The sequence below is a fragment of the Pocillopora verrucosa genome, chromosome 3, assembly GCF_036669915.1.
Source record: "Pocillopora verrucosa isolate sample1 chromosome 3, ASM3666991v2, whole genome shotgun sequence".
Taxonomy (NCBI): Eukaryota; Metazoa; Cnidaria; class Anthozoa; order Scleractinia; family Pocilloporidae; genus Pocillopora; species Pocillopora verrucosa.
The window spans coordinates 22,144,472-22,201,383 of record NC_089314.1 but is presented as its reverse complement, the minus strand read 5'-3'; the positions used below and the strand labels follow the sequence as shown (position 1 = coordinate 22,201,383).

Sequence of the window (56,912 nt, the reverse complement as noted above, 5' to 3'; positions counted from 1 at the left end):
TTTTGTAGGTGCCGAAAACCTTTCTTAAATGTGTGTTATCGACAGTTTTTTCTCATCGTCATCGACAGGTAAATATGATTTCCTTGGCTTAAAAGTGCATGTGTTGACTCTTGGATATTGTTATTGTTGAAAGTGATATGATTATTGTAAAAACTTTGTTATTTCATTACAGATACTTGTATTTAAGGAAGTTTGTGATTGCAAAGCTGATGTACAATGTTTTCTTGGTGATTTCATTCCACTTGTTCATGTTTGTAATAGGGCCGCTCGGTACGCAAAGGTATGTAAAGGAAAGACAAAAAAAAACGTTTTCCGACGACGGAACGCGGATACATTACGTCTCTCTTACGGCACACAGATCAGTTTCGACATTGTTGTCTCTTAGCAGTGTGCTTAGTACTTGTCAAATGCAAACCCCCCCCCCCCCTTTTTATACATCACCTGCAGTTTTAAGTTTGCCAGCGAATCTCAGGGGAGCTCAGTTCGAAAACATACTGCGAACATAGAGATGTTCAGATCCGAACATACTGCGCTTTAAATCATTAAATATACACTTCGAGTTATTATTGCCCTAGCTTTGGTGCCGAATTTTTTTTTGTTGTTCTTGGTTGATTGCCATTCTTAAAGGTGGCAGTTTGAGAAAATCATGAAGGAATAGTTGTACGGAATATGCTTTTGTCGTCACTCTAGGATTTTATCAAGAACATTCCCGCAATCTTCATGTACATCTTCATGTGTTATGTACTTCGGTCTGTACGCCTATCAAGTGCGTTTGCGGTTACCCGACCAGGATTATGGGTAATTTTTTGACAAAGAGCTTAGTACCTTGACCAGTGGAAATCTATTCCAGGGGTAAGTCCGTTTGAGATTGCAAAAAGATGATCTCTAACGTCGAAATTTCTCCCTCCATTCACCACTTGAAATGAGCTTTAATGGCATTTTTCAATTTCCCTTGATCTGACACGACGAAATATTTTCAAGATTAGATTTGTCTACATCATCTGTGATGTTACTAGTTTCCAGGCCATTACATTCCTTATGGAGTTGCGGCAGTGTGTTGGACTGGGTTTTTGTACGGATACCACGCTGAACCTTGTATCACTGGCTCAAGATGAGGATATTTATGCTAACATTTATGTCTTGAAGTGTTACAGAGCATCCGAGAAGTGCGGACAGTTATGCCAGCGGTAGTCCACTGCGAGTTATTGAAGGAAAGGGTTCAGTAGGTTAGAAGCCGGTAGAAAAGAAATGGCGGCTATCCGCCTTGTGATCCCCTTGTCCATCATGTAAAATAAAAAAAATTTGTGTGCTTTTGCGTTAACAAAAACGTATCAAGAACTGATATCAAGTGGCGGCTGGGAAAAGTGTGGTTGGGGTGGAACGCGTTGTTTTCCTGAGTTTAAACAGGGAGATTTACAGCAAAGGCAAGCGGTAAAAATTTTGCTTGATTTTAAACCTGATGAAAGTATTGCAAAAGTTCTCTTATTGATGGTAGATGTGATCGGTCTATGCTTCGTAAAATGGAACCGGTAGATTCAAAGATGGCGAGAAGTTCAAATTTTGCTGTTGACACTTGCCGCAAACGTCAACAGAGGTAAACTCTCCCAATTTACTGTGACTTACGCCGAGAAGGTAATTTTGGCCACGGCTATGGTGAAGTAAACTTGATTCACAGGTTAATCCATTTTGTCTTTGGTGTCTAGACATGGTTTCAAGCCAGGGGCCAAAAAGTATTGGACTATTAGCAAATGGGGCCTAGGAGGGGACCCGGTGGCTATCCTGGTGATCGTGATATGGTTTCCTTCTTTTGTTTATGTCCTACATCAATTCTGTTAATACAAGTACACTTGCCACAGGACGCACCACAACACCACACTGTCTAGCGGAGGATACCAGGTCTGTGAATACTGAGTTGTATGTTTACTTCTGGCCAGTTAAACCTTTAAATTCTCAGGAGTAACCGTAAATTAATTCCCAGTGGGAGATCGATTCATGTAAGCTAATGGACTCTGCTAAATAAAGGGGGGAGTTTTTGAGAAGAAACTGTAGGGCTACGTCGGTGGGAGAGGTAACAGGGTAATTTAGTAGTATCAACATCGGGTTGATACTACTTCTTCTCCTGTGTGGAAAGTATGAGGGCCTGGAGGCAAGCGCACCGGCGAGAGGTCTGTATCGGCATCTGGACCCAGACCCCTTGCAGATCTCTCTCTCCGGCTCGCGTTGATCCAGGCCTCCAACTTTCTCGCGGGGAGAGGAAACAATCGTGCGGTCGGCCGGAAGTAATAAAGTAAAAGAGCCGTCTGTTGGGTTAAGTGAAGAGCTGGATCCACGTGAAAGAGCATTTTACTGGCCCAGATCAAGTTCATAATGCGAGTCAACGGCATCAGTACTTCATTTTAAACGTTTTTATGTTTATCTTCCCTCTCCACAGCCATTATTCAAAGTGCAGCGCGCAAGAGAAATCTTATGAACGTGTTGTCGGACATTGGAGAACTCGACAAGATAAAAAAAAGAAGTTCCTCCAGGAGGATATTCAGAAACTGAGGTGCTCAACAATGACTTGGCCCTAAAGTAATTTCTGGAAACCCCCAAAAAAAAATCTCGTTTCGCCCATTAAAACTTAATGTGTTTAGGACCGTCAAATTCATAAGTGGTCATCTACATTCAACTTTTTACCTTTTCTTAAATTGTAACAAGCTACGACAGTTAAAATGTTTGGTTCACCAAGCCCCTTCAATTGCGAAAGATACTCATTTCGCTTATATTAGTGGACTCATATTCTCTGAAGAGTAGATGTGGAAGCTGTTTACTTTATGACTCGAACCGTGTGATTTATGAACGTGCTATAAAAGTATATTACTGTGTAATTAATGGAGCCTGCAAACACCCAAGGGTTAGATCAGTCAGTTTCCGAGAGGTTTGGTTTCTCTAGCCAAAAGGATTTTTGATAAGTCAACCACGTGATGAGCAATGTCGATAAGAAAATTTGTTTAATCTTCTCGTAGGTCCATTTAGCGTTGTATGCACCTACAAAACCAGTTGCAAAAGACAATTTTCTCACCTGTGGACCCAACGTAATGTAGTTCCCCCACTCCTCTATTTGCAATGTTGTAGCTAAGGGCAGTATCATGTACAATGCTTCGAATCAAAAACTTTGAATCGAGAAAGGGGGAGAGCTTTTATTTTGTTGCACTTAATATTCTCTGGGTTATCTGATATTAAAGGTTGGTGAACACGCTTTTTGCTCAAGGGTATTATCAGTAATTTTGAAACTGGCTGTAGCACTTGCCGCTTCGAGTGAAACACGGCGGCTCTTATGAAAACACGAATACGCCATATTCCTCTAACTGGCTATGTAAGGACGCTTTTGATTGGATTTGTCAAGGTGGTCGAGGAAATGTAAACTATATCATCCTTCTGCATATCGAACTTTTTTTGTTGACTTTAACCACAAGTTTCTCTCATAGTTGGAGACATTCTTCCAAAGTTTTAAGGGAGAGGTACAGTGGTTCAGGTGAAGATTGTTGGTAATTCGAGCTCCATCTGGACCATCAGTCCACCATCACGTGACCTAATGACTAAGTACCTTGCCGACAACAACGTTACAATGCGCTCTCAGTTATGAGTTTACAAGGTGAGAGTTGGGCTACCTGTGATCGTTTGCACGTCTTCCCTTATACTGCGAGGTTTTCGTGCTTTCTGTTTTACAAGCGGCGAGGCCACTAGTAACCAACCGGTTAGCGAGATGGCTCGTTTTGTCCGCTTTCTTGCCGTTCGTATTACATGTTCTCGTCAACGAGAACCTGCTGTTACAATAGACAATTAATCCCATTTCATCCATTACCCCGCTATCACACATTTTTTAATTGACCTCGTCTCCATCAATGACCTTTTGACCTCTCCTCCTCATGTATTCCTGATCTACAAACTCCTATTTCCACATTCCCCCTAATCTACTTCTCCGGAAAAAGTGGTTGAAAATTATCGAAAATATTAAAATACATTTTATAAAGGAAATCATACCAGCCCCTAAGTAAGTTCATTTCAATTGGCAATCTTTTAAATGTTTCGTTTTTTCAAGTGTCGATGTAGCTGAGGAACTGTTATTTTAAATTGCTTAAAACTCAGTAATCAGTATGAAAGAAATGTGTTTGTTATCCCGTAACTTGTGGAAATGTCAGTACGCATGAACGATTTCGATTGTCATCTCCTCGTATAAAGAATCTTCCTTCCACACTACTTGTGCCGTTTTCGCTCCCGCTCTGCAGAATAGAACCCGTGAAATTTTTAATATCAATCGCAATTTGAGAGAGAATATGGTATATTCATCTTACTCTCATTAAACCTGCTTATTCATTCTGCTCATTTGTCATTAGAGAGCCTAAAACGGCCCTTGCACAGGAGACCATATACGGTGTGACCCAGGTCCTCCTTGACAATTCCACTAAAAAGTCAACTGGCTGCTATGTTAGAAGGGAACTCAACCAAAGATGACGTGTAAGGAAACCTGCTTTATATTGTTGTTAAATATCCTTACGTGGAAATTTTTAGGTAACTGTTTTTTTTTATCTTCTTTTTCCTATTTTACAGTTTCAACGTGAATTGATACATCTGTGAACTTGAAATAAAAGGAAAGATTGAGGATATTCTGCACGGAGAATAAAGCTAAACAACACCATAACCAAAAAGTTACGAGTTGATTCCTGCTCAGATTCAAATAGGCTTTTGACTTTTCCGAGGCTCTTTTTTATCTTTCAATGTTTTCGAGTTCCTCACACCTTGCCATCCACAACTCTCCTGATCATTCTTATCATTTTGTGAGTTAATTTCATATTCGATTTCAAGGGTGATTAAGGACTTGTTCCCAAGCTTCGTACGCGTCCAGCTAGTGGCTCGGTCACTGCGGTCTTAAATAACAACGGAAAGAACTTTGTGACGTGCCGTCTGCGCATGCGATCAAAGAGCGTGTTTGATTGGTGGGAACTGCCACAGAAGAGTCCCACTCCACTTTTTGGTGCCAAGGACAATGTACTGGAAATGATCACATTCAATGACTTAGTACCGCCGCTGCACTTCTCTTTCTTCACTAGCACTGGGTAGGATGTTTAAATATTGTGTTTACCCTTCCACTTCCAAGATTTTTTTCAATTTTCCGCTCTGTCTTCCATACAGTCCACAGGATACATAGTTTATTGAATAATGAACAAATACATGAAAAAACTACGAGCGTCTGATTGGGTGAAAACGACTCCATTTTCATGTAGCACGAATTACAGTTGCAACACGAGTGCCAATTACAAATAGCGCGCTCGCTCGCTGCCAAAATTTCGTCTGTCTTGACTTTCTGTTATGCGTTTTTCATGTAAATTATTAACAAGTAACAACATGATTTCCCGTGCAATTTGGTGTAAATAAGCACTTGTAAATTATTCAAAGACTACAAATTGCACTCGCCCTCCAGGCTCGTGCAATTTTGTTGTCTTTTTACTCATACAAATAAATGAAGGGGGGGGGGTGGGGGCTGGATTTGTATCATTATTTTCTATAGACTGCTAGTTTAAGAAAAAAAACATAAGCCTGTTGGCATGGTAAAGTGTGTCATGTAAGATCAAGCACTTTGTCGCCAATATATTGACTCTTGATTGAGACAAATGTTAAGTGAAAAAGTCATAGCGCCTCAGTTTGTTTGGGAGCAGGGAACCACGATGGTGTCATTAGAGGGTGCCTCGCCTCCCACCTCTGTAGCCTGGGTACGACTCCCGACATTACATGCGGGTTGAGTTTGTTGTTAATTTTTCTCTGGATTCTGCGGTTTTTGTCTATCCACGAAAATCAACTTGACCTGGAAACTTTGGGCAAGGAGCCATCCCGTGGATGTGCCACTGCTGAATTATTACGGATTTTTATTTCATTTTGGTTTTTTCGATGATCTCTTTCAGGATAATCGGACTTTATGTGGGTTTTCGTTTGGTTGGTTTGGCAAGTTTGTCCGTCTGTTTTTCACTTCCATATCCTACCGTATCATGTTTGACGAGATGCCAAACGTTGATAAGGTTCTCAAATTGTGCCTGGATATCTTCATGGTGCGAGAGAGCAAGGAACTCAAGTTAGAAGAAGATTTGTTTGCCAAGCTCATGTTTCTGTACCGGTCACCGCAGACGCTCATAAAATGGACGAAATACAAACGGAATTAGTGACATGTACGGAAGAAAAAGATTAGAAAAGAAGGTGTACCTTTTGTTGAATTGATATTCACTTTCGAAACATTTGACTGAGGTGCGCCTTCGAACGTCTTGCACAATCGTAGTCGTCGTACTATTTCCATTCTTTCTTTTGTCTGTTTATGTGGTTTTTACTCGCCTTTTACATGACTGACACACACAACTCAAGCATGTGTTATTTGATTTGTTGGTAAGGGTACCATTTAAAGTGCTTTTCCTTTGTTTAAGTTCGTAAAGGAAAAACTTTGAAAGAGAAATGTGGGTATAGCTTTGTATGCTAGTTAGAGCATCTTATTCATGCCGGCAAGCAGGCGGTTCAGTAGATTGATTGAGTCTGCGAAATACTACTGATGAGAATGAAAACTGAAATGAAGAAGTAATGATAAAGTATAATATAATTAATTGGATGCTTTCCTACGACTGTAAGGTTGTTAAATGTTTCCTATTATTCAAAGTTGAAAATCATAATGGGGAATTTGCAAATTTATTTTTCCTGAAAAGGGAGAAACAAGATGACAAAATATTTCATGAAGAATATTCAAATTGCTACTTGCTTTCCAGCAAGAACAGAATAATTGCATGTTTATATATGAAATAACAGTAAAAGATATTTATCGTAATCAGAGACAAAACTTGATATTTATTGAAGATCCCTTTCCAGAATTGCTGAAATTCACAAAGATTTTGTACGCATAATCCACCAGGCTATTTTGGAAAGTCAACCAAAGGCAATTGTGCCCTTTTCTAGCTACTGATGCGTTTTGAAATTAGAATACATTGTGTAACGATAAATCTTCTCTGTGAATCCCTACGTAATATATAGAATTTTTTTAACTAACGGCCATTGTGTTCCCTTAGACTGAAAATTCAACCGCAATTTACAGTAATATTTTTTATTCGGGAAGCAATATGATGAAAGTGACTGTTACCATGATAAATCGGGGAGAAATTTGAGCTATACTACTGGAATTGTACTTAATACCTCTCTACTTTTTAATAAAACTGTTCAATTGGTATTTCGTGTGTGATTTTTTGACTCACTATCTATATGCAGGCAGTTTGAAGGACACTCAATGGCAGTTGGAGTTGGAGGGGAAGGAAGACCAGAAGTAATCCCGAAACTTTCGTCACACTCTCTTGCTGACCAAAAGTATAAAAGCCGCGTTAAGACTTGCACGCGCCGTTTCGTTGAAATGATGGAAGCTGATGAACGAGATCTGTCATATATTTCGTCCCAGTTTTCCCTGTAGTAACCTCGTAGCCCATCCATGATGTTTCTCTACTGTTGGGCTTTTGAAGTGATGCTCCTAAGTAATTTCTTAAGTTGTACGTCAGATCGCCGGGAAAACAGTTGCAATGAGTGTACATCCTCCGTCTGTTTTTGGTAGTTCGAGAAATAGAGGCTAAAAAAATTTTGTTAGAAAAGATATGACAATGTTTTCCCCTAGACAGTGTAATTTCCGTAGAGCTGTTAACAGCGTGTACGTTTTTTGAAAAAAGAGGCGACAGCAAGAAGCGTTTTGGAATACAGCGTTTAATCAGTTCGTGTTAAAATTGCTAACACCGAACGCTCCCAAAATTTACTTCTTATACCACAGGACAATATTCTTTTTTTGAAAAAAATGAGAGCACTCGCCGTCTACTCTTGTGATCCGATTTCTACTCCCAAAGCTTGCGTTGAGTTTGATATTTTTTCTCGTCGGAGCCGGGTTTTCTTGGAGTTTCTTCGGTTTTCCACCTTCAACAAAAACTAACACAAATTCCTACTTGGGCTGCTAAAATTGAATATACAGGAGTAGGCACAATGTGGTTACCTGAACCAAATTCGATTTATCATATTTCTTTCATCATCTATTACTTCCGCGATAGCTGAGTTAAACTCCATGAGGTGAACACGTGTTAACGCCTTTGTTAATTATGATTCTTGTGCAGTTTTTTTTAATAAAAAAATATCTGTTTCCAGTCTCCACTTCACAATGGACATCTATTCCTACGTCACACCGACGTTACTATTCGGTTACCGAGTAATACCTTTTCATTCTCCTTCGCGTTGCTTTCTACGACTATAGCGTAACAATTAAACTCGATTTCTTGGTGTCAAGAAAGAAACTAACGAGAAATTATAATTATTTTAAGAAATATTAAACAGAAGTATAGATTCTTGTAAAATTTTGTGTTTCCTCCACTTAGCTGCTTTGAAAGCTTAGAATCACAAACTGATCAGGGTAAATAAATCCACGGATGCAATTAAAAAAAGAGTTTTCTTGTCGATGATAAATACATGATTTCTTGCAGTCGCTGATTATTCGCTGTGAATCTGAACTACAAACGTTTACGCGAAATTAGTGGGCCGTTTTTTTCATTACGCCTCGGTTACCTTTCGTGAAAAGGAAATACGTTTTGACGAGCCGATCTTATTCATTTATTTATCATATAGGTTCCACGTACAAATTATTTCGGCCTCGACATCTTTCTAAATTATTTTCTGTGCTCTGTTTAAGTTGCGTATATCAATTTCGTCTTTTCGAGAACTAGCAAACCTCCTCTAATAGGATAAGAATATGGAAATCGTCTTCAACGGAAGTATTTTTCTAAGTGACACATTTTAAAAATTGATTCACTTGTTTTTTGAGTCATGAAATTAACTAAGGAAAACAGTGTTTTTTCTTTCCTATGAGGAAATTAGGCAAATTTAATAACTCGCGCAGCAGGTGAGAATGCTTTAGTTTCAAAGTATAAATAAACGGAATAGCTATGCATTTTAAGCAAGATATTTTCACGCGCAATCGAAAACTGACTTGAAATAAACTTAGTCCTTTCGCTAACCAAAGGTAGCGGAATATTCGACCAAAGAGTGATTAATATGGCCCTTTGTAGAGAGTAAAAGGCGAAAAGCGATCATTACAGAGTCTTCAACCACAGCTTTATACTGAGATTGATACCTTGGTTTGGTTTGTTCGACACAACCCACAAGAGTGGTACTGATTGGATAACAGCGCACTGTATTAACTTAATTTATCAGTATCTTCCAATCGCCTACGGATCCAATTGTCGCTTTGTGTTGCATAGTGCTATTTATCGCTTATTAGCGCCGTTTCACCGCTAATTAGCCAAAGAGGGTTTGTAGAGACAAATGGTGTTTTGATTTCGTAAAATATACAGTTCTCTGATAAGCGGATGCTGTGAGAAGCGTTCAAATGTGATAAACCTGAGTGTGTATCACGAGTCGAGACTCTAACACCGAATCGACATGACTTCGAGTCGGGGGTTCTCCATATTTGTTGCGTTAATCTTCGTGAATTCTTGTTTTTCTTCGGCAACTGAAGTAAATATGGAAGGAACAGGCTACATTACCTACGATCTTCGTTCCAATATCATCGCATCCCTAACAAACCATATCGTATTTTCGTTTAAAACGTTCCGTCCTTCTGGATTATTGCTTTACAGCAGCGGGTCTCAGGGAGATTTTATATCTATTGAGCTCATTCATGGACGATTGAGGTAAGCACAGTTCATTTGAAATTGCTGTTAAAATTTGGACAGTTGGTAAAACTCGATTCTATAGAAAACGATGTCAAAAACATCGAGGCATAGTTTACGCCGAAGAATTAAAAAGCTCTTGAACTAAACGATCGATGTTTAAAACGAGTACGAGTATGTCCAACGATGGGCATGATTTTTTTCTCGACTTCGAGCTAGACTATCTCTAACGCAAAAGTTGCTTCGAAAGAGAGCCTCTCCTCTTCAATATAGTTTTCTGTCAACTTCAGAGAAGTTTTTTTAAAAGTTTGTAGCGTCAAGCTAGGTAAACAAAGACCAGAAATCTTGTATATCATGTTTTAATTGCTTTGAAAAGAGGTGAAAATTAGTCAACCAAAGAAGTGAGATGTTTTCAATTTGAACAAAAGTAGATGATCAATAGCTCAGCGTTTCTAATAAGCCTCACAGAATTGTTGATAATGTATTGTTATCTCGGCGCATATCAAGCCTTATATTTCACTTAGTGACTAAGAGATGCAAATTGATTCTTGGTCATCGACAAATAGTCAAACGCTCTTTCTCACGTAACATCGAAGCTGGCCAAGAATTCAACTTAACCAATAATTGTAGACCATGACGCTTTCTTTGGCTGAGTAGAATATCATTCAGCTGTCGAGAAAGCCTTGTTAGATAACCATACTGGATAGAATGACATATTCAATTAAACATGGGAACATCTCATTTAACAAATCTGAAAATGTTTCTTCCGTCCATGAGAACAATCAATGTCGTCAGGAAAATTTTCAGTGAGGATTTCTTTAAATAAATGACTAATATAACACGCAGATAACAATTTTAACAGAGAGTGAATGCAGGAACACAGTTTCTTCTCTGAAAATTGTTTTTGCAATTACCAGGTGGTATCGGAGTAATTAAAGTGTGAAATAAACCTCATCATTACAATGTGAAGATTTGAGCTTGAAGAAAAACCTACTTGATGTAAACCATCGTTTTGCACTGCAATCGTAATTGTTTTTTTCTCTTTATCTTGAATCGGTGTTCACCATATATGCAAACGGTGTATTTATTAGGAAGCTTGCACAAAAACCCAGTTTAGATATCTTTAGCACTCTTTGTTTACCTGCCAAATAACACAATGTGTATTTTTTTGCAACGTTTTGGTTTTAGTCACCTGTCGCAAGAGAAAAAGACAAAAAGAACCTGAAAGAAAGATAAACCGAGGGATAATTACACAAAGGCACGCGCCCAATTATTGTAATAGTACCTGTTAAGACGCTGAAGACAGATTGAAATGTGCTGTGAATTTTATTCTTACTTCGGTCATAAACATCAAAGGTAATGTTACGAACGGGACCACTAAATTTTAGCAGATAAAGAGTTTGTAAGAGTCAAGAAAACCATGTCAACTTTTTGTCCTTGATCACTCGTTCCTTCCCAGACATATGGCACACTTTGCAACTTTATAGATTGTTATCTTGTAACATCTCTTTTTCGTAGAAAATGAAACCCCTTATTTTGGAGAGCGAAGAACGATATACACTAGTATTTTCCAAATCAAATGGGGTCGGCAACAACAAATAAAATTAGTTTGAACTCTTTCCGTGCTTGCTTCGATGAATAAACGAGGGGAAATATAGGAAGGGAGCTTGAATTTATCGCCAGTTGATAGAAATTGTGCTAGAAAATTTCAACTTAACCATCCCGTCTGAAAATCCTCCTTATCAAAGAAAACTTAAATTTGTCTTTTATGTATTTCAGCTGCCTGTGAATGAACACACTGCTATTGTTTCGTTACTGGCGATAGAAAGGTTTATTGATTCGCAACTCATTCGGATTAGGGTGTGCCAAACTATTGCAATAAGTTTTGTAAGACAGCGTCATAAGAGCTCCTTAATTACGTAAACTTCAAATATATAAAAGGAACCTTGATGAAAGATGAATTAGAGTAATAAATTTTCTCTTTTGTATCGTCAGAATAAAAAAATCAAACAAAACCCATTCAAATAGTAGTTTTACGTTATAGCGGACCTCCCACGAACACCGAGCAAGTGGGGTCCCATACCTAAGATAATATGAAAAAGTTAGATAGCCATAAAAAACAAAAACCGCGATAAATAACATGGGAAATTTTAGATAAAATCTTTTCGTAATTACACTCGAAAAGGTTTCTGTTACAAACTATGCAATGCTCGGCTTTTCCGATTAAAATATTTCCGTTGATCAGAATCGGTTGAAAGTTATGGGTATACATTATTACCATTATTATGTCTAAGACCGCTCCACGCCAAGTGACGAGGATAAATAACGTCGATAAAACTAATTGACCTCCTTTATTGAATTCATGAAGATAAAACTAGCGTCAATATCTTCTTTGCATTTTATTTCAAAACCCACTTCAATTTGTGGAGCATCCGACCACGAAAACAGCGTCTTTCAAGGTAATATCCTTTTGCAGATGTCCCACGCCCGTGACCTAGTTGGATTGCCGCGCTGAATTCAAATTCATAGGGCGCTTGTGGCATCGTTGATCGAACTAGTATGACGGAGTTTTCGTGGACGAAGTAAATGGCTAAGCGTAGAAACGAATTCTTTGCAGCTCGATTCGTTAAGAACCGCGTTTTCGCTAATACGACTGAAACACTCACAACGAGCATACTCCTGACTCAACGTCATCTTAGTTCTCTTCTACGTATGCCCTTAGAGGAATATTTTTCTTCCACCGAATAAACGGTACTCCTTTCCGGCTCTAAATTGCAATGATACTGTGGGACTATGGAAACACTGAAAATTAGGAAAATATCAGCAGAAAAACTAACTTTGAATAGTGTTGTACTCTGCCGGTCTCCACTATTACTATTATTAGACTTAGATTAAGGTTGTCCTGGTTTTGTGGTTTTGCGATAATATGCGCGTGAACCAAACACAATTATCGGCAATTTTAACAATTAATCATTTAACGTTTAGTTTGTAAACAAACACTTAAGGAACTTATAAAATTTAATCTTAATTGCTGTACGTGCTCGTAAAGCAGTTATAGGATTTCCAGTTGGTCTCCGTGATGAAGGTGTATCACCTCAAGCTAAGTGGAATAAAAAGATGAGGAAATTTCCTACATATATGCAAGGTTTTCATTGTGAACTTCATGTTCATGAAATCAAAGTAGTTCTTTTGCCAGACACTTACAATCTCTGTGCTCTCGTGACCGACGCACCCTGTTGACCTAGGTGCAGATTTATCCTTTGTTTTTTCTTTCACCTGTTTTCAAACGTGCTGAAGACTTAAGTCAGCTCTTTGCCGCATAATAGTTGAGGACATTTTCAAGAGGCAATTTGTTAAGAATTTCTTTCACTGTGATTATTTCCGACGTTTCCCATAAAAAAGTCTCATGATCGAAATTCCTCTATCTTAGGGTTTCACGGTATCCATGGTATCTCGTTATAAATCTTTCTATATATATTACAGTATAGATAGAGATTTGACAACTAACAACAAAAAAACACAAAATCAACCTTCTAAAAATTGCTCAGATTTAAAATTGTTGGCTGATCAGTCGAAAACCAGCGAATCCTGGTCTATTTTCCGAGGGCAGTTAAATGCAAATAAAATGTTTAGGGTTATCAGCTCGACTTACAATTGCTTTTTAAATGATTGCTTTAAATTCGTCTCTGCCACAGAAGAAGGACTTCCAAATTCGTCTTTTACTCTTCGGCAGTTTTGTTTCTTTCTTATTTGTTTTTTTTTCTTTTAATCACCTTGCCGCAAAAGCGAAGTCGCGTCATGCTGATCAATCGATTTACTTTTTAGGATCTCACTCACTGACAACAGCCAAAGTTACATAATTATTAGGGAAGCAAAATTTAGTAAACAAATGCATAGCTCTCAAAACCCCCAGAATGCCTTTGGATCAATTTGCTTGGTAGAAAATGATTTGTGAGATTGACATGGCCTCTCGGCCAAGGAAACAATAAAGAATTAACTACCCCTCAATTCGTATTTATTTGGATACCAAATGTTCTTAGACTTTATAACCGGGAAAGACTGCGCATTTCTTGAAATGGCAACTTCTCGTTTAAAATGCTTCAAATAACTTGCATTTATGAACTTTCTGTAAGGTTTACTATCAATCTTGGAAGTTCCACCGTATCAGGAGAACACTCAGTACTTGTTGGCAATAACTTAGCGGACAACAAATGGCATGAGGTTCAAGTAGATCGAAACGAACGAACACTTGTGGTGACTGTTGATGATGTCAGAAGCCAATCAACCACACCAGGCTCTTTCGTTCGACTTGATCTTGACTCATTCCTCTACGTGGCAGGCCTGGATACGAGTGAGACCTCTAATCTACACGGAGCGCCAACTACTCCGAATTTTAACGGCTGTTTGAGGAATCTTCACTTCGATTACAAAGATATTTTATATTGTTCTAAGGTTGACCTTCTTGGATGTGACACGCACGGTTTTTTGCGCTTCTACTGTCCAGTCAACACGTACGTTCCGGTCAATTTTCCAACTCCAAATACGCATTTGAAACTCAGTAAGGCCTCTCCTCAGAATTTTACGGTGGGACTCAACTTTCGCACTTACTACGGTAAAGGTATTTTGGTTTACAAACAAGCTTCTCATGCGCGCCTCTACCTTTCTCTGGTATCAAGCAGGCTTGAGCTTAAAATATCTGTAGGAACTGAAAAACCGGTCAAAATAAGTGTTGGTGAAGATTTAAGTGATGGCATGTGGCACTACGTCATGGCTGGAGTAACACGTAAAGAACTTTGGTTGAAGTTGGATTCCAAACCAAAGCTCCGTCACGAAAACCCCTTGTTGGACCGAATCGGTAAATTCCAAAATCGTGTTCATATTGGCTATGGAACACATAGTGATGGATTTGTTGGCTGCATGCACCAAATAAGGTTGAACGATGAATTAGTAAATTTGAAAAGATTATCCGGCTCTCGTATAAACGGAGCGGTCATCGACCGATGTAAAATTACTAGTAAGTGTTTTCCAAATCCTTGCGAAAACAGTGGCCGCTGTTTACAGACATGGGAAACTTACACGTGTGACTGCGAAGGGACGTTTTACCGAGGAACCCAGTGTGAGGATCCTCTTTACCGTACTACATGCCACGAATACAAAATACTGGGTATGGTCCAGGATGCATATTGCAAAGTCGATCCTGATGGCACTGGACCGTTAGAGGCCTTTGAAGTGTTGTGCAACATGACAGCCTCTGACGCGGCCAAGACAGTACTACACCACAACAAGGAGGGAAAATATCCCGTGACGCGGGAAGCCTTGCGCGTCGGTAGCTATTACTTTCAACGCATCGCGTATGGAACTGACTTGGCCAGCATTCGTGCATTGATTCAGCGTAGCGGAAACTGTCGCCAGTACATCAGTTATCACTGTTACAATTCAAAACTGTTGAATTCTCCCGTTGGTCCTGAGAATGTGCAGTGGTTATCAAGTACCGCAGTCCCACAAAATTACTGGGGAGGTGCGAGGCCTGGAAGTGGCAAGTGCTCATGTGGAGAGACGAAGAGCTGTGCAGATCCTTCAAAATATTGTAACTGTGATGCCGACAGCAAAGATCGGTGGAGGGAAGACTCTGGTGAGTAAAAATCAGTGGCATGGCTATGGGCTTCGTTGGATGCATTTAGGCCCAATTACTTAACAATATGTATTAACGCTTCGTTGGCAGCATTCCTATACATTAAAAGAAGAAAACTCTCCAAAAAATTTTGCATCACACTGATTTTGATATCTTAAGATGCATTCAATTTATTTCGGCCAAAGGTTAACCGGTGTGACTGTCAGCTAATTTGAAAGAGTAAATCACTCGTCTTGTGAAAATTTAAAACCAAGTTCATGTTTACATTTACTAAAACTAATTCATGTCCCTCGCGATCTTTGCTTTACAGGTTATTTACACGACAAATCATCATTACCAGTGAATATGTTGCAGTTCAATTCGGATGCCAAGGACTCTTTCTTCACTCTTGGTCCATTAGAATGTTTTGGAACCGGGGGTCGCGCTCCCGAAGAAGTGAGCAATGCAAACTTTATTTCGTCCGCCTGCAGATTGGTTAACCCGCCCCCCACAGTGCGTATTGAAACTGAGCCAGTGCAAAGAACCACTACCCCATCCACTATTCCCAAGCTGCAGGCGGAAAAGACAGGCAGCACTACCACTAAAAGTCCAGGTAACAATAGAAATTCGTTGTCTTCCCTTAAACATCACGTTACCATGACGACCACTATCGCAACGAATAAAAACTCAACCCTGGTGACGTCAGTGTTTACTCACGAACCCAAGAGCGCTGGTGTGACAGTACATTCTTCCATTACCACAGGTAAATCTGGCGTGACAGTGCACACAAGCATCACCACCAAAGGAAGGACTGTCACACTGCCTCCTGTCACGCCGTTGGAGCCGAACAGAAGCCGCAACGTGACCGTTATAACAAGAAGTAGCATTGACTACATCACGCGGGTTGAAGGAGGAGTGGTTTACGATGCAAGGTTTATAATCTTGGTAGCTTCGTCCTTACTGGCCTTCATTCTTCTCATTTGTGTTCTCATTTTCGTTTTCCTGAAGCGGTCTGGTCGCAGGTACGTGTGCTGCATTTCCTGTAAGAGCTGCAGGAGGAACAAGAATATCCCGGATATTGAGGTGTATCGCCATTCGGTTCGCACGGATTCTCCGGATGTGGTCCAGCTGGATGAGATGGGGCACGGCACGATGGAGGTTGGGGCCTACAATATGAGTAACGGCGCCACAGTTTACCACTCGGTGCATCGAGATTCGCACGTCAGAAAATACGTGTCCTTTTCAGCTTCCACCTCCAAGCTCTGAATTCAGACCGGATATCAAGGTATTTATTTTTATCAGAGACAAAATTCACTTCAAATGCTCTAATTTCAATGAATCATTTTACTTTAATTTTCTTAATCTTAGGCAGTTACCTGCTGAAAGCATAAGATACCAAAGCATGGCACTGACTCTGAAGAATTTCCCGGCCCACTTCTTTGACACAAGCCTTCATTAGTTACATATCTTTTACTATTCGAGTTCAAGGTCTGTACTTTAAGATGCCGATCGAGTTTTTCCCGCACAGATTTATGGCCCATGCGCGAGGTGTGTGATTATCATCATTGTTATCTTCACAGGAATATGTTTGATCGACTCTGTCAATGAAGCTTGACTCATGCTGTGACAGAAGAATTTTTGTTTTAATTACGCACAAGTTATTTGAGGTCTACAAGGAAGATATTATCTATGCTGACTCAGGATTGGGTGATAAGGAACTTCTGGCAATGGAAAACGAACCAATTAGAACAAAAGGGCGAAGATAGTTGGAATATACACGAATATTAGCACGCATTGCGTGTGTACATCTAACAGATGTGGAATAGAAACTCGATAAAGGAATCCCTGGAATCCCGAACTTGATTTTCCAGTTTGTTGTGTCAGCTTTTCGCTGAGGTAGTGTGCTGTCTGGAAAATGTCGAAGGTTATGAGAGTTGTTCCAAATGATCAAAATTCAAACCCATAATATCAAGCCTGCACCTTTCACAACCTAATTTTTTTCTTTTAAATTTTTGCTTTAGCTGAAAAAATTAATGAGATTTTCTGTAAGTTGATCAAAAAATATCCGACTTGTAGGATAAAATGAAAAGGCTTGATTAGAACTAGTGCTTTGAGTTGAAATTATCATAACGAATATTGCTCTAAGTTAAATAATTACGATATAAAAACGATTACCCTTGGCTTAAACCGATTAGAACACGTAGCAAATGAAGTAGTTGCTAAGGATATGCTTGAACTAGTAGATAATGGTGTTAGTACTCATAATAGCTAGATCTCACAGAAGGACTGTTCATGGTCAAGGTAGAGAGAGGGAGTGAGTAATCAACATATTCTTTCTCGAAGAAGTTAATTTAAGTGAAATTATCATTGTCACCTTTCCAACAAGTTCAATAGGACAATTTACATACGGGAAACAGCGACGCATTTAAGGTAACGCTTACCATAGCTTTACCATATAGCTGTTGTCAATCACTTTTTGTGTCTGTTTTACACGTGCAAAGCGGTGTTCCGTTTCATTTTTAGTGGGTGGGTTCTGTTTCAGAGTAGTTATGAGACCAACACCGGATAAATTTGAAAAGACAAAGGTTTCAGCAAAACTGTTACACTGATCAATTTTTACTACAGAGTTACTACAAAGATGGTTTATGAGATCCATGAGAAAAGTTGATTGTGAAATGAAAGCAAAGATTTCTGGCGTACCTGCATAACGCGTTATCAATCACCGTTAAGATGGACATAACCATAATTTCTCAAAAATGAATTAGGGTCAGCCCACTGATTCGCAAAAGACCAGATCGGTGGCGAAAAATTTGAAGAAGGTATGACTCGTAACAAGAAAAAGAAGTTATGAGTGTTCCCGTGATTTTTAGCACTTTCATGTAGATACGACTTAGTTTATGCTATGTCAAATCAACTCAATTTAATTGGAACGGACAAGCAGTATTCCACCTTGCTCCAAATGACATATAATTTTTTTTTGTGCGTCTCAGCCTGCTTTTGAAAAACTATTATTAATTCAACTTCACCTTTTTTACTCCGGATTAGAAACAGGTTTGGCGAGTTCAATCCTGGAATATCTGTATTGTACGACGTGACAACGTAATAAAGGGAAGTTATCAAGTAAACTGTTTTCTTTTTTATATTTAATTGTGATGACATAAAGTTAAATGTTAAGTCCTAAGAGTCGATTATTCGAAAAGCGTTAAGCGCTAATTCAGGGTCAAATATTTTTGAAACTTGGTTTTGATTTTTTTGCCAAATCATCATATCATATTATCTTACTGTAGGGCAAAATTTAAGGCCAGAAAAATATAAAAAAAATTCCAGGTAACTCCATTTGATGGAAAACAGAATAAGCTCAGATTAGATGGATCGTTGGGAGTTGAGAAAATGATTGTTTCCTCAGGTTTTAACCAAAAAGACATTTCATCCTTTCCATTTGCTCAAGTTTGTCAAAACGTGTCGTCTCGCTTTTCGCCGATAAAAGTTTAAGGCCTTCCCGCGATTGTAACCGGAAGCATTACCAGAGAAGAAAACTACACCACTGTTTTCTATTCTGATAGATAATGCAGTATAGTGCAATTTAATAGCTCAGCTCTGATGAAACATTACATTGTGTAAAATTGTTTTAATTGACTTTACATCCATGAATACTAATAAATTGAACTTAATAATCTCCTTTTTCAAAATTACGTGTATAATACACCATCGTAAAGATATTGTATTAATAAAATTTTCTTATATTTTTTTAGTGTGACGAACGTTCCGACCGTACTGCAAGCAATTTAGACACTTACCAAATTCTTCCTTATATCTGAAATGTACACGTTAGATATTGATCTCACTTGCGCAAGCGCAGTTTTAGCATGTCGTTCTGTCTTTGAACTTTTACTACTCCTCAACATCACGGGCCCTCAACTCATTTATTTCATTTTCAGTCTATAAACGTCATATCACACCCAATATGACTTGAGCCCAGCTGCTCCATTTCCCTCCACATACCTGCCATTTCCACTGCACTGTGTTAGCTGCTTTCCTCGGATGGACGACCTCTTGGCCACAATAGGAAGTAATCTTGCCGTATATCCAGACGATCCAGTCGGGGGGACAATGTATTCACCGCGCTTACTATGAGTTCGAATACACATGATAACACGTGGAAGGGCGAATTTCATTGAGAGTAGAACTATAACAACCAGAGCAGCAGAAATCATAACAACTGCAATGGTTGAAATGTCTCCTTCATCCCAAGGCTCCTCCTGTCTAATCATTTCTGCCTTCACAGTAGGCGATGTAAAGTTTACCAATAGTGAAGAAGACAAAGACGAATTTAAGCACCTTTCTTTATCCTCGCTGGGGCACATAGTCGTTCCTGTCGGCGTTGTAAGAGTTGTACTGGGTGTTTCCCGTCGAGGGAACGGAGTGGTGGACTTCTCACTCGGGCAAGCTAAAGCTATAATCTCCTTGTTTGTGCGGTAACCTGGCTTTGGATTCCTTTGAGGTTTTTGAGGAAATTTTTCTCCATGGGAATTGCCCCAACATTCCAGTGGACCGAGTGTAAAATCAGATCTCTCACTTTTCTTATGGAATCGCAATCTTTTAACAGGAAGAGAAGATTTATTTGTCAAAAACCCTTCATCAACTCTCCACTGGTTATCCCTGATGTCACAGTTGCACAATTTTCCCGGGCCGGCACAAGAAGAAGGCTCTTTGCTTCCGCATGCGCACTTGTCACTTCCGGGCTCAGCTCCTCCCCAATATTTCTGTTCCAAGTTGTCACGTGTATACCAATACGCATGCGAGGGTCCGCGAGGCGTGTTAAGAAGTTTGGAAGCGAAGCAATGAAACCGGATGTATTGGCGGCACTCCTTGCTTCTTTCTATCAGCTGAGTGATTTGCTCCTTTTCAATTGAGTTAGAATACGTAACATCATGTTGATAAAACGTTTTTACGACCGGAGCATCGCCAACACGTATTTTGTTCATTTTATTGTGAGTTATGACGGTGTAAGTCCGTTTATGTTCATTCGTTATATTACAAAATGCTGTGTAAGGTTTTCCATTTCCTTGTGAATCTAGCAGACATGCCATACTTCTCTTTAATCCAAGGGACCTGTAATATTCACAAGTTGGCCTGTACTTGGATGTTTCACATCTGTCTCCCTCGAACTCAGTATATGTGCAGTCGCAATAGAAACGTTCCCAATCCTGAGAACATTTACCATTATTTTTGCATGGATTCGGCTGACAGCGATTCTGTAAGCGGCAAGAATATTTCAGGTCATCTTTGGTGTGTTTACTCATTTTAAGATTCTTTAAAAATATCTTTTGACTGTCAATTTTTAAATTTAATATGCAACCAACGAAACCGGAATAGATTCTTCTTTCTGCGTCATAGCCCCCAAGGAAAATCTTTAAACGAGACTTGTTTGAGAATTCCTGCATTAAAAGTGAATGATTAAATTGTTTTGTTCTCGGTTTACCATCCACATGAAGACTCACGTCTCTTCCTCGGATACTTGCGTTCACACTATGCCATTCTCCATCGTCAAGATTAGAACCCATAGCCAACTCAGTCTTAGATCCATTCGGAGCAATGACGTCATAACGCAAAGAGCCACTTGACAGACGGATGTATAACTTGACTTTGATGGCGCTACGCGATAGAAGAAGACCATCACCCACGAGCGTGCGGAACCGAAAACTGGCAGAAAATGTGTCGTTATCTATCGGTAATTTTTTGACAGTCACTTTGAAACCCTCGTTAGGGTTATTCATTGTTACAACACGATAGTCGAGTTCCTTGCATTTAAACGGCGCTTGTCCAAATAGATAATATCCAGAGTTAGAACCGCGTTCAACCTCTCTGATGACGTTTTTATCACGGAATGTCAAGTCTTCTATACAACCATTAAAATTGATTTTTGGACATTTCAAGTAGACATAAGACTTGTATTCAGTGGGTTTCATTCCACCGACGTAAACCTTCTTTAAATCAAGATCTTCATATTCTTGTCGCGTTATTCCAGAAATTGTTAGTTCAGAATCTACAGTTACCTCCGCCTTCCGGCCCTTTTGCAGCACAGTCACATTGTGCCATTTGCCATCATTCAATTTCATTTTTGAATGAACAATGTCTACCAGTCCCGAATCATGCTTGCCTCCAAGATAAGCAAGGTAACTACAAGGAGGAAGATGAAATATCAGTAGATTTCGCTGACTGAATAATAGAGTGACTCTCGCATAAAACTGCGCAAATGAGTCAGCTTGGGCAAACATAATTCCATCATTTTACTACCACCCATCGAATACATATGGCCTTTTTTATTTAACAAATAGAGAAGCCTTGACTGTGTTCTGTTCTGTTATAAAGCGCGTAGGAAGCAGTTAGAGTACGAAAGAAGTGTAGGGAGAAACACTAGACTACATCTCGTGTTTCTCCCCACTCATTCAATTTTTTTGCCTGAGGACTCTTTAAGTCTCTAAAACAAAATGTAAAAGTGAAATATTTATTGAAATCCGGCCGAATTGTGGCTCATAAAAACAAGCGAGTTTTTCAACACGGCAATTTGAAAACAAACTGCTCAAGGTGTGTGTTTTTTATTAATGAACGACAGCCGAATTCACAGGAACATGAAGATTGCTCGTGATGACAGCGCCATAAAACTAGCCTGTTGTGACTGATGTGGCCTTCCACTCAACGCATCGGAAAGGACATCAGGTCAAGCTCTTAGTTCTTCACTTGAAGGGCGGCCGATGTAATTTCTGAGGGTGATGTGCTAGCCGCAATGGACCTCAGCATGATCGTAGTCGGTCTGACATCGTCATAATTAGTATGAATTTTAACAGTTATGCCAGTTTGGCTACATTTTTTATCATTCCTGTTTTTTTCTGTTTTGTTTTTGAACACGAAACTATACGTACTATACGAGTGTTCGCTGTGTTTGATTTTTATTATCGTACGTAAGCTTGCAATCTAACTGAGCGCGAAAACCTTCATAACTCGGACTGTCCATTTCGTTTTCTCTTTGAGGATTCTTGTCCCTGCTCACGTTATAATAACGTAAATTACGGCGCTTGGCATGTTTACAAACCTTTGTTTGGCTCTTCTTTTGTAACTTGCCGGCTTGCTTGTTCCGAAATTTCACTTTCAATTACCGAAAAAAAGCTTAGTAAAGAGAATTCCCGGAAAAGGTCGGAGAAAGTATAATTTGGCAGATGGTGTGACAGCTTTAGCTCTGATAGAGCACGCTCTTTCAACCAAGACGGCGCGCGTTATATCCGAACTTTGTTATAATACCAAGTAGACTTAATATCAAAAATATGATTTTTCAAGAGCATTCAATCAATATACGATAGTGTTCGAAGTTTAATTGATAAATGCAAAATCTGCAGCGGATATTGCATTTATCACGTCGAGTTAAAAGTCTGCATAGTTTCCAAGCCCTTCATTTGTGCAGCGTTCATAAACTTTTGCAAACTTAGAGGGAAGTGTCTCCTTCTGTAGATCGTTTAAACAATTGTATAATTATTGCCACGGAACTCGGTTTTTGCATGATGACATGAATTATCAATCATCGTGTCGGTGTTCCTCAGACCTCGGCTTTGACAGATATCTCAGACTTTGGTTTTGATGATTCATGATATCATGCTTAACCTCATCCAATTATTGCTTATCGTTAGGAAGACACGTTACAACCGAGTATGAACAAAAGGTAAAGCCAGCCACTAGTCACAGTTACTTTGTTACTTCTCCACCCCCCTCCCCCTCCGGAAATAATATGAGGTTTTGTTTCCTTGTTGGGTTTAGATTTTGCTCTCAAACTCTTCAAATTTTTTTTTGTGTGAAACTTTAGTCTTTGTGATAATTGGCTCTTTTGAGGATTTAGTTCACAGGCCGCATCATATTAATCTTATTTCAGAACTTAATTTCAGCGAATTTTCATTCCTGTTTTTGAGTTTTTAATGCCTCTTCCTTAATGCCTCTTCCTGGATGCATTCATGTCTATGTACCGATCGATGGTCATACATGATAAATGAATATGAAATAATCAAATAATTAGTCTTATTTCTCTTAAACGAGAACTACTAATTTATTAGCACTAAGATTATGACCTTGAAAATTCTATCGCGTGATAGTTGATGAGGGCTAAGCTCGAGTCAACCATCACGCATATAATTCATGGTTTTTTTACTTACATCTAATTGGTTGTGGAACGAGTTTTGCAATATCAATCACATACCATTGTAAACAAAAACCACAACATCACTTACTACATTCGAAATTGAATTGAAAATGACTCTGGCTAGAATAAGCGGTAAAAAATTGCTAATTTGGTCTTGGCGTGGCAGCTTCCATTTTTGTTGTTAAAGCCAATTTTATCGCAATTCCTACGATTTGTGTCTAAATTGTGAAGCACTCTGAGCATTAATCACACATTTTTTTCAAAGTAGCCGTTATAGAGGCGTAACAAATTATGTATCTGCATTTGCAAAATGAGTAGGTTTTCATTGGAAGTCTGACAAAAAGCGGAGAGAGTTTGAATCGTCGAAGAGTTGCTTCCGATGAATAATATGATAAATCGTGCTTAGTTTGGTAACAAAATCAACTTATTTAAGAATACCAAACCGACGTCATCTTATGTAAAGTTGAGTTTTTTGCCAATACATCTATATAAATAGTGAAATTTTCACGCAGCAAAGAAATCAGTTTCACCCATAGGCAATTTCCTTTCGTAATATCAATATATTTTTACGTGTGAAAATAGAAAGAACAAAGCCAAAATGTTGATAGAAGAATACTTTCGATTTAACAGCAGATTCTTCATTACTAACATCATCACAGATTTATGGCAGACAATAAGGAGACTAAGTTTTCAGATCCTAGAGATGTCAGTGTTAACCATCAATCATGCTTCAAAAAATGAAAAAAAATTTTAAAGGGAAATCATGAACCCTGACATTAACATTCGAATCACTTTATGATGTTCTACTCATTTGGAGTCTGAGAATAAGAAATTAAGAGCAGTTTATCTCGTCATTATCATCATTGTTCCTTCCTCTTCTATTGGAGGGTAGGAACTAGCATTTGGTTAGGAAAAAAAATAAAACATTTCGTTCTCACTGATAAACAAATATAAACGAACCGTCAATTTTTTTGTTTAACCTTGAGGAGGAAACCTACCCACTCAAAACGAAACCAAGAGATGCCCTTTCTTTGAACTGAGAAATTTCTTCAATTATAATTTTTAATCCCATCTTCACGTGTGGAAAAAAATCTCGAAAAAATCTCAAAACATGAAATCACCCCCTACCGAGCTCTCTGTGAGGAGTTTGGAGTAACTTTTCTTCTAACAATGTACTCCTTATCGTTTTATATAATTTTCAGTTATTTCCCTCTTTTTTACAACAAGAAATTTTTTTGTCTGCTTCAAAACAGTGGGACAATAAGGTTGTTTCTGATTTCGAAAGATTTCCTGCTAATTTTATAGAATTAAAAGACTTTATCGCAGTTGGTGGTTTGGGCAAAATATTTATCATTACTCTGCGACTCTGGACAGAGCTTGACCGAAAGAGAGAAATCATTGTAAACATATCTTGATCGCAAAACCCACGAATTTTGCATTGATAACCAAGATAAGAAGATTTCAACATTTACTAGAAACAATAATTTTTAATACCCTTTCTTGTGGACAACAAAGTACCCTTTTTAAATCATGTCCGCATTTTTTCTTTTATGGCACGATAAATTCAGTACAATGTCCAAAAATTAAGATTTCATTCTTTTGACAGTATTGTTTGGTACACTATTTATGGTGCTTAATGTAAATATCTCTTTGTTTCGATCGATTATTATACGAATGAAATTACGTGTAAAATAGGAACTCGTATACCGATGTATTACTATATTTTTGGATTACAGTGTTACTCTATCCTAAAATTTGTTAACTTTCTCAGCATGCAAACTTGAATCACTTCCTTGGGAGGTTTGAATCAGCCCTCTTTTAGCCAAACATTCCAGTTATGTGGATATGTTACCTATCAGACGAAGCTCAATAAACCGCTTGGAAATGATCATTTCTTTTTGGACTCACTTTGAAATCAAGCATTTAAAACTATTTATTTAGAGGTAATTGGTATACAATGAAATCTGCCCTTAGTTTCCTCTTGTTTGCTTTTGCATAGGAAGAGAAAAAAGTTATGTCTACCTGTTTACGATTTCACAAAACACTCCCATTCTCTTCAGCTTGTTAAAAATAGCAATAATAAATAAACTCACCGCACTTGTCCATGGTGGAGGCAAAGTTGGAGGTAATCCATCACTTTTGTTTCTTCGGTTCCGAAGATGAGAAGGCCGTTTGGGTGTATGGTTCGGAATCGCAACGTTATTTTAGTTTTTCGAGGATCAGTGTTTTCTCTTATGCCGTAAGTGATATAACTTTTGCCTTCGAGCTGCACTTGAGAGGCAAATGTTATCGGAATTGAAAATTCGAGAGTGAGAAAAAGCAGTAGAGGGCTCCAACCGTATTGCAGACCCATCGCGTACTTGCAAGTTCGACTCTGCGAGGCGCCTAAAAAGAATAGCACAATTGCAGATTACAAGCCGAGTAATTACAAGCGAATAAACTTTAGATGGCCTCCGCGGGCGCTCTGTCGCACTTCAAACATGCCGATTTGCATCAAAGAATGAAACACAACACGAGTGTTCCCCGCAAGAAGAACCAAGCTGTTTCGGTTTCGAAGCTATAGAGGGCGGAAAATTTGGTCAGAAGGGGATTGGAAATTATGAATCATCCAATGAGATGATAGCGTGTTAATAAACATTAATTGATTTTCTTTCTTTTCACGAGCCAGGTGTTTCATTTGACACTTCCTCGGCGAACTTCGAGGATTCTCAATCCACGAAATCAACGAAAGGAAAACAAGCTTAATAACCTTTCAAAAGCTAGTTGAAATTATCAGAAAACTGGCATGGAATATCGAGGATATATATTAACGTCGTCGAATTAATTCTCGAACAATAGTGACTCAAATTATGTGTTTGTCTCAAAATGTGATTCAGTTTCCTGACCAAGGAAGAATGAATTTTATTATAATCAAGACTGGATTTCTAATTAGGACATACAATTCTAAATAAGACAAATGAGCTTACATAATATATGCGCTCTACTTAGCCGCGCTCTATCCGCAGCGGCTAACAACAAGATTTGTCGCATAGGGAGGGATCTTTTCAATTTTAATCGCAGTGCGAAGGAATCGAATTCAATTTATGTTATAAAATGTGCGCCATTCAAGGAGCACAACTGGCTCAATGAGGATACAGAATTAGCTTATCATGGATGTCTTGTTGAGGTGCTCTCAGAAAACAAATTCGGAAATATTTTCATGCCCCAGGCTGTTATACACTCGCGTGAAAGTAAAATCTACGAGATAATCCCAGTCACTTCAAATTCTATTATTTTTGCGTCGAGCCGCCCAAATTCGTGAATATTTCATGCAAAAATATATCTTCATTTAATAGGAATACCACTGAATGATTCTCTTGGGATTATTAACGCTTATCTCGCATATCCTTGAAAAGGAAAGAGCTTCAAAATGATGGAATTGATTCATTTACGCTGTTAGCTCGCGTGAAATTTATTAACATGTCGCAACAATTTCGCGGCAAGTAAAAAAGTTGCTTGCCGCTAGGCCGTGAAGCCAACTGAGTATATTTTGATTTCGAGGTTCCACATGTACCTACAAGAGAAGAAAGATTTATCAGAATACTTCTCGGCGTATTTGGTTTTTGAACCGCTGTCAAATAACAACAACAAATGTTAACTGAAATAATTTGCAACTTTTTGAAATTGTGTCGTTTTTGGTGGACACTCGGTTTTGAGGAACATTCTCTTTACAAATATTAACCAGTACCTACCATTGAGCCCAAATTCGGATCTCTTCCAGTGATTCCTTAAATACATTTTTAAATTTCCATTTAATCCTTAAAAAGAAAATTGTGTTTTTGATATTCTCGAAATTTTTTATCCAAACCAAAACAGCATCGAAAATATTTGTAAGCAGAATGAAAAGTTGCAGTGGACTACTTTGGTCGAAATTGTGATGTTTTGTTAAAACTTGGACTTGAAGCTTTGAAATTACGACAGTAAATGATAAATCCTTTGGTGGAAATTGTTACACATCACCTCTTTATTCTGAATTTGCATCTTTTCGCCTTTAATAACAATATAAATTTTCTCGTTAAGTATTTTCCAACCTGCCTCGTCGGCGTTTATTTCTGCGATCACTATCTCGGATATCTGCTTAAATTTGTCGTCGCGGACAAGGTCACAAAAGAAAAATGACTAAGTTGTAAATAGGGATATAATCAGAGTATAAAGATTACACTAACACCAAACGATGATGAAGTGAAATTGAATCAAAATTCAATTAGTTCGCCGATATCCACATTTTAAAAGTTGATTTTTGATCGCAACACCAAAGGTGCTAAATTTTGGGGGGTAAAACATTTTCCTTTTTCAGTGAGATTCAGTAAACTGATTAGTATGCAAGTAACCACAGGAGAGACTTTGATTAAATGGTGTTACGTGAATGATATTCTGGAAGAAAAAAGAAAATTTCAACCAAAACTGAAATCACATGGTAACTTTCTTCAAGTTGTATTATACGTAAAGCTGGCGCTAACCGCCATAAGAAAAAGAATTGGAGATCAGGCTACAAATTCCTAGAGATTCTTCGTGTTCGCAAACAACAATATGACAAAACCTCCAAAATAATCTATAGATCAGATGATCAAAATGTCTCGGTGAGCGGCCGACACAAATAAGACACTGAGTTGATAAGAACCCTGTTGATATCGCGCGGCTATCAAGGCTGAAATATGTGTTTTACGGGAATTTGGGAAAATTTCTCGTTATCGAAGATTATGGTCTCAAATGGAATTAATGGCGTGAAATTAAGTATTTTCCGTTTTTAAATCGGCAACATACATAACATAGCATTAAATATTACAAAATGAGATTTTTTAAATCCGCTAGATGTACACGATGCGTATATCGGGCAAATAATTCAACACATTGAGTTCCCTTTTTACTGAAACAAATAATTGCTACGCAAGGGGTGGTGTATCTTAAACCAATCTCCTGGACGGCAAAAATCCATATTAATACTTTATTAATTATTCATTTACTTTTATTCAAGTTTCATTTATCAATTCACTCATTTTCCCCTCCAATCCAAGTGTTCTTCCCATTTTTCATTTTCCTTTTTTTATTTTTTTGCACGCGACGTAAGGTGCCCTGGTATTCAACGTTTTTCATCACAGTAAAGCTATATGGAACCAAGTCAACTCTCTCTAGCGATCAGGTAACAAAGATAACAAAAAAAAGTGTTTGCAATGAAACCATAACCACAAAAAGGATTTTACAAAGTCTACGGGTCCTTATCTGTTTACCGTCTGTGTCCTGGCGGAACTCAGAAGAGCGTCTCAAATTTACCCATTTGTGCATGCTCCATGTTTGACCGCAGGCGCAACATAGATTCTGACCGACCCACCTACACCTGTATGGATTAATTAAATAGACTACTTTGCTAATTAGATAAATGTACTGTAAGATGATAGAATACTTTGCATATCTTCAAAGCTTAGAGGGCAAGTTCTGTTTAGGAAATCAAACCATGCAGCTTTAAAATTGTGCTTTTGTGAGATTTTCTCACGTTTTAGTCAGCAACATCGACCTTTTTTGCCCCAAAATATCTACAAGGGAATGGAGACTTCAATTTTCGATTGCTTCTGTCAAATACGATAAAAAAAGAAATAACGAAGGTGAGTGTAAATGATATTACAACAATGGCCATAGTTGACAACCCAGTTTCTTCATTTTTATCCGTGTTTGCGGTTTTTTCCATTGCATTGGCTTTCTGGGAATTGTCTAGGCTGAAATTCCCACTTTGAAGGGTCTTAACAGTAAACATTTTGTTTTCTGAAAGGATAGAAAAGTTTTGAGAAGCGTTTGCTGTTACAGACGTGATGTTACTTGGCGACCCTTGACTCTGTTCTAGGGTGGTGCTTGAAAATTGTGGGCTTTCCAGTGAATCCTTCACAAACTTTTTCTCCGACTTTGACTCACTTAGGCAGACCCTCTTCAATCGACGATCAACTTGTTTTTCGTTCAGATTTTCACCGAAGCTTGCTGATGCTTCGCTGTCTTCCTCAGTTCCCCAGCATTCTAATGGTCCAACTCTGAAATCTGATTTCTTGCTTTTCTTGTTGAAAAGCAGCCCAGTCACAGGTAAAGTGCTCTTGTCACGTAAGTACCCCGCATCAACGCGCCAAATCCTATCCCTGGCATCACAGTTGCAGAATTTCTTACCCACACATGAAGGTGGCTCGGTCATTCCGCATGCGCACTTTTTACTCCCTGGTTGTCCTCCTCCCCAGTATTCCTGTCTTACCTTGTCACGCGATAACCAAAACGCTTGTGAGGATCCCCGAGGCGCGTTAAAAGTTTAGAAGCAAAACAATGAAATTCTACATACTGACGGCAATGTTTGCTTTTCTCTATCAGAGCCTTAATCTGATCCATTCCTGTTCGGGCAGTATACGTGATTTCATGGCTGTAGAGGGCGTCCAAGAGTTCCCCGTCTCCAACGGGAGTTTTCGCCATTTTATTGTGAGCTATAATCGTGTATGTTCGCGACGAGCGTGTTACGTTACAGAATGCAGTGTAAGGGTGTCCTTCTCCCTTGGAATCCAACAAACATAAAGCACTCGTCTGCAGCCCCATGAATCTGTAATGTTCACAAGTTGGCTTGTAAATCGAAATTTCGCAAATTTCACCCTCAAAATCTGTGTGATCGCAATTACAATAAAACTGCTTCCAATCTTGCGAGCATTGCCCGCCATTTTTACAAGGATTAGGCTCACAGTAGTTTTCCAAATGACAAGATTTCATCACCACACTCTGAACGTACTTCTTTCTTCGTATGCTGCTCAATGGAATTTGACGATCCTGTATTATCAAATCCAATATACACCCAACAAAGCCCGATTTATTCGATTTCATTTTCCTTTCTTTCCCAAGAGAAATCTTTGGTCGGAGCTTGTTTCTGGAATTTCTAATCGATAAAAGAGAGTTATTAACCTCTTTCGTCGTGACCTGTCCGTCAAGTTGTAAAACAATTTCCGAGCCTGCGATACGCACTGACAGTTGATGCCATTCACCATCATTAAGGCTAGTGCCCAGTCTCAGCTCTGATTTGAATCCACTAACGTCAACGACTTTCAAGACCAGAACGCCGTTCGAGAGAAAAAGGTAAGACTTCACTCTGGGTGAAATAACCGAAATGAAGTAACCCTCTTTAAAATAGGTACGGAACTGAAAACTTGTCGTAAAGAAACAGTCACCCATTGCTCTGTAAAGTATCCGTACGCTCAAATTAGGACTGATGCTTGAAAAAATGCGATGAGCTGCAGATTTACACTGGAATGAAATTTTTTTATGGATTTCAAAACCATGTAGTCCCATTAAAGCACCAGCCAGAATATTTACGTTGCCGTACTTTACATCTCTAAGACATCCACGGAAATTTTTAGACCCTGTAACGCGTAGGGAGTGGTAACTTTGCTCCGTCATTCCACCGACGTAAATGACGTCATTCATGTCGAGCTTTTCATACTCTCCCTGGTGTATGTGGAATGCAGTGATCTTGTCGACACAGAGGGCAAATTTTCGTCCGTGTCTAATGAGTGTCACATTGTGCCATTTGTCATCATTCAGGTCTTTATTTGGGGACAAGATTGTGAGGAGGCCATTTTGGTAGCTACCATGAAAGTAGGAGGAATAGCTGGAAAGTAAAAGGAAGGTTTAAGGATCGTGTATTTTCCGTACTTTAATCTGCAGACAAATTCAAATTTAGAATAAAATGTTCTTATGACCTGTTGATTGAGTATCTGGTGTAGGTTTGTAAGTAACTTATTTATAGTGAGCCTTTCCGCCCTTCGTTTGTCTGGGTGGGTATGTGTGGGTGGGAGTGGTTGTGCGTGTGAGGGGGAAGGGGGTGAACAGAGGGAAAGATTGCACTCCCTTTTATAAGGTAGGGTATGTAGCATATGCAGGGAAAAGTGGAAATTGTGAATTTCATGCAAGAGTGTGGTATGCTAGGGTACTTTGAAACGACGCCGAGTTCTTATTTGAAACGCTCTGGAAGTGGTGAGATGTTCGAAAAGACTTCCCAAGAGTAGTGAGTCGTGAATATAGTTAGGATCTTTTAGGGTTATTGGACAGAAGTGGATTTGCATCATGTATTTAAACATGGAATTTCTTTCGGTTAACGGTTTGAGAATGCCAACAGAACGCGTACACCCAGAAATTTACAAGGTTGCTTGCTTCATTGGACGTTGCTGAATCCATGCTACAAGTTCATGCTAGTGATACTCTAGGAGTCAGTCTTTTCAAACCAATTGTGACATGTGTTACGAGTGTCAATGTAGAGCAGGGTTGTTCCTAGACAAAACTCAGGATCGTCGGTATCAGCAACAAACTGATTTATTTCCAGATAGTTAACTTCTCGACTTTACAGCACTGAGCTTCTTCACACTTCTCTGTCTCAGACAAAACTATCGCTCTTATACATAAAGTCCAAGGATCTAGAAACTTCTCGAAATAACTAAATTAAGAAGATTAACACGATTTCTGAGTAATTACAGAGGAAATAGAACGTTCTAGAATGTTCTAATACAAGAAGGTTACGGCTGGATGACTTCGGGTCCTAGACTGTTCTATAGAATGTTCTAGGACTTAACTTAGACAATTTTTCGTAATAACGTGATATAGTTATATTCCCCAATAAACTTTGAACTTCTGGGACACTAGTTTATGCTTAAAAAATGATAAAGATATGCCAATAAACACATCACATATGCATGTTCATTTTAATAAATCTTTTCTTGCTGATCCTTATTTTTATTTGCGGTTTTGGATCTGGTTATCTACAGCAAGATTTCCTGATGTAGGGGGTAAATCTTTCTTTCTGTCATGAATTTTAATGTGAAAAATATTGCTATCCCTCGTGTGGTGAGATACTAATGTTTAGACTTCTCTTACAATAAGAAGACATTTGTACCTCTTATTTTCTGATATTTTCAAATACCTGAAGTGCCAATTGCAAATAATTCATACGACGTTTAGAATTCGAAGAATTTTCAGAAGGGATCATAGAAATGACCTCATTGTTCTCTAGGTTCCTGCTCGTTTATTTCAAGTTAGTTTATGTTGAGAAGCGATCGAGATTTTCGCCGCTCAAACGTACCAAGCTTTATGTTGATTTAAACTCAAGAATACAGGACACCAAATTCAACCGCAAAGAAAAGAGAAGAAAAGAAAGAGTCCAAAAGTTTCTGAATATTTTTAAAATAAAAAATTAATAAGTCTGGCACCAAGAAAATAAATTAGCTTACTATTTGAGCCTCTATGAGGTGCGGAATCATTTCGAGAATTATCTTATCTCCGATCCTCCGCCTATTGCGTGAATAGACTTTTCTGAAACAATGCGCAGTAAAAGAAAACAATTCGTTTCTTTCAGGTAAATTATTAAACCATTATTTCATTTTTATATTTCATGAAAGTCTAAGAAGATTTAACGAGTTCTCCGGTCCAGTTTCAAAAGTTAAATGAAAGTTTTTGGGATCAGTGTTAAACGTCGTTGTGATCGGCGATGAAAATTAAGTACGTACTGCTTCGGTCGATCGGCAAATTTCATCATCTTTTAAGCCTTACACGAAGACACACTGGAGAGTTGATACCGACCACGCTTCAACTAATCCGACTCATCAGCGATAATAAGCTTTAGTTCAAATACATACACAAGAGGTAACATGCGTAAATTTTACTTTGACTTTGAATTTAGTCATGAAAGCTCAAAGAATTCAAGCTTGTAACTTAAAAGCCACGAAGGATCAGGTATACGGGGGGCCCAGCAACAAATGCCACAAAGGATCAGGTTCACAGGGCGGCCAGTAACGCACCCTTGGATTATGCAAGTCTGCTGGCAGGTTCAGTTTCAGAAAACGACTTTTAATCAAAAAGTCGAGGCTGGAATTTATTTCTTCCTGATTTCGAGAAGCTTAAACTTGACCTAGATTGCCAAAATAAATTTCTAGCTTTGCATCTCGCGACGGAAAATCAGGTGAAACAGACGAAAATTGCCTCTGTTTGCAATATTTAAGAATGTAATCTAGAACGTTTCATTAGAAAACGGCTCGAAAATACACAATTTTTTTTATGTAGGAGAAAACGGACGATACAAAACAAATTCATCTTCTATACATCTACATTGCAAAGACAAATTAGAATCACTTGATGAAATGCGTTCTCAATTTAAAACTGACGAGGATTACTTTACTTGGTCAGAATCTTTTTCTTTCTTGGTCCAGAGGTTAAAACACAACTTTTTTTCTTACCTTACTCTGCCCTGGATGATCTCCAGTCTGAAATATTGGCCACTGGCTCCTTTACTGTACATAAGAAGCCCATTCGGGTGTATGGTGCGGAATCTTAGCTGTAAAATCAGCTGCCGGGGATGGATCTCTATCGATTCAGTCGATTTCAAATCCAGAGATATATATGCATTGCCGTTTAGAGCAATAGGAGCGCCAGGAATATTTTTTACCACAAAAAGTACGAGAAATATTACAGCTTTCATGGTAACCGGGTTTATGGGCCAAATAATTTACTAGTCCATGATAAAACAAATGGTCGTTTTATAAGAAAAACTAGAATAAAATGTATTTGCATATATATTGCGTAGAGCGGTTATGGCAAAAAGCTAGGACGCCAGTCAACCGCAATATCAAATAATTAAATTGAAACTTATCCTGAATGAAAAATGTGTTATTTTGAAGGTTCGCTGAACTAGATATATTTCCATCCATTGAGGGTTTTTTTTAAAGAAAGGTAGTACAGGCCTCTGCGGGTTTTAAACCCAACAGTGTAACAGAATCCATCGGTGTGTTTGTTAGTTCTTTAATGTTACAAATCTATCACTTTGAGTTTCAGTTCATGACATCGCTAAAAAAAAAATTGACTGTGAAAAAGTGAGGGAAAGAATATCGTCTCTGTTCGCTATACTTTGGACACATATTGTCTTTCATTCACATAAATTGTTAACAGTGATTTAAATTTTTATTTCAACTTTTCACTTTCCTCGTCAATTTTTGTTCTATTAGATTATATACCTCCCTTATCAACGGCTTATGCCCAGTGCACTGTGCTCGGGATGCAAACGAAACCACGCTCGAAACCAACTCCTTTTCAAGTCGTGAATGCGGTTACACAGTGGAAGACTCATCGCTGTCTACTACATTGAAACCTGCTGATTTTATATTGAGTTTAGATTAAAGTTAGGTCGGTAAGCGCATTTACGTTCTGCGCATGCGTTGTACGCGATGAAAGATGAATATCCGCACATAGTTGGCCTTGTAGTTGTGCGAAAAGGAGTTCTGCGTGTTGTTCGATTCTGGGGTACTGTTTAATGCTGTTGCTGTTGGTTACTCGCTCAACTTTCGGTCTCTGAAAACCAGATAAACGCCGATGACCCTCCCGTGGAATTCTAGTCAGCAAACACTTTGTCGAACAAGTACAAACACTTATCCGTTGCGTGAACTGTTCCCGAAGGATCATTCAAGGTACGGCCCCCAGGATTGTGCGACATCTGTCAGCACACCATGAGAGCAGAGAATTTCAAGAGACAATTGCATGCTTTGTTTGATCGAAATTTCTTTACTTGGCAAAAGCTTCTACTTCCTTCGAAAATTAAAATTATACTTTTGTAACACGAATATTCAACTATGGGCTCGTTCGTCGTTCGGAGTTGAGAAGAGAATTGGACTCTGAAATATCAAGCACTTAATTAACGGCTAACCTCTTTGAAACTACTGATTTACTAATTTTCAGATAAACATGAAAATAGTTCTTTTATTAATATAAACAAATTCGATTTGACCTATCATTTGTTAATGAAACAAATAAAGTTTGGTTTTACAACATTCTTTAGGTGTCACGTATCACTTCTTTCGTTGTCATCGAGAAATTCTTTACCTTAATTTTGCTAATGGACGTATGGAAAGAAAGCCTGGATATGGATAATCACGCGGTTCTTGCTTTATATGAGGGTCCATATTCGATCGGCTTATCCAATCCTGCATTCCGCCGCTACTTTTCAATGCATCCCGCCATCCCGCCGCAATGAACAGTTTCATCCCGATCCTGCCGGGTTAAACGCAGGTTGCTCTACTTCACCGCCTTATTTAAACTTATGGACAAATTAAAGCCTTTACATGATTATGGAGAAAGGCAAAGACTTGCTTATGGCATATTTGGTCGGCTTAAAAAAAAACCAGTTGTTCCTCGATGTGTTTACAGTCTTGATAAGTGGGGCACAAAAACACCACCCACGGGAGAAGTAACAGAAAAGCTATCAAATTCTTCAGCCGATCGCACAACAATAGAAGTCAAAGATACAACAAACTTCATGAACTTCACAGACTGAAAACAAGGCTTCTGAAAAAAGTGATACTCGTTTCAATGCACGGTACGAGCTTATACACAAATATTCCACAAGCTGAGGGCATATAAACATAGTATACACAGCGTACAAGACTTTATACATTTTTGACATCCCCCCTCCCCTCCCCCCCTCCCCCCCCCCATTTCAAAACCTTTACTAGAGAAAGCACTTAGACGGAATTCATTACAATTCGACGGAAAAATTACTTGCAAACGCACGGAACTGCCATGGTCACCAAAAAGGCAGTAGCTTTTTACAAACATCTACACGGCTAAAAATCAAAACGCAAATCTTCGATAATAATGCTAACAAACCGCTCGTTTGCAAACGCTGCATCGACGACTTAATATCCCTCTTGCAAACCAACAGAGATGTCGTCAATCAGTTCATTTAACAAGCTTGAGCAAATGACACAACCCAACAATCAAATTAACGACTGAAATATCTGTTTAAGAAGCTACTCTCTTAGACACAACTATCTATGAGAGTGAAAGATTCAACAGGAGGTCGGTTCTTGATATAAGAACCCGCTTCAAACCAATAGAGACATTCTACACATAGTACACAATGTAAGTTGTGTACTATGTGTAGTATAGTGTCACCCACCAGAAGCAAAATGCTTCGCTAAAGAATAAGCGTCTTGACTTCTTTGGACAACTTTTGCAAAACAAAGATTTGTTCAAACAAACCTGGCAGAAAGAGGCAGAGAGAGGAAACCCGAAAAACTTAATTAACCACACACTCTTAGAATTGAAAGTTTAAGGACGTAAACGGGCCCTCCTCCAACAGGGAAAAACAGGCAATCGAATCTTGCCCTTTGTAACATATTAACATCCAAAAGTTCCAAACTTAAAGAAATCCTCATGAGCAAGTGTCATTTATTACTGCTACAACTATTGCTAAGAGAAATCTTCAAAGAACCGATAATATCATACAGAAAGGGGCGTTCACCCAAAGAAATACTCGCAAGAGCAAAATTATAACATACAATGGAGCCGTGAGGGCCTATTAACACTTTTGACAAATACAGAGAAAACTGGACATATTATGGAGTCATTGAGGCTAGTCAACCCCAGTTTACAGATTTAAAGCAAATAAATATTGTTTAATGTGTCTGAGGTCGTGTGACTGGTAACTTGAGCTAATTATGATCTGGCCCATACCCATCCATCCCCTATCCCGTCTTCGAAACGGAGCATATCCGGTCTCGTCTTCCTATTTTCATCCCGCATCTCGCCTTTTAAATCCCTCATATCCCAAATCCTGCCTTGATTTAAGCCTCATCCCGCATCCCGCATCCTGCTTCCCGCCAAACCTATGTTGGACCCTCTTATATCAGATCATAAACAATCGAGGTGATTCACAGTATTAAGTTTGTGCCTGAACTCGATAAAATTTTTTTTTTTTTGTTCAGTTGGAGGTGATATTCTGAAGGTAACGATGCTGAGCATAAACCGTTACAAAGCTTCTCTTTCGTTTTATCGCGGTTTCTACTCCAATATGGTTTCGTGCTCGGGTAAGTTCGGGACGACTGATTACCACAGTGTTTACATCTTAGTGAATGAGTAAGTGTCTCATTTGCATATCGGTGTCTCCCTAAAGGCCTATTTACACGGCACGACTTTGTCGCATGCGACAAGCTTACGACAGGCCTATGACATGACTTAAGAGTCGTAAGCGAGTTGTAGGTTTGATTTACACGAAACAATTCGTGTCATAAGCCTGTCGTAAGCTTGTCGCATGCGACAAAGTCGTACCGTGTAAATAGGCCCTAACAATTCGATTGTTCTAGCGCGGAACTCTGGGACTGGGGTGAACGAAAATTAGTGATTGCTTTTTGTGCACCTTACTCCCAGTGAATATTTAGGATGTTACTAAAAGCAGTAATGGGGAATGGGGAATCAGAAAAATGAAACGGGAAAATGAAATGGGAAATTGAAAATGGAAGAATAATATATTTCTTAGATTTATTGTTTGCCTGTGATGCGGTTTTTCATCTTTATTCGGCGGTGACAATCGATAAATACGCTTCTGTTTTTGTTGTTGTTGTTGTTTTTTTTTTCAAAAGGAAAAACATGCAGTTCGAAAACCTTTCCAAATTTTTGCAAGTCGCCAAATTTTAGTCAATCTTCGAGGGACCCGATCCTGCCTTGGAGGTTTCCAAATTTTAGCTTAACAAACATCTATGCTTTCTTTAACCATTTGCTGTCATGGTATGCAAGATATGTTAGGATAAAATTTCATCGAAGAAAAAAAAACTTTGGTTCACTTGTCCAGGTTGGCCTGTGATGGAAGGAATTTCCTTGTCCACCTGACACTTTTTCTTTTGAGTGAAACGGATTTGAGTTCCGCTTTAGTTCAAATGTCTGTGATTCATACCCTCCGGCCAAAAGTAATTTCGTAAATGAGGACCCTTCAAACGGCCCATGAAGGCAAAAAAATACCACGAATGCATCGATCAACATTTAATTTATTGTCATTGAAATATTCAGACCGAGATGTAATTTAGATATGCAATTTTCAGAACCTTGTTCATAACCCTCATAGATTTTGTTCGTCTCAAGTCAACTATAATTGACCACGAATAGTGTGTTCTGCTTGTGTTGGGTTCCCATTCCTCTTCGATCTGAGCGACAATTTTTCGCCTCTACAGATCTCGCATGGACGCGAGACCTGTTATTGCTCCACTTGTCACCTCTGTATCGCATCGATTAGGGTTTTGATAACTGGGATGTGAAAAATTATCTGTTGTGATGGTTTTGCATACGGTTTTCGGTTTGATCTAATTTTTTTGCGGTTTTGCGTGATTTTTTTTTTCTACGGTTTTGCGGTTCCTCATAGAACTCAATGGCCCCGTACTTAAGACGCGCCAAGCTGGTGGGAATTTCGCATAAATATTAATAGCGCGTGTTGCATCAGACTCCTGAACTTTCGTGGGTTTCCCGCAAATATGAGTACTCTCATCCTGTAAGTGTGAACAAACAGCCGAACAGAACCTCGATTGTTGATGTTAACCAAAATCATTCCTTCCTTTGGAAAATTGATTGAAAGTATCATAGAAATTCTTTTCGTTACGCGCTAAGCTTCAGATAGCGACTTAACGAAACAAGTTAGTGTAACTTCTTTCCATATCATCAATTTATTCCGTTTCTTATTTTTTTTCCCTGAATGTTTTTGAAAGAAAACGTGGTTATCGATAATGACCGCTGAAAAATATATGTTTCGTATTGTTTCGTATTATAAACAGTAAACCTAAAAAAAATTAATAATTTCCCAGATATATTAAAGTTCACATGGCGACCAGCTGGACAATCAGACATGGTTTGATGCTACTCTGATTTAAAGACTTAATGAAAAGGTTTTCGAGCAATTTTATCGTTGTGGCTATTCAAAGTTCTCTTGATATGGGTTCCATAACACCATGAATGTAGGGAGTAAAGGCAAAACAAGTCGCTGGTTCCCTCTCCTCAGGAGTGCTATTAGTTGTAACTGGCTTTTAGCAGTTAGGGAGAAAAGTTTTGGAATAGCCATCTGCCTTTAGGACTTTAGAAAGATGTTTTCTCTCCTCAGCCATAAGCACTTGGTACGAGCAGATGTAAGCACTATAATCAGGCCTGTTAAATCTCCTCCCAAAAACATTCAAAAGGATGTTTTCAATGCGCTTATAGCTCTCAAAAAGGATCCGGACAGGCTTGTACCATCTGTTGACAAGGGTAATTGTGTTGTGGTTATGGACAAAAAGAAATAAACCTTTTCAGACTTTGGGGCATTTTTTCGCAAAACCTAAGGATCCTGTCACGAAAGGACAACGAACCGACGCTATCTATTCTATTCCGTGCAATGACTGTGATCACGAGTATATCGGACAGACCAAACGTCAGTTTGGTACACGTTTGAAAGAGCATTAAAAAGCGGTTTTCTTTTGCAAAAATGAAATTTCAACTTTGTCGGAGCACACATGCCTCACCAACCATGCAATTGAGTGGGATAATTCTAAAATTACCATCACGTTACCACCACTGAAAAATATATGCGGTACCACCAGCGCCTTTGTTTGGAAGGTATCCAGTTACCTCGCCACCAAGCAGACTCGCCACCAGCGAACTCGCCACCAAGGAACGATCTCGCCACCAACGTACTCGCCACCAAGCGAAGTCTTCTCGCCACCAACCACCAATAAAGAGATTAGTCGAGGAGAGTAGGATGTTCGGCTGGTAACCATGTTATTATACCAAACAAACATTCAGCTGTTTTATTCCGATATGGGACGGGGAATGTAGTGGGGCGTCGGCTTCAATGTCTACTCCAAACATACCAGCGATGAAATTATGTCAGAAACCTGCCTTGTAAAGTAGTGTACAAAAAAAAATTTAATGCAGTGGAATAATGTAGCGTTTATTTTTCTGTGGCTTTTCACAGGACTTTGTCTGTCAGCTGTATCGTTCTGTGCCGAGAAAAGGAGAATTTCGTTGGGGGTGGGGGACGGGGGATTTAGCGCGTGGTGTCTGTCCACATAGCGTTCTTTGGTTCTTAGTCCTCTTTGAAACTCGAAAACTTATCCTAGAAGATGAATTTCTTATCGCACGTTCCTGGCCGTAGGCGCCAAGAACTCAGCCAATAAAATTTGCTAGATCTTGAAAAAAAACTCAACAGTGTGCAGGCAAAGAAAATGTATTTGTGAGATTGGCTACTCATGTCAGTGAAGACGAAGTTGTCTTCCTGGTGGTTACCATAGAAACGAAACGTGCCAGCTCTCTCGGTAGAAATTTTCTTTCTTCATGGTACCTGGTGACCGAGTAAATTAAAATATTCCAAATTAAGTAGTTATTGGTCATTTCTGAGATGAATGTAACCCAGGCTTCGTACAGGGGGGGCCTGTTACACTCAACTGCAGTGTACCAGGGCATCTTGGATTTTCTTTGTTTGCAGACTCCTTATAATATTACTATCAAATCTGAATATTGTCCTTTTGATGCTTTGATGCTTTGAATATTGTCCTAAGATGCTGTACAGTAAATGTGTTGACTATTTCTTCTTGGTGTTTGTGTCCGTGAAAATGTAAGTAGATTAGGTCATGTAGACCCAAGTAGATCATAGAGAAGCTCTGTCCCTTTTCCCTGCTAATCGTCGTTTTCTCTTTTCCTCTCCAAGAACTTGTTTTGTTCAGAAATCAGTTTGCAGAAATATGCTGCAACCCTCAACATATTGTATATTGACCCGAAAGCGAAAAAAACAAAGAACACAAATCTTAATTTTTTTTCTGACATGCAGGATTGTGTGTTGTTGTGTCTTGTGTCGTCAGTACGTGTGTTTGTTGGTTTGTTTGTTGTTTATTTGTATGTATGATTTAGTCTGCCTTGGTAGATTTAGTGGCTATTCCAGAATGCGAACGAAAGAAAACTCTTGGATCTGCTTTGAAAAGTATGATCAAACTTCCCGAATCAGTGATCACGACAGTTGATATCAGAGTAACTATGTAGAGCTTTAAGCCGGAGCTGTCATATTAAGTTTTATGTCAAAATAAACTATTACTCAATAGTTCGTGTACAGTCAGAAACCGTCTCATCTTTGTGTCTCTGAAATAACAAGGGTTACACGTGGGTTGAAGACAGCGGTCTAGCATCGGGCATGGGTCAGGGGATTAATTCTGGTTAACCGCGGGCCAATCTTCCGCGCAAAATTTCAAAAGAAAACGTGAGAAACCGTTGTCTCGCAAAAGAAGCGAAAGATTAATAGAATGTTCGAAGAAATCTGTAGAAGGAAATAAAGTGCACATGTGCAGACGATTGACAGCTGCGACGTTGAGTGGTAGGAATAATTAATGCAACTTTCAACTTGCTTAGAACGTCAACGAAGCACTGTTCTTGGTGGGAGGGTTAGGGCGGTGTATATCATTCTCTTTGTAACTTCACTTTATTCGCCGAGTGTCCAGCATAGACGATTGACGACTTCGTAAAAGGATTAACCTATTTTTCCAGGAGTGGTGTAAAACGAAAATGCACGGCGACGTCAAATAGCCGTCAGTGATAAGTGAAGATACGCCGGTCAGAGCGGGAAAGTGGTAGTGGAACTTTAAAGCTATCATGAAAGACCTGGCTTCCTTGTAGTCGGTTTCGCAGCCAATTTTGGGTGAAATGGCCGAGAAAGGACCAACTTGCCCTGCCCTTTAGAAAGTCGGGATCTCGAGTGCATTTGAGTGGGAGACAATTCAGAGAATATTGTGTGCAAGTTGCCACGGGCAGACCCATCAGGGTCAGTTCTGGGCACGAAATACTCTTTTGAGTGTTTGAGTGATAACAACTGTTATGAAAGTTCCACTTCTACGAATACCGTCAAACACTTCGAATAACTTCATAGAAAATATACCATTTATTTGTCTAATTGACAGCCTCTTAACAGCACTCTCGTTCCCTTACGCCCATCCTTTACAATCACAATTACAGTTGACCGGAGCTTGGATTCAAGATCGCCAAGGACCTCTCCAAGACAATGATTTCACCTTAAGAAAGCCAACGCCCACTAGGAAGGGGTGCAGGGAAGAGAGATCAGACCACAGCTGTTCGAAGGTCTGATCACGCTATCTACTTGCTGAATCTTTATCCAAAAGTTCTAGATAACGGTACTCGATTAATAAAACAACAGAATTGTTAGTTACATTTTATCTGCGACTTAATGCGAGCCTCTATTTGTTTCTCATCAATCACTTTATTGACTCGTTCCGCAATCGGGAATGAAGTCTACTTCAGATACGTTTCATTAAAGGGCATGTAAACCCAAAAATACATGTTTTTCTCATACTATGTAAAAAGTGGCGTAGAGAACGAATCTGAAATTCGTTTTGTCCAATTCGACTTATCTTAGGAGAAAATCGGCATTTTCGCTTGAGTCTCTTTGCAGATTTCAGCTGCTGTCAATCAAACCGTTGAATGCGTAAAGTAAATCCCAAGGTGACATAAAGTGAACAATAGCAATAATTAACAATAGCCACGCTCTTAACAAAGCGTTTAGCAAATTTGTTTCCAGCGAATTCTTATATGGACTGACAGACTCCCGTTGGTCAAAATGTTATCGGAATTATAAAAATTCGTATCATGAAAATAGAAAATAGAAAAAAGAAAAATTTAGAAAAAAAGTATCATGAAGAATCTACTTCGTTAAAATCGCTTCAATCGGTAGAGAAAAATATGAGCGATGCTTCCGACAACCGGCTTGTGAGTGCGACGATCGTCGAGATAGAACTAGAGTCTATCTTGCGACAATAATAGGAATGTGGTTTCCATATGATAGTAACGATTGCTGAATATTTCTGCAGCGATCTCAGCGATCATATCTTAAAAGCTTTTACAGTTTTTTAAGCATTGTCTAGTTACCACCTCAATTTCAATACTAATTAGGCGGCGTGTGCGCGATTGTTTGCGGAGGCGGAGCTTAACATACCTTGATATTCTCGCGGGAAGTTTAAAATGGGTCACTTGTATTCTCGTGGGGGTCTCCAAAGGACAAATTTGGATAGAACACTACGATGCTTGGCAAACGTTTTCGAAATTCGCGTTTTGCGACTACTTCCAAAGTTTGGAATCCCTTGAAAATTTCTATGACGCTTTCTAGAATGTCAAATAAAAATAACCATATGGTAAAAGAGAAATCTAGCAATTGAGTGAAGATAAATTACGCCTAAAAGTGCGCTGAGATCGACTTCTCATACAAGCAGGATGCTAACATAGTCAATTTTCAAGGCAAATTTGCGACCTCTTCTGAAAGCGCAAGAACAAAGTGAGAATGATACACTATTCAATTGAACTTTCTTCTTTAAAAGCCATATGGTAAAAGTAGCATTTGAAAAGTAGTTTATCCGTAAACGAAGAGAACGTAAGCCTTCCTCGACATTTTCAGCCCTTTTCCTTTATTGTTTGACAATCATTTTCTAAGTAGCTTTTAAATTTAGCGCCAGCGTCTCAATGAAAGTCCCGGATATGTCGCTGAATTCTGGGCGATGATTTGATATGAAAATACAATAAAACAAGGGCACAATCTAAAAGAATGCAACAGAAATTTTTTAAACCCGCTGAGCTTCCGAGGGTGTTTTATATAAAATTGTCAAAGTTGCGAGTGTGGAACTTGTCAACCAAAGCCGACAACTCGTGAAAGTGTTTGTTGTTCGGAAATCGGGCAATTGTGGCAAAAAGTAGAGGAGCGAGGGTCTGAAACCCAGATAAGTTGTATCACTGAGTATCCAGGTTTTAGTCAATTTGCCTCGATTTCTGGGTGCTGGAGACGGCCTATTACGCGTACAGGCAGCAGTAAAGCACAGAGAATCACACCGGAAACGAGTAAGCTAAATGTTTTCCGTTTCATCTGTTTTGTTACATTTTGAGATCGATTTGCTTGAGTTGTTTCTGTCATTGATTTAATAATACAGTACTACAGCTAGCTGTTTATAGTTCCGAATAATTTGCTTCTGGTAGGGCCTGAATTGTCGGTACAACACCAGGAAGAAAAATGACTGCTACAAACAACAGAATGTTCGAACGGCTCGACGAAATCGGCTATCTTCATTTGAACAAGTTTCACAAATTGTGGCTTCAAATTTGCGTTATTTGGAAATATTTGCTTTGTATGCCGTTTTGTTTGAATCAGTACAAAACTGGACGACACAACGCTTTACCATTATGAAAAAACTGAGTATATTGAAGCAAACTGTGAGTAAAAAAATCATGACGAGACCGGCAAACAACGGCTGTGGAAAAGACTCCGTGTCTCACGCGATTATTAAACGAAACTTTGGAAGTTCCACCCGTGACGTCACAGGAAAGATGGCGCCATTCAAAATGGCGAATGTTTCGAATTTGGAAGAGCTTTTTCAAAGTGAAAATGGACTTTTGAGAAAAAACGAATGGCACCTTTGGTGTACTTGATATATTTACTAAACATCTATGTGAAAAGAAAATGAACGTTTTTTGGGTTTACATGCCCTTTAACTTCTGCCACGAAAAGTGACTCTTTAAAACAAATGACTATAATAACATGCCCTACTTACTACAAACTATTGTTAATAAGTACTACTGAAAGGTATCGCGATCCTTCCATAGTTTTACTCACATGAGAGACACCTTTCAAGGCGGTATAGTCGTATCACTTTCACAGCCTTTCAAAGTTTGGCCCTCAATCAATAACGGGTAGGTTTCGGAACCTCGGAATCTCCATGTATTCTGCAACGATGTTTCTGTTGGCTCGCTTGTGGCACTTGATGAAAATGCGACGGATTTCAAGCAACCGCTGAAAAAATACGAGACGACGTAGATTGAAATTTTGGTAGGTCTAAATCTCTCTCTTTTTTCCTTTTCCTAGTTTGAGTTATACTCAATGGTTGGATCACGATACAAAACTTGTTGCTTTTGTTACTACAGCAATACCGTATTAGCAGTGATACTGCACAATACCTTAGTCAATATAAATATTTAACAACATTAAATGCGGGTCTTCAGTTTTTTGTGCTCACAGGTCAGCTATCCTCGCAACAAAGCTAAAGATAGCGTATGGTAATCATGTCCCATAAAATTTCACAACTTTGGTGATCGAGATAATTTTTTAGGCATGCGCTCAGCTTAATCATCTTACACGAACGAATTCCACTCATAACAAAATTTAGTATATACTAAAACAGTGGATAGTGTTAAAGCACGCTCTGATTGGCCACTCAAACTTCGAATATCCTTTGCTATTCACTGCCGAGCAACTCGCGCGGGATTGCTCTAGAAAATATTTTAATTGCTGCAGGAATAAGCGAGTTGAAATCATCTTTTTGGGCTATATTATCTCACAGTTTTATTATATGTTAAAAACAACTATTCCCTCAATGTCAGTGGCTGGCGATGGATATTTACCTCGCCTCATCGCGACTCGGTAAACATTCACCACTACCCACTTCCACTTCGGTAAATAGCTGTTTGGTAGTAACTTGTTCTCATGCATAACACGCACATTCGCCTTCCGTTCCCATTGACATTTGCAAAGATTTTTCTTGAAGTGTTCATCATTTCCCTTCACAGTCCGAGTTAATGGGTTTCTATAATGTCGTTATCAAACCTTTTGTGTTTGAATCGAATCCTAACACCCTCTTTTGGCTTGAATGAAAGAAAAGCACTGTCTTCTTTCATGTTTCAGTTAATAACTGAAATCATTGACAAACTTTCTTCATTCTGATTGGTTGGGAGATATGCAGTTTTTGCGGTAACACAATGCAAAAGAGAGGTAATTCAGTGCAGAAAATTGCTGATTCACTGCAAAAAAGGCAACAATTTTAAGCCGTATTTTGGACCTATTTGCAGCTCAAAAACCTGATTTCCAGTAAGAAACATAAGCTTATCAGTTAACTATCTGATCTGTTATTCTGCAAGCACTCCTACCATTATAGCTCCAGCAAACGGTTGTGTAGTTAAGTTTTTTTCGTTCTTGTTTTAGTTTTTGATTGAGTTAGTTTGTCTTTTTACATAGCCTACAAAAAAAGTTAAAAAGCATACTTATATAAATCTATAGGGTAATTTGGTATTATCAACTGAGTTGATAACATAACTTGGCCACCGTGAAAAGTTTAGCTGACGTTTAGAGCGTTAGCCCCTTGCCAGAGCGGTTGACGAAGGGCTAACGCTCGAAACGTCAGCTCGTAAACTCTTCACGGTAGCCAATTTATGATATCAACTCAGATGATAGCACTAAATTACCCTCTTATACCCTTCCACCGACGCAGCACCAAAGTTTTTTAGGAACTTACACCCTTTACTCAATATAAATCTATGTTTACCACGTCTACACGTCAAACAATAAAGAGAAATGTTCTGTTCCCTTTATAAAGTATTTCTCTTTCATCTCTTTCATCTATGTTCACCAAAACAAAATCGTATCACGGTGAACCTTATTATCTCTCTCTTTTTCACCTTATACATATCGTCTCGTAGCCCAAAACAGCCGATGTGAAATCGCCCTATGTACCGAATTTCGCACAACGTGCGAAGACCAATTATCCTGTGCACTCTGGTGACCACATCAACGTCTTGCGTGTATCATTATAAGCATGCGGAATATCAATGCGCGCAGAGCACATCCAAATGGACTATTTTCACACTTTAAGGCTTTAACAAAACAAATCATGACGATAGCTATTTTGTATTGTTTCATTGACTGAGAAATCTGAACTAAAACTGGTTCTTTTCAAATTTCTCTAACGATTCAAACTTCAGCTATCTTTTCTTACATTTTTCTGATACAGTACCAAATTGTTGATAAAAGCTATCCTCATTTATAACTGCATTTATCATTGACGACACTCTATAACATTATAATAATACTGATCGTGTCTGAAGACTTACTAACTTACCGAAAAAATTATTTCAGAAGAAATACCTTTACGCTTTATATTTAAATGTACACAACCAATAGTATCAAAAATTGTCTCACGCTTTCTGTTCAAGGTCATCGATTATTTCCTCCATACACGGTCTCTCCTCAGGCTCTGTTTGCAAGCATCTCCGGATGAGAGCTCGAATCACGCGGTTTGTTACAAGTGCAACTTGCTGTTCACGCTTTTCCGGATCTGGCATTTCCTGGATCGACATCTCACAAAGAAGAACACCAAAACTGTATACATCAACCTGAATATCGAAAAACACTTACAATAAATTCAATGATATTAACCAATATAGCGTCAATGATGTCGGTGATAACGATGGTGTCGATGACGAGGTGGTGATGACAATGATAATGACGATAACTAGGCTCAAATAGACTACAAAGAGAGACTGACGGAGGAGAAAGCAAATGCGATTAACCCACAGAGCAGAAAAATAAATTGCAACATTGCAATTAATCGGAGCTTTGGGAACAAAGCTCTCGTCGTTTGCAGAGGCGCTACATAATGTAATGCAAGATATCTCGCGTTAAGTGAATAAAATTTGAGGATACACACCATTGGCAAAGGGTCACTGTGGATAAAAAAACAAATATTAAATCAAACATACCTTAACGGTTTGTTTTTTAGTGACTGCTTCAGGTGCACTGTAAATTGGCGCTCCAGGTGCGACTGTCATGGTATGTCGCATGAAATTAGCTGTGCCATAATCTGAAACCTTGGCTCGCCATTGGTCACCCTGTCGCCATAACAACACATTTGCACTACTGACGTCCCGGTGAATTATGGGAAATGGTTGCTTCTGGTGAAGATAGTTTAATGCTCGAGCCACATCCAGGGAAATATCGAACAATTCAGTGGCGGAAAGTGGTCGCTTTAGTAGTGCTCGTAAACTTGTTTCCATGAGCTCTGTAACAAACAACGGACTTCCTTCGTCATTTGTTGCGCCAATGAACTGCAACAAACACGGGTGACGGCATCTTGAGGCAATGTTCATTTCACGCTCAAACAAACTGCGGTTGTGATTGGAAAGAATCAAGTCATGGATTTGTTTCACAGCTACGGCACAGCCACAATACTTTCCTTCCACAACATTTCCCCAGCCTCCCCTTCCAAGGCATTTATCTGTCACCTGAATTTGATTGCGTGAAATAACCCAGTCAGGTGACTCCTGCCGTTGACGTTCACTTAAAGCTAATTGTTGAGCTGTCGAGAGACTCATCTCGAGTTCAATCACCTGATTTTGTAATCCAGCAATTTCTTCATCTTTTCCCTGTAGTTGCTCTTGGATATTGGTCAATTGCTGTGTCGCCTCTCTAATTTGTACGTCTGAATTCACTAAATGTTCATGTAACTGTCTTCGTAAGTTTGTCACTTGTTCCTCTGTCTCCCGGACTTGTGTCTCTGAGTTCACTAACTGATCTTGCTTCTCTTGTAATTGCCTTTGAGCTTTTGTCAGCTGTTCCTCCATCTTTTTCACTTGTGCTTCGGAGTTCACTAACTGATCATGCTTCTCTTGTAATTGTCCTTGGGAGTTTATCAGCTGTTCCTCCAACTTTTTCACTTGTGCTTCGGAGTTCACAAGCTGATCATGCTTCTCTTGCAGTCGTTCGTATTCGTCTGCCAACCGTTGCTCCATCTCTCGTAACTGTCTCTGTAATCTGTCACCTTGTTCCTGTTTTTCCGATTCTTTCTCTTCCAGTTGTGCTCGTAATTGAGTCACCTGCTGCTCCATCTCTCTCAATCGTACGAGTAAACTCTTTTTTTCTTCGTCATTTTCTCTCGGTTTTTCTTGCAAGCTCGGCAGCTGACCTCCCATGTCTCGTGATTGTCGCTGCTTTCCTTTAGGGGAATGAAACGTAAATGACAAAACAAGAAACCTCTAAATGCAAAGAACCCACACACAACACAGGTTGTTCCAACAAGTTGGTACATACTGTCAGGCTCCTTTCTAGGGGATATCGTCACGAAATGGTTGAAAGAGTCTAGCAACTGCATCTTTTACAGCTCGTTGATCTTGTAATCAATTCACTCTCATGAATTTGCTCCGTTTTCCTTAAAGTTTCCATCGTAGTGACGAGAAATGATGTCTATGGAGAAATCTGATCGCACAATTTCTACATTATAGAGCGAAAAATATTCTGCTCCGATTGAATAGCCTTTTTTTAACTGGAAGAACAAATTCTCAACATTTAAATGCTTTAAGATAAGCTTATGGGAATTGAGCGAAAGGGGAATCTGTTCACAGATTATGATTGCTTCTACTCCAGAAGAATTTAATGAATTAGTTCGTCTTAGATTTTTAGCACCTTAATTGCATGTATCTCAAGAAAAGGAAACAATAGAGTAAAATACCGTGTGATTTTCACGTTTTGCTTCAAGCTATTTTAGACTCTTACTCAAATTGGTCACAACAATAGGGTTAAGCTTAAATGCTGTTCAAATTTCACAAATAATTTGATAACACTTTTGCTAACCTTTCATGATAGGAATTCTGCCTCTCACTGACGAGAAATTCGTCAATCGCACAGCACCTTATCATAACATAATTCAGTAATTTTGTTCTTAGTTTTAGAAAGGCTTGTTCACACCAGTAACACGATCGTCGAAATCGCAACCACAATTGTACGCGTAGTCGCCTAGTGTGAATCAATAAACCGCATGCTTTTTTTAAAGATTAAACATGGCGACTGAATTAACATGAGCATTTGCTTGCCCTTCTTCTTTAAAGGTTCATTTTTCGCTTGAAGGCGTTGAAGAGACGTATAAAAGAAAAGAGGAAAACAAAATTCCCATGCTTGTCTTCAAAATCTTAGCACAATTCATTGTTAAGACCTGAATATTTTCGAGACTTTATAACTAAAAAAACCAAGGTTGTGCAAAAAGGGATGGAACAGAAGGTGTATGACAACTTATTACGGAAGTCTACCCGAACCCACGAATTGAAAATAAAAGGTTTTTGTAAAAAATTTGTACCCTACACGTCCCCACATAAATCAATGATCTCCACGGAAAGAAAAAAGGTATGCAAACATCCAACTCTAAAGGAATTGGCGACACTTTTTTCGGCTCTGCATCTCACACAACAACAACAAAGATCAAGACCGCGCAAAACAATATGCCCCTTGAGGGACCTGGTACAGGATTGGTCAATCCCAGTATTCATTCTGACCCCAGTAATACCAAAGTTGCATATCAATTTGTCACAAACAGTTCATACTAATAATTATACTTGCAAAAGACTTAAAATTTCAGAAAAAAATGCACCGTGGGACATCACATCATCATACGACTTAAGCTTCAGTGTCCCAGGCAAAAATTGAATGTTTCAATTTCAAACACTTTTTTGAACTGGAAGAACAATTTCTCAACATTTGAATGTTTTTAGGGAATTGGCTGAAAGAGACATCAGTTCACAGATTATGATTTTCTGCTTCTTTATGCATGGTGTGCTTGACTAAGTGAATAAAAAAATTTGTAAAACAACTGAGGTATCAAATCATTTGTCTACCTGATGGTACATTAACACAGCTCATCGATCTTGTATACATTTCATCTTCATGAAGTTGCTCCAGCTTTCCCTGAGCTTCTTGTCTTGCAGCCTTTTCAGGATAACCATCAAAGTCCTTCTCTAGTATGACAGTTTTAAATGGTACAAATGCTGCATAATCTCTCTTACAAATAAACTTTTGAGAGCCACATCTTTTACCACTACCAGATCCAAATCTTTCATCCTAAATAAAAATGTGATACAACAACTTTTAAAACACCACATTGCCAATTCAAAGTTTACAGCGTAGGTATTGTTCTTACAACCAGTTAAACTCTATCACCCAGCCTGTATATGCACTTTTAGTTTCAGTAGTTTCACCTAAAAGATCTGCAACAACAAAACAAAACAAAACCAGACCTAATTTTAAAGAATTAATGCTTGAAATATATTCCAAGAAAAACCAGCCACATCCCAGTCAGTTTCTTTCTAAATTATGCCTTCGGAATGTCAAATGAAAATTTTTGCTTCTTTGTCAATGCCATGCCAATGTTTTACAAAAGGCTGGCCTAACTTGATTAAATTCTGCATCATTTGACAGGCAAAAATTGATCCCTTAATAGGGTATGTCAAATTTTTAACAACTCTGGGATTCATAGCTGCATCTATGAACAGGTAGCATCACTAGACTATCATTTGGACAACCCGCGATGATCAACCCACAATTGTGCTGGCTAATGCATGTTTAGTAAAAACTTTTGACTTGGTTATTGGTTTGGCAGAAAGTCCTCAAGTTTAAATCATGTCTTCATTTGATCTTTTTCAAACGCAGATAAAACCAAACAAAACATTGAACCTCAATTAGTACTGCAATAACAATTGCAATTCACTCCTGTTAATACTGGAATAAGTTATCCTCCTGAAATGTTTCCTTACTAGTCCTTCAAATCCACTTTTCTTTTAAATAAAAAAAAAAAGTGACCACCACAATTTCATAGTTAACTAAGTTCTCATTCTCACATTTGGATAGGAAAACAGATCAGACATCTATGCTTTTACTTAACTCAGGCTACACCCAACAATCATTTCTTTCCTTTCTTTTATTTCCTCTTTGCAGAAACGATAGACCCATTTTCACGTGTCAAAATGCAAAGGGAAAATGAAACATAATCATTCAGTTTAATCTCCACTGATAGCTGGATAACACTTCAAGGCTCAGTCACAGTTGGTTAAATAAGTATGTTAATAAACTTACCAGTTCTAATCCTACAATTATGAAAACATTTCCTGTTGAATCCTTCTCCTCACCAATATATCTCACAGTTCCTCTGACTGGACTATCTCTAATAAATGTCACAACTCTTTCATCAGTCTTAAGCACTCCATCAATTTCTTGAAATGACCTTTGCTCGTGTTTTCCCATCCAAAATGATGAAATTGAATCCTTAAGACTCGATCTAATTTTAGCCCCAAGATTTTCATCTTTTTCTGCAATTTTTGAGGATTTCAAGTCATCTTCATCTTCTCTAGCTGTCAATTTGTCCAGTCCAACAAAAACCCCAGAGTCTGGCTCACAGGTAAAGTATCGCTTGTTTCTAAATGTTCCATCACATGTCCCTGACCCTGGATGTTTCTAGATATGTTTAACCATATATCATAATCATTAATATTGAAGATTATTTTCATCATTAACAATCATTATGACTTTCATTATTATCATCATCATTAACATTAACATTACCATACTTGCCATTGTAATCAATGAAAATTTTATCCTATACCAACTGCTCAGCATCCAGTACGTGACATACATGTACAACATACTACCAAGAAAGCAGGAGATTTTAAAATCTTAACAGTTAACACGACATGTTCTTAAATAGAGATGACACCTTACAAATGATTGTTTGAAGGGCAAGTTTTATCATAACATATTGTTTGTGAACTTTACTAGTATTTCATGACAATTATGAAGTAGAAAAATTTATAAATCCAAGTCGTGGGCAGAATTAGCTCATTGAAATCTTGAGATGTTCATTCTAAATAATGGTCAGTTTATTTCCACTAGATCTTAACACTATGACTCTAAGAATTCTCTTTTAACTACATGTAGCTGCTCCTTGCTGCTAATCAATATACAACTTCATAGTGCAGTGATAATAAGATACTTGGGTATGACGGAGAAAATTGTCTATGCCTTTAAATTCAACACTCACATGTTTCAATCAAAACACTTGCCATGATGAAACTTAGAAAAATTGTTAATCAAACTGGTATGACAGTTTTTTAATAGATGCAATTTGTTTGCAATTGTTTGTCACCCCCTCCCCACCCTCTTGAAACAAGAGGAGATATTAACTGAATATATGCCCAAACAGTTCAAACAACTGTGTCAGCTATTTCAACAGACCTTTAAGCTAGAAAATATGCTAGCTTGAATCACTACTTTGACTTAACGAGAATCTGCAAGCAAACAGAAGTCTGCTTGAAATCTAATCCCGTGGTTGTGTGTTTTTCTAGAGCAGGTCACAAGGGTCACCTCAGAAAAGTGACAAGGTTGTTGTAGATTAAACTATTTTCATAGATTGCTGTATTAATTAAGTGTGTCAAAAGTAAACAAAATCATGAATTTTCCTAAGTAAGGTAATGTTGAGTATTACTTTCTTGGCTTTGACTAGCAGAATCTCCCTAAATGCTCACAAATGAAAGGTTAAGAGGATGAACAACAACTCTTTGACAGTTTTCTAGATTGTGATTAAAATTCTTAGCTATCTTAGTAAAAAAAGGTGGAAGGCAGCTTCAAAATTTACTAGCAGGGAGGCAGTTTCCATGCTAATTGACAAAACTTGACACAATAAGACTTTTCTGTTGAATTGTTTTTGTTCTTTATGAAAAGCACACAAAAAGGAATCAAGTGTTAAGTTATAAATCCTGGAAAGGAGTCCCATGTCACATGAAGTTGTGCATATTGTTATATCAAGAGAGGTAAATTTTCAAAACTTATGAGCCCACAACGAAAACGAAACCAAATTAGTGTGAATAAAGCGTTTAAATCTTCCCTTCAGCCTAGGAGTCTTCTAGGAGGGTAGATATTGAAGACAAGATTCTAAGAGTTGAAGTCAACTTCACTAAGTCTGAGAAGGTTAACTGAAATACTAACCAGATGAAAAAGCCAGCTTAACTCGGTGTGACATGTTACCTTCATGTTGATTCATGATAAGTTTGTACAATCTGCTGTGTTCCTGTCTGTACGAAATTTACATCAATAAATGCAAATTGTTACAGTCAACAACACGACTTAACTAATGCATCAGTACTTACGATGAGTTCAACTCCAAACCAAGTTCCCAGACTGGATGGTAATACACCTTTGTACCGAACAATACCAGGCAAACTCTTTGAAAGTTCTTCCATTTCAAAGAAAACAGCACTTCCAGGTGACAATTGTCGGCCAAATGTCAGACGTTTCGTATCTATATACGTTTGGTATCTTCTTTCAAATGAAGCGACTGCTAAAAGCAAGTTGGTTACTTCCTCAGATAGTTGAGCCATATACTCCGTACGACATTCAAGACGTAATGATTCACGTTCAATTCCAACAACAGCTACTTTAGTTGAGTCTGTAGGCTGTTCAGCCTCGGGAACACCTTCTAATATCTCGCCTCGCAAAACTTGTATTGGTCTAGAGTTAAAAATGTGGCCGAGCGAGAAATATTCAACTTTTTCAACTACGTGTCCGACTCTATCACGAAGAAGAATATACTTTATACTGGGTTCTTCCATTTCGTGCCGAGGAGACAGGAACGACGATTTCACCTTCTCTGTAAACAAACTACAGCTATTTCAATTTACATTGTCGGATCAAAGCTTCAAATGTACGGGACAAGACCGAAAGGCGGTATGGGTAGATTAGAATTAATTTTAGGCTTTCGGGGTTGTCGGCGCGAGATGGACATGGAGGCTGAAAATACAATTAGTATTGCCTTGTGCGTCTTAACAAAGAGCAACAAGAACAGATATGACTCCTATTAAGATTCCATATTCCCCTTCGGTCTTGTCTTGTAGGCTTGAGGCTTTGATCCGACAACGTAAATTGAAATAGCTGTATACAGGAATAGCTCCGACCCAAGCCTGGCGGTGTGCGCACTCCGATTGCGTTGCATTGTGGTAGCTTCATTTTCAATATGGCGGTGAAAGCAGCAGAATTCAGCAGATTTTGACTGAACATTCCGTAAAAGTTAGGCCGTACCTTTTTCCTTTCACCATAGGTTAATGTAATTTGATTTATTCTGAATGTGTAAAAGGATTTTTTGTTCGTATTTGTCGCGTATTCTATGATTCTCAAGGACAAACGCGATCACTGTTTTTTTGTATGTAACTTGAGATCGGATTTCAAGAAGGCCAAATTTGATGTACGTCGTAGTTTGGAGTCTTTCAAAGATTTGGATGACTGCTTTGATCCTTCTTTAACAGCTCTGACTAAACGCTCTCAAACGCTCTCCAACGGTACATGTGTTTCTCGCATTTTAAGTGCGGGTGTTTTAGACCGATTATGGCCGAGAAAAGGCTTATTGTTGCGTTACACAGCGTTACTATCCTATTATATACTCAATTGTCTTGTAAATCTACTTTCCTAAGTAAAAGGAAATTAACTTATCGGGAGTGTTGTATGGTAAATCTACTATCTTGATCATTGAATGAAGGACAGTTGAATTTGAGCCATGAATGGAATCACTTGACCAATGAATAACTCTACAATACGCACGGCGACACACCGGGTAAGCCGGAAAGCAAAAGGTAGTCGATCGTTAAACGGTGTTGATTGCTTGAGCGACTTCTGCCATTCGCTTGCGCTTTTAAATCTTCTAACCTGAACGCTTAGCTGTTATTGGGATATCCTTTAATGACTTCCGTTTACGATGTGATATTAAGGGTTAGTTTTAAGGTGTCATTTCCCCATCTGTATGTTCTTGAGATTTGGCAAAGCCGGATGAGATTGTGTTACAAAAGGTAATGATCCCATGTGTGCGCGCTATTTTTTTTTTAAGTATCAGTCTCTCCTGCAGAATACAACTCCAAAGATACGTTTGTCAAAACCTTATTTTAGGTATTCTATATTCTTTAAGCATATTTGAAACTCTGTACGTTTTTTAATAAACGTTGAGCGTGACGAATTTGGTGTTAGGAGGTGTAAGGCTTCTCCTTTCGCGAATCCCGTATTCACGCCTTTAAGTGTATGACATGGAAAATAGTTCGTGTATTAGAAGGTCGCTGCCTCTTTGGAATGCGTTTGCATGTTAAGGGACGATTCTCCGTTAAATAACTCGTGGATTTGATATTATTCAAACAGCCATCAGCTGTGTGTGAAACTGCTGCAAAATGAATAGATTCTCGGGTAAGACTGCAGTTTCGATTCTTTCTGAATGTCTTCAATTGCCTCCTAACAACGAATTTGTTACGGAGGAATAACAGGAGTCGCACAGGCCCGCAAACGCTTTTTAACTTTCGAAGGAACTGCAACAGACAGTGAATTTCCATTAAATTCCACGTTTATTCACGCCATCTTGCTGCTACCAGAGATGTTCACTCGACCACGACAGGATGCAAATGCCTTATTTTTCATTTTACGACCATGATGCAACGCAATCAGAGTGCGCACACCGCCTGGACCCAAGCGGTGCCTGGCTCCGACCCAGGCGGTGTGCGCACTCCGATTGCGTTGCATTGTGGTAGCTCCATTTCCAATATGGCGATGAAAGCGGTAGAAATCGGCAGATTTTGATTGAACATTCCGTAGAAGTTAGGCCGTTCCTTTTTCCTTTCACCATTGGTAAATATAATTTTATTTATCGTGAATGTATAAAAGTATTTTTTGTACGTATTTGTCGCGTATTCTATGGTTCTCAAGGACAAACGCAATCACTGTTTTTTAGTATGTAATTTGAGACCAGTTTTCGAGAAGGTCAAATTTTATGTACGTCGTAGTTTGGAGCCTATCAAAGATTTGGATAGCGGCTTTGATCCTTCTTCAACAGCTCTGACCAAACGCTCTCAAACGCTCTCCAACGGTACATGTGTTTCTCGCATTTTAAGTGCTAGTGTTTGAGACCGATTATGACCGAGAAAAGGCTTATTGAAAGTC

At 38.7% G+C, this 56,912-nt stretch overlaps 3 protein-coding genes and 1 long non-coding RNA gene across 5 annotated transcripts; 2 read left to right on the top strand and 2 right to left on the bottom strand.

Moving 5' to 3' along the window:
* Positions 1–4,855: 4,855 nt before the first annotated feature.
* Positions 4,856–7,237, top strand: LOC136279786 (uncharacterized). The gene is made up of 2 exons (XR_010716997.1): positions 4,856–5,096; positions 5,940–7,237. It is a non-coding gene; the product is annotated as an uncharacterized lncRNA (long non-coding RNA).
* Positions 7,238–9,466: 2,229 nt separating this feature from the next.
* LOC131774253 (contactin-associated protein-like 2) lies at positions 9,467–18,417 on the top strand. 2 transcript variants are annotated; one of them, XM_059090265.2, is made up of 5 exons: positions 9,467–9,722; positions 13,835–15,333; positions 15,644–15,925; positions 16,076–16,597; positions 16,893–18,417. In XM_059090265.2, exons 1-4 carry the CDS (start codon positions 9,472–9,474, stop codon positions 16,576–16,578), a joined length of 2,535 nt encoding a protein of 844 aa, XP_058946248.2. In that variant the 5' UTR covers positions 9,467–9,471; the 3' UTR covers positions 16,579–16,597; positions 16,893–18,417. The 2 variants fall into 2 exon arrangements, with proteins under 2 accessions (XP_058946248.2, XP_058946247.2); XM_059090264.2 differs by having other exon boundaries at positions 15,644–16,597.
* Positions 18,418–18,665: 248 nt separating this feature from the next.
* Positions 18,666–34,013, bottom strand: LOC131774251 (uncharacterized). Its single transcript, XM_066163595.1, is given in 6 exon segments — positions 18,666–21,492; positions 25,591–25,909; positions 27,568–27,655; positions 29,043–29,815; positions 29,818–31,157; positions 33,772–34,013. Coding segments are annotated over 6 exon segments (4,989 nt in total). The 3' UTR covers positions 18,666–19,265.
* Positions 34,014–44,683: 10,670 nt separating this feature from the next.
* LOC131793377 (uncharacterized) lies at positions 44,684–54,715 on the bottom strand. The gene is made up of 6 exons (XM_066163024.1): positions 54,092–54,715; positions 52,026–52,403; positions 50,792–51,014; positions 47,891–49,122; positions 47,331–47,524; positions 44,684–45,152 (listed from the first exon to the last, which is right to left on the bottom strand). The coding sequence occupies exons 1-6, from the start codon at positions 54,551–54,553 to the stop codon at positions 44,990–44,992; spliced, it is 2,652 nt and encodes an 883-aa protein (XP_066019121.1). The 5' UTR covers positions 54,554–54,715; the 3' UTR covers positions 44,684–44,989.
* Positions 54,716–56,912: the final 2,197 nt, after the last annotated feature.

Bases quoted from the DNA above. Each gene is read 5' to 3' on its own strand.
- LOC131774253 (XM_059090264.2), top strand. From the start codon at position 9,472: ATGACTTCGAGTCGGGGGTTCTCCATATTTGTTGCGTTAATCTTCGTG. The intron at 9,723-13,834 runs GTAAGCACAGTT...ACTTTCTGTAAG, and splicing joins CTCATTCATGGACGATTGAG to GTTTACTATCAATCTTGGAA. The intron at 15,334-15,643 runs GTGAGTAAAAAT...TTTGCTTTACAG, and splicing joins TCGGTGGAGGGAAGACTCTG to GTTATTTACACGACAAATCA.
- LOC131793377 (XM_066163024.1), bottom strand. From the start codon at position 54,553: ATGGAAGAACCCAGTATAAAGTATATTCTTCTTCGTGATAGAGTCGGA. The intron at 51,015-52,025 runs GTAAGTTTATTA...ATTTTTATTTAG, and splicing joins TAATTGTAGGATTAGAACTG to GATGAAAGATTTGGATCTGG. The intron at 45,153-47,330 runs GTGAGACAATTT...GTATTTTTTCAG, and splicing joins GATGACCTTGAACAGAAAGC to CGGTTGCTTGAAATCCGTCG.